Consider the following 72,089-nt stretch of genomic DNA (forward strand, 5'->3'; position numbering starts at 1 on the left):
CTGTTCTGTTAAGCTTATGTTTTATCACGGAGTGGAGGTGAGTGATTCACAGGATGTGACAGCATGCAATAAAACAGCATCTGAACACATTCCAGTGCTGTACCATCAAACACTCTGATAACAGCCGAGGGAATTACCTGGGAGTGGTGTAATGGTGATTTTTACAAGAATAAACCTGATGTCTTGATATCGTTGCAATATCATATCACATCTGGAATTCTCTCAACACATCATGTATTATGATCTAGTAAAAATCAAGGGAAATTTTTTTCTTTAGCTGAGCATAAAATATGTTTTATTCTTTATTTAAACACTCAGTGGTCACCAAAACTGTTTGAAAGTAAGTCATACAGGTTTGGAGTGACATGAGGTGAGTAAATAATGACAAAAAAAAATTCTGATACAAGATAATCTTACATGTGTCTCCTCTTGAGTTTAAGAAGAGATTTCATCAACATCTCACAATGTTTGCCTAGATAAAAGAGTCTGCAATCAAATGTTTGAGACCAAACTATCCAAGCAATGCTATCTACATCCCTTTTTTTTTAAAGCTCTGTGCTCTTACTGTATGTCAGCAATGATCTAAATTGGGTCTATTTTTTAATTTTCGAAGAAAAGAACAACATTGCTATTTACAAAATACATATGTCAACAATGATATCAACTTAACGTAAATGAGACCTCAATAAAAAAAAATGTAAAAAAGTGACGTGATATACAGCCAAGTATGGTGACCCCTGCTCAGAATTGGTGCTCTGCATTTAACCCATTCAAAGTGCACACACACACACCTGGAGCAGTGGGCAGCCATTTATGCTGCTGCACCCGGGGAGCAGTTGGGAGTTCAGTGCCTTGCTCAAGGGCACCTCAGTTGTGGTATTGCCGGCCCAAGACTCAAACCCACAACCTTAGGGTTAGAAGTCAAACTCTCTAACCATTAGGCCACGACTTCCCTAAATTGAAGTCAATTCCCTTCCCTAATGAAGTCAATTAAGATTTAAAAAAGTAATAGCAACTTATCATAAATGTTTTTACTGGTTTACGTAGATGTAAAGCAAAATGCACTTCTGTGATAGATGGCAGAGGACAAGGTGAGTCAGTGATTCTGGAATAAGCTTCAACAAAAACCAGACTGTTGCAAGCATGCAAGACTACTTTTTTTCATAATTTCTGGAAGATTTGTAACAAAAACAAGTCCATTTTTATTGTTTAGCAGTAATTACCTTGTATACAACAGGGGAGCAGATTCAAGGAGGTAGAGCATCTTGAACTCTGTGGAATTCATTGAGGGTTTGGCAAGAAGCACGTCATAATCACAAAGTCTCCTAACTATGCTTAAAAAAGTAGTCAGGGACACTCAAGAACAAGCACGGACACTCAAAGGCACTTTTTTTGAGACTTTTGGAATTATTTAAGTGTAGAATGAAGCTGGAAATCTGGCTGCTAAAGACCCCATGATGTCAAAATCAGAGTTCTTGTGGGTTTAGTCCATGTGTGTTTGGTTTGAAGCTATCTATATGCTAGTGCACTCCTGACAAAATCCGCGTTTAGCATGTCTACACAATTAAAAACAGTCTTTTTCATTTGGGAAACTGGGTCTTTGTCAAAAGAGTAGAATAAGAGAAGAATATTTCATTGCTCAGTGGTTGCACATTCAAAGCTCAGGTGTTTTTTTTTGTTGTTTTTTTGAAGATCTCAGTTATGGTTCATTGAAGTCTTCAATCAGTTTATCTAAAAATCCTTTGTAGAAATGAAATGGGCACAAATGAGACAACTGATGAGTTTGATGAGAAAGGTTCATGTTAAAATCTTACATGAAACTGCAGACTTTTCTCAAATGCTAGAGGAAACATAAAATTACCAGGGTCTTTTTCTCAGTAGAAAGATCTGAGAAGCAGGACAATTAAACATGTCTCCATTAAAGAGACACAAGAGTCTCAATTAAAGAAGAGGGAGAAGGGACATTCTAAATAACTTTTGTGAGGCACAAAGGCCACTGAGCTGTACATTAAAAGGGCAAACACAAAATGGCGTACTTGGCCCTCAGCAGCTCATAGCAGCTTAAGACATCTTTGGCAGTGAGAACGCTCTGAAACCCTGTTAATCAAATACCATCCCTGAGGTAGCGGCACACTTGCAAAACTGCTTACATGGCTTTTCCGTTTATCCTCCTCCTTTTTCTTTCTCCCCCCATCCGTCCCTCTCTTACTCACTTCATGCTGGAGCTGCTGAGGAGCAGGGTGCGTTTCCAGGCCTGGTAGCTCTCGCTCTTGCTATTTCTCTGGACCTCACCCAGGCCTGGTCTAATTAGGCCCCCTTTTGTACCCGCTGAGGTGCCTTGTGTAATCTATGTACTATGTATCTCAGGCTCTAGCCCTGCCCAGTATAATAGTCTGCCAGTTTCCTCCCCCAAGTGGTGATCCGGACCCTCTTCCCATAAAGCAGACACACAGGAGCAGGATAATGGCCCCCAGTTGCAGTTAGAGGTGCAGCTTCTCAGGGCTGTTTGAACTCGGCACGGGGCTGGCGGCAGACAGCACATAGGGAGAAAGAGCTTTGCTCTCTGTGTGAGATGGCAAAGCCGTTTCTGCAATACCTCCACTATTGCACATCTCTTAGTTTATGGCACTGCAAAATTTACAGTCCACAATCTCATCGCATTGTTGTTGTTTTTTTCCAAACTGGCTTTTGGCAGGTTAGGCCACAGCCCCCTCCTTCTCTCCCCCAGTGACTTTGACAACCAACACCCACAATTAGAAAGGAAGCCAGCCCTACCACATCCACCTTGGATGTAGTTTTCTGGCCTGCGCATAGTTTCTTTAAAATGGTCTTGGTTTTGCCATGTGCATTCATGGAGATATATCAATGCACTGGGATGGGAGCCACACCACCTCCTCTCCTTGCAGAAGAAAGAAGCGCAGCTGGTCCCATAAACCACTGACCACGTCCGCTGTGGAGGCTAGTCGGCTAGGAGCTGCAGGGACAGAGCAGAGAGGAAGCCATGCTTGAGGATACATCATCTTCTCTCTCAGAAAAACTCCTCCTCTCTCTTCAACACCGGCCAGCAAGGCTCTCAAGGACCTCAAGGAACTCTGGCTGTAACCTCCTCTCAAACCAACGTGTAGATGTGATCTTGGCTCTGGAGCGAAAAGGGAGATTGACGCCTGAAATAACTTTGCGCCACCAAAACGACCTACCTCGGTTTCAAAATGTTAATTCCAGAGGTTTGAACAATTTTTAGAATGACAGCCAATGCCAAAAGTCCCGGTTTGAAAACTCAGTTTCAACAGAATGGATTTCTTTTCACCTCCACAGACCACAGTGATGGTTTGTTTCAACAGCAGGTTGTGCGCAACACCACGTTCTAACTAGGCACAAAGTTCCCAGTGAAAAGCAACATTACAACATTACATTAGCCAGCCAACCAGAGAGATTTTTAATGTTTAATGTACCATTATGCAGAATAGGATTTTCGACCAATCTGATTTCATGGTGGACAGGGTTTCCAAGAATGATGCTGGTAAAAGCCGCATCTAGTTAGGACACCATGTAAAATACAATTGAGGACGCAAATGATAAAAACACAAAAGCCTAATAATCAGATAAAGATGATAGTTAACACTTAAAAATAAAGGTTATTTTTTGGCATCTATGTAGGTTCCATGAAGAACCTTTAACATCCACTGAACCTTTTCACTGCACACAAAGATTCTTAAATAGTGGAAATGGTTCTTTAGATGTTTATATATTCAGTGAAAGGTTATTTTGAAGAAATCAAAATGGTATCACTATCAATACCCCACTTTTGGAACCTTATTTTTCCCAATTTACATGATCTCATTCACATTATCTTCTTTTTCATGTAAAAATAAGCTGTAGAATAAAAAAATTTATAGGTAAAAAAAAAATGCTAAGTGAGAGACAGAAAGCACAGCAATATTTATGCGAATACTTTATTATCAATGTGTGAATGGGGTTAGCTTTTTCATCTGGATATTAATAGTATATGAAAACTATACACCAAAACCAGGCTCTTCCTATTTTTGCTGTATAATTTTTTCAAATCTGGTATTGAAAGAATCTTTATCTTATATATATTTATATATATAGATAAGCCAAAGTGCATTGTCCCCGTTTTTTTTTTCCTCTTGTCATGTACACATTGAACCATACATAAATAATTACATCGTAAAAATGACTCCAGTATTTACAAGTATAATATATATTTCTTAATAATATATAAAAATTTATATTAAATCTAAGTAGATGATATTTGGGATAGTCCGGTGGAGTCCAAAAGTCTCTCAAAAACAATTGAGTCCATGTTTGTATGTGTTATCTGTGTTGTGTTGAGGAGGAGCTCGAGCCCGCGCATGGTCAGGAAGTGATGAACTGGCGGGAGTAAACACGGGCCCCAGCCTGTTCGCGAAAAAGAGGCGCACAACTGTTTTTGTGTCAGAACGTTCAGTCTAGCCGCATCGGACTCGGCCCCCTGCCTGAGCATGGACGAGCGTTCATAGGCGAACACCTTTGATGGAGTAGCCGGCATTCCCCTTGCGCACCACCAACTACGGCTCCCCGGTACATACAGGGTATGTGAGTTGACAAAGATGGGTGCTGGCTGTCGATTGTAGGCCCAGACCTCCATCGGCCTCTTTTGCTGAGGATCAAGCCATAGCCGATCTTGCCGCGTAGTCCGCTGCACGGTGCTGATGCGCTGGTCCAGGTCTCAAGATGGCAGACGGCAGAAGCATGTGCCTTGAGGTAGGTCATAGGAAAATTGCTGACGGCGGGTTGGTACACCGTGAGAGAGGAGGACCCACGCCGCGTGCCGATGCTCCCAGTATGCACGTTGTACAAACCAATGACTCTGTTTGGGGGCAATCAGGTGACAGACTAGCAGCTGAAATTGAGGGAAAAGAGGATGGGTCAGTTCAATTAGATTTACCCCATTATATTACAATGCAAACAAGCTGCAAACATGTTGCTGGCAGAAAGATGTCTGGAGACGGAATAAGTATTGTGGAGTTGAATGCTGCAAGACACAGTAATAAGTGCTGCCTCAAGAGGGCACTACCTTCAAAAAACTTAATTCATTAGTTCATTACTTGTATTTTCGGACACATGTGCACAACAGAAACAAACCACCTGAAGGTGGGAAAATAGTAAAGAATTACCACCCCAACATAAAACAAACGATATTATTGACAGTACCCAATACTTAAGGTTGAAGCTTGCCACACTCAAAAAAAAAAAAAAAAATGCATACCTGCCAAGGCACACTTACAGAACAACCAAAGACAGCCTCTGCATCCCCTCATTTAATTCACCTTCATGGCTTGGAAGTCTTCCTGTGGACTTCCTTTAGTGCCAAACCCTAAGTGAGTACCACTCCCTTCAATATGTCTCTATCTCAGCCACACTCAAATCTTAAAATGTTTCCAAGCACCAGGCGGCAGTTCATTGTGTTCATTTCTGCCCGCGTCTTTCTTGATCCAGGGAGAAAGTATTTGTGGGAAGGGGTATATGGACAAGCTATGAGCTCATATATCCGGTGACAACGCCCTCCCCCGTCTCTATTCTCATCCACATCCGTTCCTGTGGGTGGGTGGATGGTGGTGATGGCTTGTGGAGGAGAAGTGGCGTCCCCTCCTGCCAGCTCCCGCGTGGGCCTGGGGACAGCTTTCAGCTCATTGACACCATTAGCACAAGCGTTTGACCCCCTGACCCCTCAGGCTTCACGCTATCAGCTCATATTAACTTGCACATTGAGTAATGGCAATTATTTTGGTCTCCTTAGAGGCTATAGGTCCTATAGTCCCTGTCATATAACTTGCTGTGGTCAAACCTTTCAAGGGTCGAGTGCCAACCACAACGGTGACCCACAATTCAGTAGCAAAAAATGAAACTTTTTGACATCTTTAACTCACGCCTCAGGTCTTCTATATGCCTTGTATGCTGTCGTTTTTTTGGTTTGTGAAACACAACGGCAGGAGAATTTAAGAATGTGGTATTAATCTCTTCTCTTCATTTAAGCCACCAGTTTCACCAGTGACGAGAGGCTTGTCAGGCCCAGAAAAAGGACTTGTGCACTATATTTCCTCGGCCCTTCTGAAGCATAACAAAGATTAGCGATGTACCCAGCAAATTTTGGCAAACGTAAATTTAATCATGTAGTAATCACTTCAATTCACTTCTGCAATAATGGCCTTTTGAAATTGTCGGAAGGAATCTACTTTCTTTCACACCATGTGAATAATCCCATTTGGGAAACACTTGTAAAAAACGACCAAAAAATTATGCTAGTTAGAATGTATGCGATGGTGAAAAAAGAGCATTATAGGTCGAACAGAGGGGGGAGAAAAAAAAAAAGAAAGGAACTGGCTGTTAGTCAAATTCAATAGTCACAATTTAGTATAATTACAGCTTTTGGTAAGAAATAAAAGTTTCTTACACAGTGTGCTTGCGTCCTAAGTCAACTACAACGTAAAAGGGGACGGGTTATGTGGTGGGGGAGGTGTATTACATTGAACATCAATAATATTACATGATGGTATTTGGTTCTTGTCTGTGTGACTGAATGCCATAGTGCCACAACAAACAAACCCAGAAATTTATTATATACAAGAACTGCTGCCCATTCCAGCACAATAACTGTTTTTTTTATATGTGGAATCAGGACCAATTTTTAAACACACTTCTCCATTACTGAAACAGCCCCTTGTGCTGGGCCCCCTGCATGTTAACATTACAGAATTCCTTACATCCTCTTTGAGGTTGCAAGGTGGTTTTTCTGCCCGAATGGTCTAATGGAAAACATTGCACTGGTTGCTTTGATCCAAAAACACTTCTCATGGAGAATGTTATAATAATCATAAAATAGTGCAGATTATGTCTTGCAATTTTGTCTCCATAAAGCATCAATGTAAAGTCAGCTAGCTCTATGTTAGGTCATGGAAAGGAATGACAGGAAGACACATGCTTCCAGCAATGCTGCTTCAATGAGGGCTGAATTTGAACTTATACCTAAATCAATGAGATGCAAAAAATGAAACAATGCGGCAGGAAGTTTCACATGGCTGCTTAACATAGAAGTGCTGTCATATGATATGACTAATGCCGCCCCGTTTTAATGCGAGCGAGATGGGAGAGAGACACAGAAAGGGGGTGGTTAAGTTCAAGGCACTGCCTGTTTCTGTGGGTTTAAACAGAGGTGCAAAGATTAAGGTTAATAAGCTATTTAATGTTTAGCTTGGGTCCTGGACAGATGTTCGCTCCATAGATCGGCAGTGTCAATTATGGTGTTGAGTTCATCGCGTTGTTCAGTGGTTTAAGTCTGGAAGATACAGGAGGAGCGGACACTGTGCCTAAATGAAGGCATTCATTTAGAACTTATACCTAATCCTATGACGATGCCAAAAAAGTGAACCATTCGCAGGAAGGGATTCGCAGGGCGTTGAGCATAGAGTTTTTGATATAATATCCGGCTGCACGCGGCACGTGGATAGATGCGAGCGTACGTAGGACTAGAGACACAGCACAGGGTAGGTTAGCAGTCCTGCCTGCTTATACTTGGGTAGTTGGTGCACCAGACGGGCATAACTGATTCAGAAGTGTAAATACTGAGATCTAGAGTTTAAGCAAGCTAGTAGAATAACGAAGATGCTGCGTGGCGATATAATATATATATATATATATATATATATATATATATTATATATTATATATATATATATATATATATATATATATATATATATATATATATATATATATATATATATATATATATATATATATATATATATATATATATATATATATATATATATATATATATATATATATATATATATATATATATATATATATATATATATATATATATATATATATATATATATATATATATATATATATATATATATATATATATATATATATATATATATATATATATATATATATATATATATATATATATATATATATATATATATATATATATATATATATATATATATATATATATATATATATATATATATATATATATATATATATATATATATATATATATATATATATATATATATATATATATATATATATATATATATATATATATATATATATATATATATATATATATATATATATATATATATATATATATATATATATATATATATATATATATATATATATATATATATATATATATATATATATATATATATATATATATATATATATATATATATATATATATATATATATATATATATATATATATATATATATATATATATATATATATATATATATATATATATATATATATATATATATATATATATATATATATATATATATATATATATATATATATATATATATATATATATATATATATATATATATATATATATATATATATATATATATATATATATATATATATATATATATATATATATATATATATATATATATATATATATATATATATATATATATATATATATATATATATATATATATATATATATATATATATATATATATATATATATATATATATATATATATATATATATATATATATATATATATATATATATATATATATATATATATATATATATATATATATATATATATATATATATATATATATATATATATATATATATATATATATATATATATATATATATATATATATATATATATATATATATATATATATATATATATATATATATATATATATATATATATATATATATATATATATATATATATATATATATATATATATATATATATATATATATATATATATATATATATATATATATATATATATATATATATATATATATATATATATATATATATATATATATATATATATATATATATATATATATATATATATATATATATATATATATATATATATATATATATATATATATATATATATATATATATATATATATATATATATATATATATATATATATATATATATATATATATATATATATATATATATATATTCATATTACACAATGTCTGTCATCTCTGCATCATCCTGTGCTTCAACGGGTCATTTATCAGCACACTTCAACCCAAGAAAGATATTCGGCCCTTGACAGAACGTTAAATGATTGCACCGCATGGCAGTGTGTTTGTGTGTGCGTGCATGTGTTCCAGGTAGGGGCTGGAAAATGCACATCAGCAAGCACACAACAAGCAGGATACAGAGTTCCTGTCTCCCCCTTTCCCTGGAGGCCTCACTCATGAGTCTGTGAAGAGCCTCTGACAAGCCGCCAGAGCTGGAAATACAGTCTTACTCAGACCAGGAAAGACAGACAGACGGCACCGCGGCTCTAATCGCAGCCAATGATGGTACTTTAGTATAATAAACCTCATTTAGGCTATCAACTGTAGCGAGTAGGTGTTAGTTCAAAGGCGATGGACATCTAGACTCATGTACCTTAATGACTAAGCACACCTTTAGTTTAGCACATTAGCGCTGTGGGCCCATCACTTTGTGGACATATAATGGCAGACTAAGGGCTAACGTGTTTTCCTACACTAAAGTTAGAACCCCTCGAATTCTTCATTTTTTTGTCTTTCGTTGACGCACACACTTTCACGAGGGTGGAAGACAAAGCTGGGAGCAAGTTATGCCTCTCTGCGTTCCGTTAACCTCAGCACCTTTCACGCGCGAGTTACCCATTAGAAGGTAGAGTACTGTTATTTTGTTATTATATCTCAAACTGTCTCCGCCGTGTCCATCTCCTTTGAGACCCGCGCTGTCGGAGCTTCGCTGTGACGCCGATGTCAGACCCATCCCGAGCTCAGCCAGACGATGAAAAACCCAAGAGTCCCAAACACACTGTTGTTGTGCGGTAAAACATGAACTAACAGGTTCAAAACAATCACAATACTTTGGGACCAGTTTTACAGTAGCATTCTGCACACAGCCTAAAATTTGTAGAACACCCACCAGTTGCTCAATGAAGATTATATTATAGTAGTAAATCGCTAAAGGAAATGCAAACAGGGCCAGCTGAGATCAAACACATCGAGGGCCTTGTTGACTTACAAAGCAAAGAGCTTAGGAGGGCCAAGAGACTAAAGGTTACTTTGTCAGAAGGCTATAGTCTTTTATTTAGTCCCCCATGTTGTTTTTAGAACAAATACCAGCCCTTTTTACAAAGCTTAAGAAATGAACACACAACACGCACCACACGACTCAGCTAGAACAGCCACAAAGGTATTTCCTTTGAAATTCAGAGCTTGGACATAATACTCTGGTGGACTGCTACTCGATCAGTAGGGTAAACATGCAGTTCCACACGTCTGTTCCCAGGCAGACGGTCCTCATTCACATCAAAGAAAAAAAACAGTCCCTATGTTGGACTGGGCGGAATTGTGATATATATACAGTGTGTGGCTGCCATCAGTGGGCAGGACTGTTTTATGTTATTTACACGTGCCAATGAAGACACGTGGAGTAAATGCGAAAAATACAGAAAGTGGGATGTGCCCCCAAACAAGTCAAGACGAGGAATAACGTGGTAATTAAGGGGTGTTGTTAGGCACTATTTGTCTGGTTGTTTACGGTTACCAAGCAACTGTGCAAGGAATTCAACTGATGTGCATTCATAGTCATGTGTATATTAACTATTTTACAAAGCTTTAAATGTGGCAAAAATAGAGTTTTTATCATTTTAGTTTTTAACTGTTTTGAGTCCTATTTTTAAATCATGTACCTTACAGTGTTCAAAGCTAGTTTTTAGATTGATGCAAGAAATGTTCAAATTATATTTACAAAAATAATAAGATCGACATTTAATTTGTAAAGTTATAAAGGCCTACTTTGTTGTCAAGTTGATGGTCACATTTTATTAAAGACATTTTTTTTTTATAGATAAAGAAATTAATACTTTTTTCAGAAACATTTATTCCCACAAGAGGATGCATTAATTGATCAAAATGACCATTAAAGGGGACCTATTATATGCAAAAATTCCACTTTTGGCATGGTGTTGGTACATAAATGTGTGTTGGCAGTGTGTGTACACAACCCCCCTATAATGATAAAAATCCACCCAATTCCTTTTTTTTATTCTCCATAATTCATACCGCAGTGTCTCCCAACTACACTGCATTGGTGCCTAACTTGTGACATCACAATAGCCACAGGCCCACGCCCCACAAATGTTGGACAGCAGACTGACGTTTTAAAGTTGTACACAGTCAACCATTGCTGCACTTGATGAGAATGGTCCTCCCAAAGAGCTTTAGGTGTTCTGTAGCTGGATGTATGAATCCACATAGCTCTCTCCATTTACCTCCCGAAATAAGAGCCCTGAAGATGAGGTGGATTAATTTTGTGTTTCGAAGAAAATGATCACCTCAACTTCCAAAATTTGTTTATGTCTGTGCCGAATACATTTCTAACACGGGACTGCTTTGTGAATGTGGGTCAGCTATAAAAGCAGGTTTTTGCACAGAAGTTCTCTTGAAGGGATGGAGCAGTGCCAACTGTTCGTGACTCCAAGCAACCACTACAAAAGAAGTTATCGCTCGTTTGTTTTCCAAATTGGCCTTTCTGAAAGAGCTTCTTGAGACTCTTGTAAGGTTAATGTTGCTAAAGCTACCATTGTCTGTACTGTTTTCACTGATGCTGCCTTGCACGTGCTACCAGAATGACGGTTAAATAGGAATGTGGGAGTTCAAATTGCATATGAAAGCAATGTGATGTCAACCGCTGGAATTATTGTCAAGCTCATAATAACAAATGGGGCTTATAAAGTTTGTATGGCAACATGAGTTCTTGCCGTGCTCCCGTCTGTGTAATTCATAAATGCATTTTTATGCCACAGTACAATCAGGGGATGTTTCATAAAGACCGCTAAGAAAAGCGGGGATTAAAGTCAAAAACCTGATTTGAACTAACCTAACAAATCAATGGACTAAAGTGGTTTCATAAAACGGACTTTAACTTCATTGCAAATCCTCACCAATTCGATCCGGTTCAGTGAGTCCGGCCATAATTTGAGTGCATGCTATTCTTAAGCAGCCCTTAATGTAATCATGGAATCAAAGTGATCCACCTTGGCAAAACAGCGAATATTTGCTGTTTAATGCATTTTGAGACATTGTGTTTTTCCACTGTGCATAACTGACACATCACAGGTATATTTTCATCTGTAAATGTTAGAAAGTCAGCGCAAATATATCCATTTTGCTGTCAGGGAGTGGGCGAGGCTTACGCTGAATAAGCGAATGCTGCTGCGCAATGCACGCTACACAGGCTGAGCGCAATAGAATAATGGCGCAATAATTCTGCATTCTGCAATAAAATATGCATTCTGCTAAAATATTTGTTGTTGGACATTAAATGTGACACATGTAGAATTTTTAATCCTACATTAAGTTTTTTTTTTTTTTTTTTTTATAATAGCAGTAACTGTAAAAAAATAATCCCAAAAAGATGCTAATACAGCCCTACTATCTTAAATGAGTTAATGTGTCGTTCATCTTATCAGTTAAAATGTAGTCTGATTTCTATGATTTATTTTCATTTTTAATTCAGTGGTTTTAACTTTTAATTTAGTGTTTTTAAATGCTTTAATGAGCAATTTTAGATGATACTGTTTTAATCTTCCCTAATAACCATAAAAGGTACAGCTGTCATAAACCCGAGAGAAAGGCTGCATGGCTAGAAACTGCTGATCAACTGAATGGGAAACTGAATCTTAAAAAAAAAAGGTAAATACATTTTTGGCCACAATACATTAAATATAGTTGGTTGCAGCCTATTTTTTATTTATTTGATTATTTAAGTTACATTTTCTATATACTTTTATTTTTGGACTCAATAATAAAGTCAACTAATTGTAGCCTTTATAGTAGAGTCAGTTGTAATATCAATGTGTTGCTATTGGTCAGTGTTAGAGGAACTCAGCTTAGCCTGACAGTTAGGTGCTTTCACACTAGCACTTTTGGTGCGCACTGGTTCGATTGATCGATCAGAGTTGGCCTGCGTTTGGATGATGTGAACACTGTCTTCTAAACGCGCACTGCAAGCAGAGAGCTGTATATCTCATTTCTGTTCGCCTTCAGCGTTCTTTAGAGCATTTGCAGTACATTCATAAGACAGACGCAAGTGCCGTTATGTACCGAAGCTTTGTAAACAAAACAGTTCAAAAATGTAAATACATAAAAGTGGAGAGAGTAATGTTATGCATTTGCCACCTTCTCCTGCACCGTCAAGTATTAAGCAACGGGGTAAACAGCTGCTGGCTTGATGACGCAATCCGAACCGCATGGTTTCGGACTAAAAATATATAATATGAACACAGTCCAGTGGGGGCAGGGGGAGGGGGAGCAATTCGAACTTCGGGTTCGGACCAGGCAAGTGAACCAAGTGTGAAACCGCATTAGCCGCTCCGGACCAGGTTAGTTTCCCAACATAAGTTGCCACAGTGACTGAGCCTGAGCTATGGTAATTAAAAGTGGCAATTTTAACAAGCTATAAGAAATTATCTTTAAGGAATTTTGAGCTACACTTCAGACACACTCTCTCGGGAACATCAGAGACTTATTTTACATCTTGTAAAAAGGGGCATAATAGGTCAACTTTAAAGATATTTAGAATGTTAAAAAAATATCTATTTAAAAAAAAAATAATAAGCAGAGAATAAAAATTTCAGCCCAACTATTTTCAGCACTGATAATAAAAAGAAAGGTTTCTTGAGATTAGAATGATTTCTGAAGGTTCATGTGACACTGAAGACTGGAGGAATGGCTGCTGAAAATTCAGCTTTTTTTTGTCATCAAGGGAATAAATGACATTTCAAAATATATTAACATAGAAAATAGTTATTTTTATATTGCAATATTATTTCACAATATTACTGTTTTACAGATTTTTTTTTATCAAATAAACAGCCTTGGTGAGCATAAGAGACTTCTTTTCAAAAAACATAAAAAAGTACTCTAAACTTATAAGTATATTAAATCATTAAATGTGCACCTGTTTAAACTAAATCGCAGGTGCTAAGTGAACAAGAAATAAAGTGCGTGTTAAACTGTTTCTCGTGTATTTACCCCATTGTGTTTAGGCAGTCCATTATAAGCAAAGACAACAGGAATGGTATAAAATGAATTATGCATGAAAAAAATGTGGACCATACATTGTACATCATATTGTATTTCAAACACCACACCACACCAAAAATTTGCAGATGCACAGGAGCAAGACTTCATGTAAGGTGGCGCGACTAAAAGAAAAAGAGATTTGGAGGATCTGCTACCAAACACCACACCACACCAAAAAAAAATCATTTTGGGTGAGTTGGAGGTAATTAACTTTGAGTAAACAAAAGGGGGGGTTGATTTCAATGGCGATATTATGTGATTAACCACTAATGCTTTTAAAAGCACCATGCAGGGAGGAGAAAAGGCAAGAAAAGAACCGCCTCGGGGTAAACACATCGTCCATAGAGCTCTGGGCAGATCCAGAGTAAGGGGAAAGATCGAGAGGAAAAACAGCAGCTTGTCATCTGTTCCCACCAAACTACAGGCCCACATCCCTGTCTTTTTCATCCCCTCTAATCCAGGGAATTCTGAAAAGATGAACTCATTCCTCCACAGCACTCCTGCCAGACCCTTTAACCAGAGAGGGAAAGAGACGAGAGAGAGAGAGAGAGAGAGAGAGAGAGAGACTGTTGCTTTGGAAATAATGTGATCCTAACATTCATGGCAGTGAAGCTTTCTTGAATTGAACTGAACTGAGAATGAGTGAGAGAGAGAGAGAGAGAGAGAGAGAGAGAGAGGGAGGGAATGGAGGGGGAGTCTGAGTCTCTTATCCTGTGCCAAGGATTAGATTCCCTCCAGCTATTAGACTGTACCACTGTGCTGACAGGCGGAGGGGGGAGAAAAGACAGAGGGTGTTTATGTGAGCAGGAGAAACAGAACGAGAGAGCACAGTGAAGTTTTATGGTGGACAGAATTCATCTTTTGACGCCACTCTTGACAGGCCTGGGCATTCTTCTTCTCACTGGGGTCAGAGAGGGAAGCTGGAATTACGGTTTGCCTGGACTGGGGGAAAAGTGAAACATATACAAACAATACCGCTGTACTTCCCTCCCTCCGGCCTCTCTTTGGTACAGCTCTGATTTTTAGACAACTATCACTACAGGGCGACTTACAACACACTAACGGGCCACATTTAGGCTGGCGTCTGTACTATCTCTGCCATCAAAGACTGCTTTATCAGCCAGACGCACTAACTGGGGCGGCACTCTCACACAGATGGGTTTCTTTCTCTTTGACCCGCTCTCCTTTTCTTTTCTTCCCTTCACTTCATTAATTTTAGAGTTTTTACAGTTTTCTCAGGCTCCTTATTTCCATTGCTGGGCTATTAAGGCAGCAAAAATGAAAGCAATGGAATCATGCTAAGAGAATAACTCTATTCCATTTCTGAAAGAGGGAGCTATTGGATTAAAAGACACCAGGAAAACATGGCAGTTTTCTGGCTGCTTTAAAGTCATCTATATGCTAGTGTTAATTTCACTTTTAGCAGATATACATATTTAAAAATACACTCTTTTTTCTTTAAGGAAAACAGAAACAGAAATGCTGACTGCACTATTTCAGTTTTAGCCCAATTTAATGCTTTTTAGAAAAAGAAGCCAAGAAGCAAATCATTGTTCATGCCTGAGACATAACTAAAGCCAACTGACTAACTTAAAAATATTAATATGTTTGATATATACAGTATATAGTATAAGTGTGTGTGTATGTATGTATGTATGTATGTATATGTATGTAGGTTTGTACACACGCACACACTAAATTATATATTTTCATCTGTAATATGTTGCAATGCTCAGCTCCAAAAAACCACACTGCAAATAAACAACTGTGACACAACAGGACTAGACATAAATGAAATGCTGTAAACATAATTTTTCATGATTAGTTCATTGCAGCAACCATAATTATATTCATTATTCAATAACTTGTGCAGCCCTATATTTAAGCCAAAAAGGGGTTATGCACTCTTTATAAAAATGCAGATAAACAGAATTCACAGCCTAAATTTACAAAGTGACTGCAGATTGCATTGCAAATGGCAAGCATGTATTTTAATCCCTTCACTATGGGTCTATAGTGTTAATGACGACTTGGTCAAATGTGCATAAGATTCACACCTCAGACCCATATAAAGCACAGCTTAGCTTGTCAGATTCACTGACGACTGCTGCTGCCCTGCCTCTCAGGATTCCTTAACACTCACTAGTGTTGACATTTCAACACATGGGCCATCTGAGCCCAGAGTATGCGGTCTCCCCAGGTCAGATCTCTAGGCCTGCCGTGATTTCCACAGCTGAGTCAAACGGTGAGAAGACCCACAGATCTGTGTACTGATCTCTACGGGTGAGACTTAGCCAGAAGTACTCGGGGATCCAAACTGAATTCCTTTACCATGAGAACAGCAGACGGGCCAGTGTGACAGGGACAACACTCCCAGAAATACAGACCAATCCTACGGCTTGCTCGCAACATCACACTAGCGGTTTCCATCCAAACTGTACAAGCACTGTTTCCATGAGTCAAAAAAATAAACAAATCGTCACTTTCTGATAACTGGCACTAACATCACTAAGAACTAGGAGAAGCTCCTGAATATAATAATTTTCTAATAACTAAAAAACTTGCACCTATAAACGAGCAGATGAAACTGAATGCATGCGGTCATTGCTTTCGGAGGTGGATGCTCTGCTTGGGAATTGCAGTTGTTAAAAACCTTTTAGGAGGGAATTAAAGCATGATAATACTTTGATGACAGGACTTTGCTCGGGCATTTCCGAATGACCAATCCCTTATGATGATCAACATTTAGATTGCTGTGGAACACGATCAGGGACCGCTGGTTAGCAGTGATTAGTCGGTTCCATTTGTTTTCACTGGAATCAACCACAATAAATAAATAACTAATATTCTTATATTGTATGTGTGATATGTGAAAAAATATATTTTGTAAAGTAAAAGCTGCATTAAAATGTAATTACAATGATTAAAAATGTTACTTGTACTTTTACTTTTTTTTTTTTGCAACAGTAAAAGGATACCACTCTAATGTTATCTCATGAGAGTTAAAACCAATCCCAATTCTTGCTGAAAAAACACTGGCTACAATATTTATGATTTGATCAACAAGTCAGTGTCACAATTTTTGAATGTATTTGGGAGACAGGATTTAAAACAGGCAGAATTCACAATAATGCTCAATAGAGACACCAAAGAGTGTGTTGTAAGACACATGCATGATCAATTAACAAACATACAGTACTGACAACCAGCAATGATCAATAGGGCAAAGAAGATAACAGTCCCCATTTTCACATAACTCTTTTCCACTGCTTCCACAGTGCCATCCTTATTGTTTGTTCAAGGAAATAAAGATTAAAAAAGGGAAATCTATTATTCAAGCGATTAGATCTGTTAAAGTGTACTTATCAGAAATTAGACTTTTGATCGCCGCAGATATTGCTGTCATAAAAAATATTAGCCTACATTAATGGGAAATGGGCATGGTGCTGAAGTTACAAAACAAGCCCCAAGGGGGGTACAAGGAGGCCAGGTCATGGTGAGGGACAGTTCTTGATCAAGTGAATTTAAGGTGAAAGCTGTGTATCTTGGATACAGATCATTCTCAAGGTGATGGACACAACTTAGCTCAGATGATGGCATACTATTGAGTAGGCCCAATGGATTCATAAACACTCAGAGTGGAATGATCCCTGACAGCCAGGTGTCTTCGCCTTCTGGTCGTCACAAAAAGCTTGAAAAGTCAGGCAATGGATGGGTAGCTACACAGTGCTCTTTCTAAAACAAAGCAAATTGTTATGTTCCCCATAAAAATGCACAAGCAAGCACCTTCAATACTTTGTGAGGTATCAAATCTGTCAACATTGATTGACAAGGAAGTTATGCTATAGGGCTTGGTATATAACACAAGATTAAAATAACAGGTTTTTAATGTAAGTTACCTCAAGATATTAAAGCGGGTGTACAATATTAAATGAGTACTGTGTTATATCATTAACAAATTTTGGAAATAATTTTAAATTTAATCTCAATATTTTTCATTTCTTTTAAATAATTATCTACACTAAAACAAATTTACCCAGTTTAGAGGGTACTTTAGACAGCTTGTTAGGTAGGAAAGGAGAAGGAAAAAGGCAAGCAAGAGACAACGGCAACAGAAAGACTGAAAAAGCCAAGACCATTGGACATAACCTTGAGGCACACACAGTACCATATACTTAATAGACACTCCCCCCAGACATTGTTTACCTCAAAATAACCACTAAAATCCATGAATACCGCAATATAGCAGAAAGGGAATAGGTTGTTTGCTGTGGGTTTTCCAAGTCATCAATAAGGGCCACTGAGGTATGGCATGAACTCCCCATTGAGGGCTGTAATTGCATTTAGAAAGAGAGACCAAACTCTGGACACAGAGCAAATATGTCCAGTTAGTGCAGATCAACTTAGTGTTCCTCTTGCTCTCCAGTGCTTACAAATCCCGTTTTGTGTCTCTGAGGGAGTCTTTTGTTCCATGCTTAGATTGACCAACAGGGCAAACTAAAACAGGTACAGTGTGCTTCGTCATACCACTAATCACATCAGAGAATGTGCTGTGGCTAAGTGAGTGAAAGAGTGAGTGATTGCAGTTTGATCGCCAGGCCTGTCTTTTTTGCTATATCTCTATCTGTCTTTCCTTATCTGTTTTGCAGTCATTAACGTGAGGATCAAGGACCCTTAAATGTTAAAAAAACAGATAGCTTCTTCTTTAGTCACTAGAATAAGTTGCCTATTTTGCAATACCTGGGTACTACTTGGTGATATATTTTATAGGAGTGTTAGAGTCAAAAATTAATTAGACGTCACATCTGCCAATGGCAACTGAATTGAGAATTTTTTTTTGCAATGTGTTTATTTCTAAATATATATATATATAAATATATATAAATATATAAATATAAATATAAGGGATGGAACTGAATTGAATATATATAAATATATAAATATAAATAATTGTAACATTAAATATATACTAAATTAAATGAAAAAAAAAATAAAAAATTAGGGATGGAACGGAATTGAGAATATATATATATATATATATATATTTCTTAATATATATATATATATATATATATATATATATATATATATATATATATATATATATATATATATAAATAATTGTAACATTAAATATATACTAAATTAAATGAAAAAAAAAATAAAAAATTAGGGATGGAACGGTTCGCGGTAAAAAAACTAACCGTACGGTTCTCCATACACAGTTGGGCATGTGCTAGGATCGCGGTTCAACTTAAATCTGACAACGCATCTGTAAAATGCTTTGCTATAAATAACACGTAAAACAAACAGGGTTCGGCTAACTTATGTTTCTGTTGATTGACGCAAATTCTGGCTTTTCACAGCGATGAAAAAAAGAAAAAAAAATGTGGATAAACCATTTACTCTTGTCCAATGCAAATGCTGTATGCTGGAATATGAGCAGTCATTTATGCCATAATCACCCTGTTGCTGATAGCTTGCGTGCACAGGTGAGACCTGAACAGCACACTTTCTTAATATTAATAAAACAGCAACAACAAAGAAATCACTCACTGCTCTTGATTGAATAGCTTTTGTAACTTTAATAAAGATTAATCTTTAATTTATACAGTCAAATATACAATGCTGTTTTACATTTCATTACTTTATTCAATTTCAGTACCTAAAAACTAATGTTAGACCTACCTAAAAAACCCTGAAAATCACTGTTTTTTATTTGTATCTTTACTTTATGGTATTTAGTTGTGTTGTTGCTTGTAGTTGGATCATTTTTATTCTCTTTAGTTTTATTTGACAGTATAGTTTTTCCCTAAACATAGCCCATACCAAACGGTACCGAAACCATGACTCTCAACTGTGATACAAACCCGCAGAGTGTATTCCCTCAGGGAAAATGCCGCCACACAAAATATAAAAGAAAAAAATCTAGATAACAGGCGTTTAACTTCTGTGAGTGTATAATAGAAGTCCTCCTTTGAACTCAGCTCCCTCTGACTTGCATGCGCATACCCCCCCCTTATACTCAAAAAAATATCCACAAAATTTAAAACAAAAAACACTAAAAAAAAAAAGAAAAAAAAAAAAACTCTCCTCACAGAGTTCTGGAAAAATCTGAAAATATGCCAGTGCCAATATGAGTTAGCCTGACAAGTGTGCACTGCCTTTAACCCCTTTGATTATGGCACCCGTTTCTAAAAACAAGAGAACATCATCACTGCTTGGCCAAACTTGTGGAAAGAAAGAAAGAAAAAAAGGAAGAAACAAAATTGAGAAATTACACATTAAAAAAAGTTACAAAATAAAATAAAAATGCTTTGGGACAAATGTATCCAATGTGAGTCAGAAAATTACTCACTCCTAGAAGATGTACACAAAACTGAAAAGCAATAATCACTGAAAATCACACATACGAATGATGGTAAGTAAATTAAGTGAAATAAACATTTAAAGACTAGGGCTTCCATTAATGCAGCCCCACACATTTTGTCTGATTTCTTCTTGTCTTTCCCTCCATGCACGCTCTGTGTTCTCTCCTTAATGAAGGTAACCTTGAGGATGTGGACTTCCATGGGCCCCCTGCAGGTTAATCCACACAGTGCATTCTGCAGGCCCAGAGGAATGCGTTTTGTGCTCCTCCCTAGTTTTTAAAAATTCTAGACTGCCATAGGTCCCTACACATACTGTGCCAGTGGTCCTCTCGGGGCGCAAGGGGGGAAAAACATATCTTCACCCTTATTTTAGCTATGGCAATCAAACCACAGGCCTAAATCATCACCGCTTGTCCATCCCGGTGCCAGCAACAGAACTTTATTTATAGTAACACTAGGAACCCCGGGGATCCTAAAACTGCGCTCAGGAAATAAAAAAGGCTTTTGCATCTACTGCCACCTTTTTTGCCGGCTACACTCTGGGTACAGGCCAGCTGAGACCAAAAGCAAAAGCTTTTTAGCGGTGAATGGTCACTGGAAGGCCCGGAGTATTGTTCCCTCCTTTCGCAGCCTTGAGAGGAGGCTTGCTACAAACACTCAACTAACAGTTGGACATTCCGATACAATTTTTAATGGCATGGGCTGCCTCTTAGTTGGTCATCCCTCACCCCGTGGCCCAACTGAATGAATGGCTTCTATTGGAGGGAGGCAGGCAGGCGCAGCGGCGTGTTAGGGTGGTAGGGTAGGAAGAGAGATGGGCTTGCCGCCAAGCCTTCCCTAGAGCACATTGGCTGGAAACTCAGTTGTCACATCCCAACCGTCATTTAACAAAACTGGGGGTTGGTTTTTCAGTGAGGGGGGGGGAAATGATTAACCTGTTACAAAGTGGTCTGCAATTTTTACACAAATCTACTCTCTTTTGAATTGTTACAGACACATGATCATATTGATAATGATAAATAAGCAGAATTGCTTGTATGTTCACAGTGTGAAGCACTGGCAAATAAAATAAAATAAACGGCTTGACTGTCATTTTAGGTGCTTTTCAGTCCGACTGTCTAGGTTAAATCTCCCCAGTTCGGACCAAAGAACGTGCCTGGCTGAAATTAAAGTCACAGCTCCAAAAGAAAAGAAGAGATCTATATAATACCATAGTGACACTCAAGCAAGTCATTCTGACAGTTGATTTTGTGAAAACATGATGTATCACAAACAAATACAGCACATCAGTTTGGAGAAAACAACATCTCTGCTTTCCAAAATGCTCAAATGTTGGATATTTACCATCGGCAAACAATGTGTGAGAAAAAATAAAAGTAATTAATATCCCTACAAATCCAAGTCCAATTCGCTCACCAAGAAGGCCAAGCTGTCGTGCGCTCACACAAAAATAAACCTACTGACAAACAAACAAAAACATGATACAGTATCAGTGAGAAATAAACAATTGCATTACATGTACTCTTATGTTCTGAATCTATTGTGAGATACAATAGAGGTGGGCGACTAATTCAGCGATGTACTATTGGCTGATGAGCATTTGTTTGCTTTGTTTATGTGTGTTATGTAAGGGGAAGAGGAAGTCGGTCATTCAGGACAGGAACACACGCTCAAGGAAAGCTGTATGGTATAGCCATGACGGCACGGTACTGCCTGTGTTATGTTTACATGCTGTGCATCTCTCCATCAAAATAAAAAACACAAACTCAACTTGAAATCAAATGAATGCCACACAGATACATGTAGTCTCAAAGACATATACAAATGGACATCCTAACTCATCACCTCCAGGCTGCTGGGCTTCTCTTCAACATTCCTCAGCTTCCCCCTGCTGTCAAAGGGGTAGTTGAGCAGCCCCTGTGCTACAAAACCCAGGCAAGCTTTTTAAAACAGGATGTTTGGCTGAGGCCTCCTTCCCCTCAAATAAACAATCCGCAGAACCTTAATTTTTGGAGGCAGGGTGGAAGTAACTCCAGTCACATTATTTCCACATCCCGTATCCTGGAGCACTTGGGGCCCTGGGGGAGTGTGGGCAGACTCTGGGGCTGTGGTGGAAACCCTGAGGCCCCGTGCCAGGCAACGAGAATAAGGGAGAGGGAGAAAAAAATATAAAATGAGGGAAAAGAGCGAGAGAGGGATAGATACTGAGGCTCACCGAGGTGAAGGAATATGAGGGGAGGGAAAATGGGTGGCCCCTGCACCCTCCACATCACCTGTGGCACATTTTCCACTGGCATAGTAACACCGTTACAGATACATGACAGCATGTGCGTGTGTGGGACTGTTCTGTCTTTCTGTAATATGGATTGGCATGGGTTTTAGGAAAGAGAGTGGAAAAGAATAGCTCAAATTGAAACCGTCTCAATGCAGAGCTGTTTAGACTCCTAGAAGTTATATAACTCATCATTTGTAGTTGTGCTGTACATGCCATAATACAGCTGATGTCACCCTATAATCCTAGTTTACCTCAGTGACGGACAAAATACAATGTAGTTAAAGTCTTCACATTGCGTACATAATACCAAATGCCTGTGATCTTTCTCATGATCACTGGTTTAAAGGAAAAAGTTTATCCAAAAATGTATTTTGTCATCATTTATTGACCCTCATGTCATGAACATGATGGGAAGATTGAATCAATGTTATTTTTATATTATTTAGATACTATTACAGTTATTAATTTTTTTAATTATCTTTTATATTTTCATTTTCATTTTAGTGAAATTTTTAGGAAATCAGAATTATTATATATATATATATATATATATATATATATATATATATATATATATATTCTAAAGTTTTTTTTTTGTATTTCAATCTAAACATTTTTCATTTAGTTGCAAAGGCAGCATTTAAGATTTAAGAACTGACAACGAAAATAATTTGAAACTCATGTGCGAGCCAGCTAATAAATTAAGGGGAAGACATCACATGCCTTTTTAAGGCTGTTCAAAAATCTATGGATGCGATATTCAAATCAGTGTAACTCAGCATCCGTCACATGCTTGACCTTTGTTCATTGTGGCCGACAGATGCCCTTTTCCTACATTGTGGAAATTAGGTCAGATCAGACCTTTAGACAGAACTGGCATGTGTTTACTGCTGCAGTTTATCAAAAAAAAAAAGTCTTGTTTGGATTTCTGATAGGGAGAGTATGTGATTATTCATGTATCGAGACTATCAGTTCAAACAAACAATGGCCGGTAAGACGGCAGTTTATGACAACAAAGACAAGAGCTTGTACTCTCAATACTGGGACCAACCAGTGGGCTCATTGTGCAAGCAAATGCTACCTGGTTAGATCAGTTCGGATTCAGCGTACCTTTTCATTAATTCACGATGCATACCCTTTTTTCCCTGAACTTGAAACTGTGCAGATCAGTAGATCTCTGAATTTGCCCCACATTCTCGTTCAGTCTTAGTTATCAACTGACCAACTGAATGTGTTTCTACAATAACCAACTCACAAACCAATATAGCACATTATAGTGTTTGTTTATATTATTTTTTTTTAATATATATTACATTTCATATGTAAATTTCATACAAGTATTATTAAACTATTTAAAATGGGTAAAGTATTTTTAAATGTCCAAGTAATTATTCCAGTGAATGGCTCTGTTGGCCGCGCATAAATCAGATAATAATGGCTTGAGCTAATTTTTCACCATCAATTTTGTTTTTAGTTGTTGCTTATTTAAATCCTTAGACATTGGAGTTGTAGACCTATTCCCAGACCCTGTGCTTCTGATGTTTACGGGTATTTGGTTTACAACTCACCGGTATTAATGGGCTAAGTGGTGCCAGAATAGAATCCAGATTGGACAGGCCAACACCAGTTCCAACACTAACACTCTGTTGATGGAAAAGGGGATTAGTTTTACAGTCCACATGCTGATCAGTTTGGTAAAGTCCATTACAGTGGAATGAGACTGTTTACTAGCTTTACAGTATTAAGACATACAGGCACCGATAGGCCACACATAGGCATGCCAGCCGGCTATGGTCTGACTACCCCAAAACAGAGAGGCCAGTGTAAATAATCACAAAAGCAACGCAGGAGTGAACCCAGAGGTAAAATTACAGATTTACCAAACCATTCCCTCTATACCTGAGCTGAGACCTTTTCTCCTCCTCGGGCCCAAAAGAGCTACCAATGGAAACCTACTCCGCAAAACCGCTAAGGCTCATGACCCACCTTTCCTACATTTATTCTCAAGGAAAAATAAACACAACATTACAAACACAATGGCACCACAAGGGTTTCCTCAGTGAGGACATGGAGTCTCTCTCACAAGTGGATGAACACAACTACGGTAAGTTCTCAGTGATTGTCTCAGTGTAAGACACACACACGCATGAAAACACAGTGATAATTTTTGCTTCCTTTTCCTCATATATGAGACAAATTCCAGGGGGGATATTTATGATGGGTGCATCTCTCATGCTGTAGGCAGTATCTATGGCTGGTCAGAGAAATGATTTATAAACAGCCACTGTTTTCTCTGCAGCCTCTGCCGGCCTTCCACTCCACATCTGTCAGATCCTCTCATCATAAAGACTAATCATCAACTGGAAAACCAATTCTAAACTGCTCCGCAGCAGGGACGTGCTCATTCAGGAATCCTATTGAGGATCTTTAAAATTCCAATTTCAACTGCTGAATTACTAGCAAACGGGAATAAAACTAGAATTTTCAATAACTTGGAAAATGGAAGTATGGATATCAAATGGAACAACTTGAATGTAACATAGATAGATAGATAGGCTTGTGAACCCAAAGATCACAAAAACCCCAATACAGAGAGCAAACACAAAATCCCCACATGCATGTCACGTTATACAGGAAGCAATGAGACCTACGTCAAAGAACATAATTATGATCTCCACACGGTCACAAAAGGAGTGAGGAAAACAGGTGGGCTGCATTAGCAACCCAGTCCAGCTACAGAATGTGATTGGAAACACACAGTTTTTTACAGACACACATGTAGCACATCTATGACAACATGTTTCGACGGCCATGCTTTGAAAACATAGTGAACACTTGGGAATCAAAAGTGTGCGCTGACACAGTGTAGACCATAAACTGACAACACACATTTGCTTGTAAATGAGGAAATGCGGGTGAAACTGCCAAATATAGACATCCTATGATACACAGCCACGCACAAACAGACAGAGGTGTTACCCAAACATGGGAGCGCAGACATCTCAGACACCAACACAATGCAAATATTCGGGACAAATATTCCAGGGCGTGCAAAAAAAAAAAACACGCAAAATGATTACAAAACACATGCAGATCTGAAAAATTCATGTCAGAAAAGCTTACAAGAAACTCAAAAAAGATTTGAGCTGAAATCCTAAAGCAGTGTGCTTCAAACAAACTCAGTGAGGCTGCAAAGACATCAACAAGATCTATTACATAAAATAGTCTCAGATCTCAAGCATCCACGACTGTCTTTCAACCAAGCAGCTACATTTTCTAAAAATCTCGCCCTTGGGCGGCAAGGAGTTTTCATAAGACTCATTGAGAGATGTGTTCTTGTTACTCCATTGTCAAACAGAGTGGATGAGTTGTCAGAACAGGAGTTACACTCATCCAGGGGGCTGCAATCTGCTCCCCTCCCACATGTTGACCCCCGGCCTCACTTTCAAGCAGCATTTACCAGTTTCCTGCATGGGGGTGGGGTGACGATAAGGGAAGCTCAGGGGGTGGGCGGGCATGGAGACGTGGGCCCATATGTATGAACGCTTTTAGATCCGTTTCCTTTCTTTCTTTACAGGTGTAGCATAAAGGAAAGGGATGAAATTCCATAGGTGGCCCACTCCAAATATACCTACCTTATGTTTGGTGATTTGGAGAGGGTCACCTATGGAATTTAACAATGTTCAGCTACAAGAGCCATTTTTGAGAGTTGTCAATTCAATGCTTCACACCAAATTATAAGCCATACTGAAAAAGACCTGCATATGATGTGTTTTGAATGAATAACTAGCAAGATTTCCTTGTACGGACACACTGTATTAAAATTCTTAAATTTTAATATTAAAAACTCTTTTTTTTAATTCTAAGTGAGTTTTAGGCATCAAAACCTTATAATGTATGGTATGAAAAATGAATATTAATTTCCTAAAGATTACATTGAAAAGTGTAACTAAAAATGTTTAAATGTTAAGTGAGTAAATTTTTTTTCCAAAGATTTTTTTTAAAGCGATCTAAATGTAAAAAAAGGGTAAATAAGCATGCATTTTTATGCACATCTAAATTTTTCTTTTTTTATACATTTTATCAGTAAAAAAAAAAAAAAAAAAAAAAAAAAAAAAAAATATATATCTATATAATTTTTTTTTTTTTTTTTTTTGTTTTTGTTTTTTTTGTAAACTGATAAAATGTATAAAAAAAGAAAAATAAAATTCCGCTAACCAATATGGTACCATATGCGTGTGATATTTTTTTCTTTTATGTCAGTATATGACAAATCAGTAAACATATCTAGTTAAAAACGATCCTGCATCCATGCAGGCTAAAAAGGCCTGACTATGAACCTACAAGCAAGTCATGGTTCACACGAAACCAATCCAGAGAAAAAAAATCTAAGCAACATTTGAAACATCATTTGTTTGCACAAGGAGTGGTCGCCAGCCTGTGAAGTGGTGGTGACAGGGTGCATGAAGCCACAAGCTCAGGTAGCTCCTTCTGGGAAGGGGGGCGGATTGACCCGCTCTCTTTGACTGCTATTTCTAGCACTGTCCCAAAACACAGGCCTTAGCCTTTTTGTCTCTGTGGCCATGATCCTACGCATGCATGGTCTGGTTCCCAGTTTATGATGAGAGAAGCATGTTGATTTCATTCCATAAGAGGGGAAGTGTTTCATCTCAAATCATGACACAAGACTGTTTCTCCTCTTTCTCTCCGGTGTGGCCCTTTCACAGCAATGGAAAAAAACACGCGCATCCGGTCAAGATTAGAGCTGTAAAAGCTGATATGTGCGTTTGTGTGTGTGTGTGATTCCGATATGCGCTGTTTTGTGTGCAAAGCGTATAACGTGACTCGGTGTGCTAGAGTGTGGTGTGTTATCCTGCGAGCTTGGATCTTATTACAGTTTGATCCCACTTCAAATATTTCTGAAAGAAAACAGAGGAGGGGAGGCAGGCTCTATGGCCAGCCAACACGGCCCACTGAACCTCTGCTGGGATCACAATGAGAGCTTTATCGCGACCGACACTCTCATCCAATCCTAATGGCCTTTAATGAGGCGGAACAAAGCACAACAAATAAAAACCAAATTACCTGCAAAGTTTGCGTCATATTCAAACAATCAACTCCTATAGGAACCCGCAGAACTTAGGACAGCGGAAAGGTATGCTTTGCTGTTTCCTTTCTTTGCATTTTTAGAGACTTTTTACTGATGCACTTAACCCCTTCCTGCGCCCTTAAAAACGTATGCAAAACTAATTGCCACTGGAAAAACTTCCTGCCAAACTGTTGAGATTTACTATGACAACTAAAATGTAAAACACCCTCAATGCATGCTCACGTTGCTCTCTTTTTGCAGAAAGAGGGGAAAAATGGTAAATATCTGGTGCAAGCTCACCATCACAGATTTTGTTTGAACAAAGATGTTTCCCATACATGAGCTCTCCGGGACTGGAAATAACAGCAAGCAAGTCTGGGACAATGGGTATCACAGTCCATGCTGACATGAAGATTAAAACAGAGCAATGCTCAACATTTCAGAGCAGAAAAATATTTTAAAATAAGAAAACTCACCTGAGAATTCCCCTTGGGTGACATTAGGCCGAAGCTGGGCAGCCTCTGTTTCAAGTGTAAGACAGTGTAGAATCTGACAGATCTGAGGAGATAAAGATGTCATCTGGTTAGAGTTTGTTAGTTGGTTAGAAATTTCAACAATCATTTTTCATTTGATGACAACTAGGAATGTTGAAAGTACAGCTACCAAGCAACATGCCATAGGTTTAATTTAAATTGTTAATATTTCTATTATATGAATACTTACATTACCATTCAAAAGTTTGGGGTTAGTAACAATAGAAATTAATACTTTTATTTATTTATAATGTTACAAAATGTTTCAATTTCAAATAAATGCAGTTCTTGTGAACTTTTGATTCATTAAAAAAGTCTGAAAAAATAAATATCATGGTTTCCACATAAATCTTAATTTTTAAATGTTGCTTGAGCACCAAATTAGAAAATTACATTGATTTCTGAAGGACCATATGACACTGGAAAATTTCACCTTTGCCATCAAAGGGAAAGAATTAACATTTTTAATACATAAAATAAGAAACTTTTCATCAGATAAATGCAGCGCCCCCCCTTGGTGAGCATAGAGATGTCATTCTCAATTTAATATAATAATCCTATATTATATATAATATATATATAGATATATATATATATATATATATATTATCTATTATATCTTGTATATATATAGAAATAGACATATGCTCATTGGTATTGGTATCCGCAGATGATAGAGTTTATATTGAGCCAATCCTCAGGAACAAATATAAAATAAGTTATCAGCGCCTGAGCTGCAAACACCCAAAGCACTAGTTCCAGACGCTACCGCACTCTCTACCCCACCCTCCGTCAACCAGTGTGGCGATGTTGAGGCTACCCGTACTCGAGGGGATATCCCAGCCCAGTGCCAGGCCCCCAGCAACCCTCATCAACAGACAAGGCCGAGCCTAGGCCGGCTCCAGATTGGCATGCGGAAAATGGCCCAGCCGGATTACTGCTGGCAGCCTCCACTTTCTCCCAGTTGGTCACTGTGCCTAATTGCCACCATTAAAATTCTTCACGTTGTTCTACTTTTTTGCTTTCCCCCTTTGGCTCTCCCGTAAATGCCAGAGATTCAACCCAGTGGGTGACAACTGATGGCACGGACTTATTTTGGCCAGCAGGGTTAGTTTGTTACACAGATTATTTTTATTAAATTTGTCAGTAAATGATCTCTCATCATCTGTTCCCTTCAGAATGTGCATATACATTATCATATTTACATTGATATTATTCAGTAATTTAGAGCATGTATATGAAACCTACCCAGGGGGCTTGTGTTCTTCGCTGGGGGAAAGTCTGAGTATGGAGGAGGGGGTGACTCTAAAAAAATAACAGCAATATGATTACAATTGGAATAGAAAAACATGGGGAAATTAAATATAGAGATATATTGCTTAATTGGGGACCAGGTTGGGTCTGTGGCTCACAAAAAGAACAATAATATATGACAAAACACAATGTAGGACAATTATGTACACTGGGTATAGAAAAGAATCACCCCCTTTAAAATAATCACATTTTTACTGCTTTGCACGCCTGAAATGAAGACGGATACAGTTTTTGTTTTATCCAGCTGTAGTTACTCAGAGCAACGTATAACATTCAAGTGAAAGATATAACACACAACATGTCATTAAAAAAAAGGATCACCCCCCTCCTAAATGACTTGTAAAGTCAATCAGATTTAGCTAATCAGCTTTCTTCACACTGTGATCAGCTGTTGTCATTTTGAGTTAAGCTTAGCATGAAAAGACCCTTTCCTGGAGCATTTCAGTCACTTGGTAGTGAAACTGAAGCAAAAAACACAATATGTGTCAAAACACACTCAAAAAATCTCTCTGATAAAAATTTTTACACACAAAAGTCAGGAGATGGACACAACAAAAAAAATTTCAAAGGCTTTATCAGTGCCTAGAAGCACAGTGAAGTCTATGATGGATGAAAGAGCCAGGAGGAAAATGGTCAAAGATGCTCCCAAGAGGCCTACCTCAACTCTGAAGCAGTTGCAGGAATTTATGACAAAGAGAGGTCATTGTGTGCATGTGACAATAATATCACAAATTTTCCACATATTTATGGGAGGGTTGCAAGAAAAAAGCCACTCCTCAAGAAAGGCCACATGCAGTCACAACTGTCCTTTACCAAAACGCATGATTTTGAGGCAAATGAGACTCAAACTTAATTATTTGGCTTCAACACCAAATGATATGTCTGGCGGAAATACAATACAGCTCAACATCTAAATAACAGCATTCCTACAGTAAAGCATGGAGGTGGTAATATCCTGTTATGGGAGTGTTTCTCTGCAGCAGGGACTGGAAGCACTTGTAGTAGGGAAAATGGAATGGAACAAATACCTGACAAATACTTGATGAAACTCTGCTGACAAATTTAACTGAACTACACTACAGCAGTTCTGCAAAGAAGAGTGAGCAAAATATTGCAAAGTATAGATGTGCAAAGTTAGAGATATATCCCAATAGACTAAAGGCTGGCTAATTAAAGCAAAAGGTGGTTTACAACAAACACAACACAACAAAAAATCTTAATGAGTAAATACAACTGGATAAACAAAAACTGTCCATCTTCATTTCAGGCTGCAAAGCAACTAAATGTGATGTACAGAAAGTGCCCAATTTCTGCTAAATTCAAATGCCTGCCATTTCAAAAATTCTACATGTTTCCTACTGCATATTTCAGTGGTATAATATTTTTTATCACTGATTTTAATAAGGCTTTTTGAGATATAATGAGAGCCTACTGTTCTGGATGACACATTGTGTTCACATGTTTAACACCATTACTGAGTGAATTTTTTTTCTTCAGTTTTTTTCTCAAAATCATTTTGTTCTATATTATCTCAGGTGCCCCTAGGTTGTCGAATGCTACCTCAAACATGTGCAACAAAATATTAGCGTTGAAAATAAAAGCATAACGTGGACTGTCTCTTTAAGAGTGGCTGCAGTAATTGCCTTGGATCCTAAACTCAGTTCAACTCAGATACACAGACGGGAGTCGCGTCTGGCGCCAGTTGATATGCAAACTGTATATTCTACCGCCACTCCTTCACTCTAGAATAGCATGAGGGGTCCTCCTTGAAGGAAAAAAAAGCGACTTTTAAGCGCAACTTGAAACTGATATCATTTCAAGCGATTAAGTCTTGGCAAAAGGGAAATCACGTTTTTGTCCAAGTAAATATATACTGTCATCTTAATCTATAGCTACAACAGGCCAAAATAAACGTAGGCTGATAAAACACTGATAAACAAATCCATTAGTGAAAGAAAGTTTCTTTGTAAGCCCTAGATACACTGAAATGTTTGCTCAAACAGTTTACGTGATTATGCGCGCTCATGACATTGGGCAACGTCTGAAGAATAGGATTTCTCACTTTAATGTCGTCACTGTGAAAATTAACCCTTGGAAAAAAAACGTCAGAAACATTAGATAGGAGTTGAAGATTGAGAAGGGCTCTGTTCAGTCGCATAAAATAAATACCATCTTCATGGCATCGATACGGGACACGCTTGAGCGCCTATGAGCTATGTGTGGTGTATCTACAGAGATCAGCGGGAAGAGAGAAAGGGGCAGGCTAGCGCAGCTGGTCGTCCGCGCACGACGCAGCAAGACGTCTATACTGCTTGAGAGAGAATTCGCCACGATTAACAACTCTGAGCAACGAGGGTAATGTGTCAGTGTGCAAGGCCTTTGACAAGTTAAAAGAGTTATCTCCTAATATGCGCGGCATTATTAGTGGAAAAAACTGATTTATAGGTTGCCAAGTGGCCTCAGGTTGCCAAATGTCCTCTCCTCACATAGTACATAAGGAATGGAATAGGGGAATTCAAATCGTAACGTTAGTCCAGTCAACCTGTGGGATATTTAAAGCAGTTTTGGTAACGAGTTAATCTGCTCGTTGGAGTGTGTTTTGAGACTAAATATATCACAATAACATCCGAGATTTAGTGCTTGTCATTATGAGCAAAGGTTACACGCTGTCTATTGCCAATTTAGAAACCCCATGCATAAAAAAAAACCATTTTTAAAAAGACGTCGTGCATTTTAATATGCAATTATTATGTTTGTATTTTACTTAAAGTTTCCTGGATACTAGGGTAACAAAACTGTGATGGAAAATATGAAGTAGGTCTAGTAGAAAAAATAAAAACAGAACAGTAAAGAGCTGCTAACAGACTCTCGACAATGTGCAATTTGCTATTCTTTAAGTCACTATATAATTAAAAGCTATTTCAAGCAATGAAGCGTATTTTGCTTACATTTTATACGAAGAAGCATATTTATTTTTCACACTGAATTGGCTATTCAAGTGGAAATTATTCTTTGCTATTGCAAAAACATTTTATCAATGGCATGATATAGTAGCCTTTATCAATCACTGTAACAGCAAAGCTTCAATGCATCTGTTATAGGGGAACCCTGAGGAAAGCCCTTTGGCATAGCAGCAGGTTGAAGTGAAGCCTAAAACAATGAGAAAAAATCTAGTCAGTTTAGGTAAGGTCCGCCGTAGACATATGGCAAAATGGAGGATCCTCGCTTACCTGGCCCACAGAGTCGGCTATAATGATATGGATTGGGTAGCACAACTACCGCACGAGTAGAAACTTCCTGAGCTCCGAAGCTCTTGCACTCACAGAGACCCGCGCGTATCGGTAAGCTGGCCGTGTGCTGCAGGTCTGACCACCGGTAAAAGCTCATACAGATGAACAGCTGTGGAGGAGCCATATGGCCAGCCTAACCGACAACTCGGTCCGCGATACCATCACACAGTCGCTCGGCAATCCCTCCTTTGGACTCCACGGCTTCCAACAAAGTATCCAAGGTTTTTCTTCACTTTTAGCCTTTTTAACAGCCGGGAATAGAGGAGGTGGCGGTCTTGAGCTCCTGCTCCATGACGGAGAGAGGTTTCGTCTCCTGGCTCTCAAGATGGGGATAGACCGGGGTCCCGAGAAGAACCAACAAGTGTTCCTCAGCACGAACGGGCCCGAGCCTGGCTCCGGGCTTCGAGATCAGAGACATGATGGTCCCGAGTCTTTAAATAAACAGCAAGTGACTGTTCTACAATCGCTGTCCTGCACAGAACCCAGGCTTCCACCCTACACACAAACCGTACCCCCATTCTGGTCCAAAAAACGCCCCCTGATGGTTGCCACCACCGCTGCTGTGCAGTGGGACCCTTGTACACATTTGCCCATAGTCCACGCCAGGCGACCGCGACTCGGTGGTCATCGGTCTGAACTCCGTCTTGGGAATCTTTGTTGTCTCTGGTTGGAGCCAAGCAGATCGTCCTCGAGACCCCTCGCCGCTCTTGCCATATCCAATCGCCCCCCTCTTTATCTGGAATCAAAACGCTTCTCCAGAGTCGCAGCACACAGACCTGAGCGTTTCGTCCTGAACATACGACAACTTGAAACTCTAGATGAGTTATTTACGTTCAGACTCTTAGCGATTTGAAACTATTTCTGAGCTCGTGCAACATTAATGTTGGCCGAATGCCGTGCAGCGCGTGCACAGCCGAGCACCGTATATTGGTGGCAAAACCACATTAGTTTTGAAGGCACAATGTTATATTGCAATTAAAAAACAACAAAAAAACATCAAACAAACCGCAAGGCTACACAGGAAAACGTATTTTTTCATTTTTGAAGAACGCTGGTCAAGTAGCCTACATGTGAAAAAATGTTTGGAAAGTGGAGCTACAGTGTGATACGTTTTAGTTTTTAAAATGCAGTACGGATTTGAACTAGCAAAAGAACATTTGTTGCAAAAAATCCCATGCAAAAAAATAAAGGCTACCAGTCGCACGCTCCCAAATGTTTTCGGACTTTGAAACATTCAAATCCACTCTTCAACAGCGGGGCTGGTGACATGAATGAAGCTGACGCCCTCGGAGCATAAAATCCACAGACAATTCCTCACCAGAATTCACCAGTCCGGTTGTTTCCCACTATTCCAGCGCACTCTTTTTTTTTTTTTTTGCAATCCCAAAATATCCTTGTGCGCGCGCCGGGTTCAGAAAAGAAACAATCCGTGGAGTTATAGTATGTCCTGGTTCCGTGTTCAGACTGGTCAGACTGGCAAAACCCAGATCTCTCTTTACTTTCTCACGTTTCTCTCCCCTTTTCCTTTTTTTGCTTCTTGTCCCCTGTCACAACACACATACGCACACACACAGGGCCCCTCGAGGAGAGCGATGGAGGCCATGGGCTGACTACCATCATGTGCTTAGTCTAGACACTTGGCGGCTCTGAGCCTGCAATGATTGTTGCGCAAACAAGGTTTCAAGTTCTTAACTCTTAAAGGCGTAACATCCCATCTATTTTCTTTTCTAATCATATATCCTAACTAAGATGATTGTTATTCTAAGTAGAGGGAAGAAATGCGAGAGTAAAGTTAGAACAAATGTAAAAAATCCAAATGTTAATTATTTAACAATGCATTTCCAAGATATGTCAGTGCATCTTTACTCTGGTCATAATTCCCAGTTTTATGGGGGTTTCATGAGTCTACAAGTACTTTTCTTCTTGTTTCTGTTGTTTCTTTCTTTTTTTAAATACCAAAAAGAAAGGGTTAATCTAATAAATTTATATGCATGAGAACTTTTAACAGCAACTGCACTGCATAATATAACAAACCATTCAACGTCTTAAAAGATGCATTCAAAGTTTTTTATATTTAATGGCCTCTTATTTCTTTCAAATTTAGCCACAAGTTCTGGACTTTTTACTGACACCTGTCGGTCGGGATGCATTAAGTTTTTATAGTTATTTTAGTTGCTACACATGAAAAAAGATTACTGGGAAACACGTTTACCTTGGAACAGAAAGACTCACAGAGTGGTGACTATGGGCACATTTGCACTCATCTGGCTATATTTGTATTTTTTATTGTTATGATTTTTAGTCGTGACTAATTATATTGAATTTAATTAATATGATTCTAATACCATGGGGAATAAAAACATATTTTTTATGATGTGTCTTAATGTTCATGATTGACTCATATTTTCCAAAAGTGCTCTTCATTTTAGTTTCTCTTCATTTTGTTGAATTTATTTATATTATATGTACTTGAGAAACTGCTCTACTTATTTCGACCATATCTAATGTCTGTCTTAACTAATAAACTTTCAAGTTCCTTGTAAACAGCACCTGTTCTAATACATCCATAGCAAATTCCTGAAAAAAGTTTTTGTTATTGTGATGCAGAGGGTGCAGTACTCCCCTCCCGGCACATTGAGGAATGTCAAGTAGAGGGCGGAAGCTGTTGAAAATTCCATAGGAATGACATAATGAGATGCCAAACGGCTTTCATTCGGGTTGTGAATTCCAGCAATGGGTATGCATAGTACTGGTTAGGATGCAGCCCCTTTTAAATTTAGTAATATAGGCCAGTCTACGTAGTCTGAGATGTACTACATTCATGCAAACACAAGTACACCTATTTAATGACCTTTGGGTTCAATCAATTTTCAATTTCAGTGTAAGTATCCTTCTACATGAAATATTTCCAAAAAACTATCTATGTCCAAAGGTGAATTTCTTTGCTTGACCTACAGGCCGAGATTGTAAGTTCAAAAAACCCACTTTTTCCTTGCCATTGTATTCCACTGTGCACATAAAAGAGTAAAGACTTTGGCTGGAGTAGATGAGGCCGGAGCTTATGTCTCTCAGTGTATTAAACTTGCCTCAAAGTAGCAAAAGTTCAGCAATAAACACTGCCAGATTGGATCCCCAACATTTATGACATGGCCCACGGAGGACAGAGATTGGTTGGAAGAGGAAGAAAACAACACAACTAGAAAACGCCAACTTTTTGGTTGTTACAATTGACAGTGAATGAAATAACTTTCACGGCAGCTTGCCAGAGCACAGCATTTGACACGATTATTCGGAAAGAAGCTATGTAAATAAATGTCTTAAACAATGGGACTTGTGCTGACAGTCTTATTTATCAAATGATCAAGAGGATGTGAAATCAAACTGTGTGGGAGGAGATCCACTACAGGACCAGACAATAAGGACTCCAAGCATCCCAAAATTAAAAAAAATATTGACATACATCAAAACGATTTTCAACGAAGAGCCTATTCAAGCACAAAAAAAAGAAAAATGCTTCTTCATTAAAACTCAAACTAAGTAATGTAATATGGTTTCAACACTCATAATGGAAATCAAACTAAAGTCTACACTGGTAAAAATAAGCAAACAAAATGACAAAGGAAGGTTTAGTAATAAAAACTGAGCAACGTAAAAATCAGAGTACAAGTGTATTAAAGTTATACAGACCATGTCATGTGTTTTATATCAGCATACAGATTAATAAACATTCATTATAAAAGATTAAATTGGCACTATTTGTTCTTGATTTTGAACACATGGTAAATAATGTGGCCATTATATCTATTATTATTTTAAAATAATTGACAATTATATGGGTGCACAATCCAGTGTGACTAATACTGTAGCATTCGGGTGGGTTGCTGATTAATTTTGATGATTTTTTCATACTATTATTAGTTCAAAAAAGAGTTTCTTTATGACCATTTAACACTGACTTGCTGTAACTTTTGAAATGTGCAAGTCTGGGTTGGATGAACCAGTAAGATAAATATCTGTAATGTAAAAAAAAAATGAAGATTATTATATATATACAATGTTCATTTTTTATATTAAACTGAACATTTACTGCAGTGGAGATTTTACCAACTCGAATCAAGACATATACTTGTACATTTAAAAAGTAAGTAAGTTTAACATAGGCATAAAGAGCACTCTTTGTAAACTATAAATAAATGAAAAATTCATCAGAGTTAATCCATCAACAGACCCAATGGTCCGTATTAGTCACACACTGACTTGCAGACACACACACACACACAAACACAAACACACCCACACACCACACACCAACACCTGTCCTTTCCCTCTGCGAGTAAGAGTAGTGTTGGCCTGTGTGTAAGCGGGGAATCGGATTCCCTGGCAGGTTATTGCAGGTTAACGGGAGAGAGTGCATGGACCGGCCCCTCATGGCTGCTCCGTATTAGAGGCACCGGTTGCAAATTACATTCTCTTTTGTAAGTTAGATAACATGTCAGGACAGGGCCCCCCCCCCCCCCCCCCCCCCCTCAAGCAAAACTCGTATTGCAGCACTGCACCTCCATGTTCAATCGATTCTCACACTTGCCTGGAAAATCTGTGCACGCGCACTCCAGTTCAAACAGTGGCTCATAGTAGCCACTTACCCCACCGGGCCTTTGACCGCTAGTTTAGCTAGACTATCTGAAAACATGTCACTAGTATTTTAAGTACTGTTATTCACTGTAAGTTTTTCATATGTTTATTTTGCACTGGCTATTGATATTTACATCATGCTTTTAGGATGTTCTATGATAAATGAGTTGTGGCTTCATTCACTGGCTATTGATATTTACTAATGTGGTTACAATAAAAAGAAATTTACCCTAGGCAATGTTTTCCATTCGAGCATAATAATAAAACAAGTTTTGCTTTCTGTCCAACACCATGTAAGCCTTGAGAGATTTGGCATTCAAATGGCTTTGGCAATGATCATTGTGTTTCTCAATTCAAATCACTTGATGATAAATGAAAAGACAGCATTTTTAAGGGAACATTATGAAAGCTATGCAAAACACATACAAGGAATAGCATTAAGATGATGTTTTTGGCCAAGGAAAGACATTTGTGGTTTCATGGACTTGATGTTTGTAAAAACAAAGCCTGTTGTAAGTACAAAAATGCATATTTAGTGTAATTAACATATTATTGGATTCTTTTGATATTAGTAACTATGCAAATATCACATAATGATGAATTATTCACTCTTTAAATGATTTCCTGAGGTTGTCACTGAGTAGTTCCCCCTCTATCCTTAGGGGCTGTATAAGTAACAATTTTACTGTTACAACATGTTAACTGTTAAATGTTGCCTTGCTATGTGGTTCTAAAAGAAAATACATTACATTATTGTAAAAGAAATAAATAAACAAATACATGCATTTAAAACAAGAACATTCCTGTTAAAATAAATTTTAATAACGTAAAAAAAAATTATGAAATAACTTCAGGTTACTCTGTTGACCCTAATGTTTGATGCAAAGAGTGTAAGAAAAGAGCTCTTTAAAGGAGAAGAGGAGGTAATGGAGTTGGAAGGCTGAAAACAGGGCCCAGCTGTTCACACAGACTGGCCCCCTGCTCCGCTCTATGTGACCAGCAAAGGCACCACTGTCCACACCACTGGAGAACCCACACCACTAATTCAACTGGTCACGGCGCAGCTTGGTAAAGCACTGACAATTCAGAGGGAGAGAAATAACCAAATCAAATCAAACACATCCGAGAGATACCTGCAGAAAAAAGCCCCAGGAATCAGGAAGAAAAATGGTATCTGGGGAGAGGTATCTGAGATATTAATGTCCTGTCTAAGTATTATGGCGCAGTTGAAATATAAACTTTCTTTGATCAGTTACAGGGAGTTCTTCTCGTGTCAGACTGAAGATGGCCAAAGAGCTGCAACAAATGTCTCACTATTGGACTAGTAAGTAACTGAAGAGCCTGCTTTGAAAATTTTAGTCCTGCCAGCAGTAACATATTGCATGAAAATGAGCTGTTCAAATGACACTTTAAAATATCATCAGATGACATTATAATACAGTTATACCAAGTAAAAAAACACACATTTGATTTGGGTCTGGGTACTACCCGAGCCTTACTGATGGTCCATCTGGGGGTTATCTAAGACAAAAATGGTTTGGAAACATTAGTATATAGGAGTGGCATGGAAGACCATAAGAAAAAAAACAGTGGCACATGCAACCAACAACCATAAACCTGCACCAGCCTGTGACAGCAGTCATATATTAAACAAACAGAGCAGGAGAAATTAATTCTCCATGAGGAGAATTGCGAGGGAGTTCAGTATTGGTCAGATACTAATGACGGAACAGGCTGCGCCACACTTAGGCCCGTGGACGCAGTGGGGGTGGAGGGCATTGGAGTGGAGGGGATTTCTACAAGCTAATATATTCACTCAGTGCTACACAGAACAAGACCACAACGATAAACCCAGTCTCTGTATTATTCAATACTGTACATTAATTTGGACTTCTTTGTAATGCCACAAAGACATGTCCTGTGTTAATGAGGACAAAGCACGGTGGGTATTTGTTTAAGAAAAACAGAAAAAAAGATGGTTGAATCTTTAATAGGAAGCAATCTGATTCACTAGGTTGTTCTGGAGATTGGAAGCCCAGGGAAAGAACGGGGCCTGAGGCTGGTGGGTGTTCATTCTTCTCTTTGGTACCAGTCAGGGTAATTTTTGCCCCTAGGGTGGGACTGTCAAATGGAACAAGCTTAACCTTCACATCTAGAAGTTACAGTTGCATTATGGGACACTTATCCATTCCACCACTGAAGGATCTTGGGAACACAAGGCAAGGCAATAGAAGTTACAGTTGCATTATGGGACACTTAGAATGGTAAAATTTCAGTTTTGTTATAATGTGCTTAACTTCATGTCATTCCAAACCTATATGACTTTCTTATGTAGAACACAAAAAAAAGGTAATTTGAAGAACACTTTTGTTGAAATCCAATGAGGTCCAATGTTGTTTTGGACCCCACTGACATTCATTGTATGGATAAAAAACAACAGAAAAAGAAAGTCATACAGGTTTGAAATGCTATGAGGGTGAGTAAATAATTACAGAATTTTCATCTTTTCCCTTTGAGAACTCCTCTAAAGAACTATGAGCCCTCAATTCAGGTCAGGTTTAAGAATTTAGGTCACTTCACAGAAAAAGAAAAATGTAGATTTGTATATTTTATGTTTGTTTTATGACACACTGACTCAGACTGAATAAATGTTAAGTAGATTTATAAGAGCAAAAGTTTAAGATGATGTTTTGCAATGCCATTCTGATTTTGGAGCAGTGGACTGAGTAATAAATCTAGTAATAATTTAAGTTTGTAATACATTACTCTTCCAAACTTGCCTGTAAACATTCCACACACTGCACCTTTTCCTCCCATGCTTTCTGTCATGCCGCTGTCAGAAGTCACGACACCAGAAAGGCGGGAATGGCTCTTTAAAGGCACACTGAAAGTGACTAATGAATCAGAAATGTCACTGTTTACATCAACAAGTCCCGGAAAACAACTAATTAATACTTGAACGTGGGAAGCAAATCAAATCAGGGCACCTGTGCTGTGTCTCTATCTCTATCACACAGTTGTTTTTAGAGGCTGGCGTTGCGGAATAATACTGATCAATAGTTTGGCTATCTGAGTGTTGCGAATTTTCTTCCTATCTCTCTTCCTGACCGGGAGAGACGGCGAGGCTGAGCCCCATATGACTGGGTCACCAGAGCCCAAACAGAGACACACTTGTGTGAAGAATAATATTTTGCAGCTTTTTATCAGCATTTGTTCAGGGGGTCATGGAGACAGTCTGTCTTTGAGAACCAGATAACCAAGTCAAAACCTCTAATTGCACTGTCTCTGGCAGATTAATTTAAACTCAGTCACACACACACACACACACACACACACACACACACACACACACACACACACACACACACACATTCCTCTAGACCCTAAATTAGAGGCATGTTCACTGAGGAAAGGCAACCCTGATGGGAAAGACAACGTATTCCTTCTGTGAACCACCCAAACTCTGTTTGTGACTTCTTTGGCAGATTAGTTGCTTGTAATGATACCTTTGTGAAACTTTGTGTTTAATCTGAATTAGATGTTGACTTAGGTTTGGGCTGATGTCATGTTTGACTATAATATTGCAAGCATAATCACAACATCTTCAATTATGCAATTGTTAGTTGTATTTGATTGGCTGAGGAGCGTTCCAGGAGCATTGATATAACAGTATAACAGCACTGGAATGAAGGCAAAGTCTGATTGGCTGACTTCTACAGGTTTTCCAGGAGCTTAGTGTGCGGATATCTTTATCAGTCTGCCAGGAAACAAAAGCCGTGTTTACAAGTTATGGAACTGTAGCAGTGAGTGCTTCAGAAGAGCAACTAAATGCTGAATTAAAAAAAACAGTTTGTGTAGTCCATGACATAAAAACTTCAGAAGACACTTAAGCTTTTTGTTTGAGGCACTTTTGCCTCATTTGAATTTAAAAGAGACGTGTTTGTGTTTACCATGGAATACTGTACTATTTTCTGAGCTTTGGAATCTCGAGTGATTTCAAGTGATTAGTTGTGTGTTTTCTCACATCTATAATAAAAGATCAGGTGAAGTACCTCGCTGAGAAGGGAATATCTGCGGCATATGAAAGTACAGACAGTCTGTTATAGCACACCATCTGTTATTGTAGCAACATATATCCCCACCTAAACATGTTGTTGAGCAAATCAAAACTATCAGTCACTTTACATGTCAGTCAGGCGGCCTCTTCATCACTAAGTGGCCAATTGCAGTGAAGAATCATTTAAAAAAAATAACCAAAAAAACTAAATCTGTCACAAAACATGGATTTGTTTTAAACTATTTTTCATTGGTGGAATTATTTATTTATTACTTGTGATGCAGAACGGTAAAAAATTAAGCAAAAAAACTAAATCTGTCACATAACAGGACAAAGCAATAATGATAGGACTCACTTTTACACTAAAGGTATATTTAAGCCAGCTGAAACGTACAAAGTTACCATAATATTATAAAATATAAATAAACTTAAACTAAAAACATAAAAACAATTTAACAATGAAAAAATAAAAATAAACATATTTTATGTGTGTGTGTGTGTGTGTGTGTGTGTGTGTGTGTATAATAAACTATATTATATTCTGAATAATTATGATTGAAAGATATTAAAAATATGACAAATTTTGGGAGAACATTGTAATTTTCTCAGAATATACATTTAATATTAGAATAACTTTTCAATGATTCTGCAACAATTCGTTCAAGCAGTTCTGAGCTTAAGGTCTAAAAACCCCCTCCCATCCATAAGCCTATTCTGCTCTGATTGGTCAGTTGGCCTAGTCTGTTGTGATTGGTCTTTCTGTATACAATGCGTGTTGGAAACCAAACACCAATAACCATACATTTTTATTTTTTTGCTCCAGATGGTTACTTGCTATAAGGTTACAAAAATGGCATTGACATTACCTTATCAATTCGAGCCAGAGGATGATACTGATGCAGTCGCTCAACCGGAAACTCCATCGCAAGCATGACTTGATCAGGGGTGCATTTTCAGTACAACAACTTAACTCTGATTAACTGCCACAGTATGATGCATTGTTGGGGAAACGAACTAGCCAGTCACGACTGTTTCCCGAACATGTTTGCATCTCCATCATTTGAACCACATTAGTTCAGACGTTTTTGGGCCATTGTTAATGACGTCACATGCATGTGATGGAGAAATAACGTCTCCTAATTAATTGATTTGAGATCTCTGAGATGTTGCTGTACTGAACATGCCATCTGATGACTAATTTACTATGTTTTGGTGCCTGTCATTTTGCTTTATTTGATGTTTAATTCATCGAGGGTTCCCGCTTACGTCATACTCCAGGGTTCCCTAGGCATTTATGCACATGCGCACTCTTCAAAAACGGCACTTGTTGAGGACGAGCTAAAATATATAGATTAAAATGTATTTAAAAAGAATGGATGATATAGATTGTACTGCATGTTAGCTTGCTTATATTGTGCCTAAGAGCATTATATCTTATTAACATAAATGCTTCTGACCACAGGTCGACAGCTGTAGTTTCAACCACGTAAGATTGCAATGCTGTTTGTGAATGTTCATTTGAACTATGGTTTCGGGAAACACTGAAGAGTTGAACTATGTTGGTAATGACGGTACTTGCAACCATAGTTGTCTAACGATGCTTTTGGGAAATGCAACCCAGTAAGTTTAAACTTTGTATGTGGTACTTTACGTGATATGACAGCAGTTTTATTGCATTCATTATTATTAATTTCTTATTTGAAGTGCATGTGTGGGAACGGTGTAAGAATGCCCAGTGAGACTGAAAACAGCATCTTCTCGACATGATGTAAACACACTAACTAGCAGAAGTGTTTGTGGACAGGTCAGAGTGTTCGTATTTCACAGTGGGGATTATGCAAATGTATTACCTTGTGACGTTTATAGTAACACGCAGAAGATTCAAAAATATGACGACTCATTAAGGAGGTTCAGAGTCAACTCTTTCTTTTGAGAGACAATAATATTTTTATTTATCATGCACTTTTTTAAGACAGCTTCATTACAAACTGCAAAAAATATGTTTAGGAAGCCATTATGACCTGAATATTAACAGAAACCACAATAGTATATATCAGTGCTACTAAAATAACTTTTTGGGAGAATGCTACCAGAAGCTTGAATAGCACCAAATATCAGATGAACAAATCACAGCTATAGTATTTTTATATGCCTCCTTTCTGCGTAGCCAAATCAATGTAGCTGTACCTAATGTGCTAAAATGTATAAATTTACATCCCCAAGTGTATTAAAAGACTAGACTAGGCTCTTTACAGCAAGTATATTTATGTAAAGGTTTATACATTCATAAAGTTTTACTCAAGATTGCCTGCAGTAGTAACCAGGATCCATTACAGTAAGAATAATACTGCGTGAGAAAAGATGCCGAGTACGAGTTGTACAGGAGAAAAAGTGAGGGCCAAAATAAACTGGCACAAGGCAGAGTTTCACACCTTAGCATAACCCAGTCCTCACACTCTGTCAAAAACATTCACATGTAGGCCCTAAACACACTTAGCATACCCTCCACCAATAACAGATTATTGACTTAGCACAACAAAGCATTCATAACATGCTACATCCAAAAAAAGGCCTACTTTTCAGAGGGCAAAGAAGGGGGAAAATCCTACTCCCAAATGGGTGAAATGAGAGTTTCAAAGTGCTGAATGTTTTAATAAAAGTGTGTATTTTAATGTGTACTGCCATGGCACGGTGGCCATGGACTGCTGGATAAAGCACAAGCTCTCTCACTGCGAACCACTGTACTTTATTACATTTCCCAAACGCTAGTAAATCTAGCACTCGAAAAACCCATGTTGGAACCAAATTGCCAAGAATGACATCATCCACAGACACTTTTTATGATTTAACAAACTTCATTTGCACGGGGCCACAGAGCCAGCTATGTACCCCATCAAACTGTGCATCAATGTGACGGGTCCACCAAGCCATTTTATAATGCCACTCCCAGTTCTGAATATATATGACTCAAAAACATACAAAATAAAACATCAGTAGCTGTTTGCTCATTACAGTTTGCTTGTGTTAATGAAGGCCATCTGTTGTTGGATTCCTGCTTAATTGACGATCTGAAGTGTGACGTGGCCTCGGGGCTGAGAAGTTCATTATATTGCCTTGTTACTTCTGGAATTTGCTTGTTCCATAGGATTAACGCAGATCAACAGCATTCCTGCATGGCAGAGTAACTGAGCATATGGGCTGATGTTTGTCTGAGCATTCACAGGCCATTTTAATAGCCAAATTCTTCCTCACATTGGCACAGGGAACCATTTTGATAGCTGCATATCAAGTGTTTCTGAAGGCCTTTCAACACCCCATTTACATGAGTGTGTTTACAGGATAATCGGTTACAACACACATCAGCAATGAGAACACACAAAAAATCAAGTGACTGAGTATACATTTTTCTTACAAGCATGAAAGGCAAGTTCAAAAATTGTTCTTTATAAGACATTAAACACCCAATAACACTACCAATAATTATTATCATACGCAGTCGTCATTGTGCCATTCTTGATTGGACTGTACAGTATATGAGATTAAACAAAACACCTGTAAATATGGCATTCAGAGTTAAAGTTCTTATTGAAACAGGATAAGACCAGGTGGTCAAAGTTTAGTTGGTTAGCATGGATAGCCATTTATTGAAACTAAAACATTATGCAGGCATAAAAAAAAAAAAAAAAAACATTTTCTACATTGGCACGATTATTCAGAAATTATTTTTTTTGTTAACGTACACTACATTCAAAAAGTTTGTGGTCAGTACTTTTTTTTTAAACAAATTAATACTTTCAGTCAGCAAGGATGCATTAAATTGATCAAAAGTGACTGTAAAGACTTGCTGTAAATAAATGCTGTTCTTTTGAACTTTGAATGACTTTAATATCTGTGTGTGCTATTACCGCTTGACTGAATGCAACACCACAAACCATAACACTTGTTTGTGCTGTGGAACTCAGTCTCTTTGGTTTATTCACTACACGTGTTGAGCTTGGCTTGGATATCTGAGAGTTACTTAGTCACATCCTTTGGAAATATCAGGGATAGAGGATTGTAAACATTGTTTATGGAAGAACTTTCTGGCAGAGACTGAATTCTCATTGCTACTAATGAGAAAGAGGCCAATAACAACATACATTTTTATACAGAGGGACCAAAGTTTGTGTTTTGTTTTTTGTCTATAATATAGTTCCATGCCAGCTACCATGGCTATATTCATAGCTAGAAACAAGTAAAAAACAAATAAATAAATGTAAATCAATAAAACCATACATGTGATGGTTTCTTTACTTTTCAATTCATTTTTATGAAAAGGTTTTTATCGAAGTGAGGCCAGATTTATTTAAAATAATCTAGATCAAGTGTTGTGTTATAATGTTATTTCATTACATTATGACAGGACAGCTACTGCCTTAAAGGGATACTCCACCCCAAAATGAAAATGTTGTCATTAATCACTTACCCCCATGTCGTTCCAAACCCGTAAAAGCTTCGTTCATCTTCAGAACACAATTTAAGATATTTTGGTTGAAAACCAGGAGAATTACAGACCATACCATAAAAAATGACGCCACAAGGATACATTTTCTACGTATATTTACACTTTGATTTGAAAGAAAACAGCGCATCCTTGTGGCGCGGCTGACACAGAAGAGCTTAAGCTGCCTGTGTACAGCTCATATTCTCCAAAATGGTGCTACGCTGATGTGGAGAGACACAGAGGAGAGGAATTGTTGAATAAAGTCGTTACTTTTGTTTTATTAGCATACAAAAATGATTGCCATCACTTCATAACGTTACGGTTGAATCACTGATGGCAGATGGAGTATTCTGACGATGTCTTTCAAACTTTTCTGGACCTTGACAGTGTATTTTACTTGGCAGTCTATGGGACAGTCACAAGCCTCCTGGTTTTCATCTAAAATATCTTAAATTATGTTCCGAAGACGAACTAAGCTTTTACTGGTTTGGAATGACATGGGGGTAGGTGATTAATGACAAAATCTTCACTTTAGGGTGGAGTATCCCTTTAATCTGGTTTTATTCCAGAAGTCTCCATTGCTGTTTTTTGATGTTATTCTTGCCACTCCTTCAAGTTACCCTTTCTTAAAATGCTCATTATAGCTGGGAGCGGTTAATCTGGTGTTGGGAGTCCTGATAATGATAACTGGTTTGCTTGGCGTCCGGCTGGTAAATGGCAGTGTCTCTCGTTTAAGAGCCAGCAATCTGATAGGCTATCAGCAGACAGGCAGTCCTGGGGAGACAGGGCGTCCGGCTCAAAATGACCTCCCAAAATAGAGCATTATGCTGGGCCTCGCCATCCCGTCAGAGAGGGGCCTGCGAAGGGGCAGACACAGGAAGAGTATTTCATCAGGCCAATTTCTGTTAAAGGGAGGCAGGAGAGGTGCTGGACACAACCAACAAGAGGTCAAGATTCTGATAAAGGACACTTGCATACCCAGTTGTGTCCTGTCTTTCTCATGCTCCACACGCTACTTCTCAAAGACCATCTTTGTGATGGAGGAAGCTGAGGTGACATTTGTGCTATGGGAACCAGAAAAACCATTTCAAAACTTAGTGATCTCAATAGGCAGCATTTTAAGGCATCATACGCATCCAAAACAAAGACTCCTCATCATTAAAAAAAAATATGTATTATATTAAATTTGGATTTCTTTTTTTACTATATATATAGTAAATATGCAAGTAACAGTGTCAGTATATTAAGTATCTTACTGATAATTAAGTGAAGTCATGTTGATGTTAAGAGACTGAGTTTGAGTTTAGCAGCCTGATGGCCTATATATATATATATATATATATATATATATATATATATATATATATATATATATTCTTTATTTGATATATACATATTTGACCATATATATATATATATATATATATATATATATATATACACACACATATACATATATATATATATCCTATATTTGAGTGTGTGTGTGTGTGTGTATATATATATATATACACACACACACACACACACACACACACACACATACATACACTCAAATAAAACTTGTTCTTTTGAACTTTATATATAATGGCTGCTGAAAATTTAGCTTTATTGGAATAAATTATTTTTAATATAAACTTTATAATATATCTAAAAAATAATAAATAATATAAAATATAAGTTTTGCCATCACTGGGGGGAAAAATGAATTAATAAAAATTAAAATATATTGAAACAGAAAAGAGTTATTTTAAATTGTATTAATATTTCAATATTCCAATATTGCCAATAATTATTTGGCCAGCTTGCTGCTTGTGTGTCTGTGCAGAGCGTGTTGGAAAGCAGACCCTCTGTTTGAGCAGCAGTTATGTTAAATGGAACATGCTGTTTTCATTACGTAGAGCGCACTGTCTCACTCCACCCAGGGAAGCTGGGTGATTTAAGCCCTGCTGATGCTGGTGAGGTCATCCTTGTGACCCTCTCTCTCCACTCTTGATTTATTCTGGCATGGCGGGCACACTTTCCACTGTGACCCCCAGCCTTGCCCTGCCCCGATCCTCCCAGAAGAGCAACAAATTTAAATCAAGTATAAGGATATGCAGTAATGACGGTGCTATGCCTCTATTTCCTGTCTGGTGAAATAAATCAGGAGGGAAAAGTTGCAAAAAAGGCAGGTAGAGAAACAGCATAGAAAGAAATTTAAATCAAGTATAAGGTAGGGATGAGTCTGGATGGTAGTTTAAGATTTTTATTTCTCCAAAAATTCAGGTAAAAACTGTTAAACCTAAAAAAAAAAAAAAAAACCCACACACCTCAGGAATGCTGCATTCTCTTTCATATAAATTAATATTTACAGTTTTTTTTCCAGTTGCTAACATCCCTTTGTCCAATCTGTATTCACGTTTTCAAAACTCTACACACAATTAGCATAACAATGGTCCGTTGTGACCATACCATTAACACAATTCATATTTTTACACAATATTCAGTCAGTTAACACGTTTCTAAAATGCTTAAATTTTCTTTTCACACAAGCTTACCCCATACCAAAATCATTGATCTTTCTTATTACAAATTACAAATGCTTAAACACAGCATGACAGAAATGAAGACCTAATGTTCCAAACTTTAAATAAAGAGTAAAGCCTCTACTTCTGCAACAACAGCAGCTCAAAAGTAAATGTTAAATATAAATGTTAAAATATTGTAACAACTGATAAGCAGTTTTAAGTAACAGAACACTGAAATATTTAGGAATAGCTGATTCTCATCTCAATTGGAGGAATAGTCAGGTGTTGATACTCTTTGCATTACATCAACACAGAGTAAAAAATACCTCTTTGAATTGGTTTTGTGGATGCAGAACAGCACAAAAAAATCAGAGAGAGAGAAAATAATGCCTGGGAAAGGGAGAGGAATAGTCTATGGAGGGAGAGGAGTAGCTGGATCAGAAAAAGGGAGAAGAATAGGGAGAGGAATGTGTGCTGGACTGTGTATTTTTATGCTTCCATTAAATATAAACACCCTTACACATGTGGAACTTATAAAAGCTTATTTCTGCCATGGAATATAAAGAGTTATTGTGACTTTCTTTTCCTCACAATTCTGACTTTTTTCACCATTGTGAATTTATCTCACAATTCTAATGAAGTCTGAATTGCAAGATGTAAACCTGCAATTCAAGAATAGAAGCAATAGTCTGCAAATAAAGCTTGGCACAAGAAGGGCAAAATCAGCCTCAGTATACACAGGACTCCCTTAGTACCAATCATTCAGATGACCCACAGACTAGTTGATTATGAAAATATGTAGATTTGCACAGTCCAAGCATAGGGCAACCAGCCTGGTTTGGGAGCTCTGGGAAAAAGAGGGAATGTAAAGCTGGCATGGAGTGCTGGTAGAGTTTTCTAACATGAAAAAGACACCGCAGCTTACAGAAAATGGCTGGCAGACACTTGCAGTATATTTGCAAAGCTCCATAGCTGATTGTGTCAGGTCTCTGAGCGCATTTAAAAAACTTGCTGTATTCAAACCAAAAGTAAGTAATCTATTTACTGCTTATTCCCCTTAAGCTAAATGTATCCTCTTACTGCAGTTTAAACCAAACATAAACAGGTTTCTCAAGTGACTGATTAACCTGACAAAAACTTAAACTTGACGAGTGACTGACACAACAGATGCCAAGACCCACTGCCACTGTGATTAGCACATAATGTGCAGAAGTTATCAATCAACATAACAACTACACTGACAAAAAAGGCATGTACACACTTAGGCCAAGTCAATGGAAATTTAAACCAGAGTAGTGATTTTTAACCAGGGACCTGGGCCCACTAGGGGGCCTCATCAAACTTAAAAATAAAAATAAAGAATAATAATAAATTATTTATATATTAATATCAACTAATATAAATGAAAATGATAAAAATAAATACATAAAATCAAGATGTAGGTGAAATTTTATTGAAGACCACACAGATCAAAAAAATAAAATGTCCTTCACAAAAAATAAACAAACCACAAAAAGAGGGGAGTTTCTTGATCACAAAAAAATTAATTGTGGTTCATTTATTTTATATCAACCACAAAACGAGGGGTATAGGGTCAAAAAGTTTGAGAACCACTGGACTAGAGGTTCACTGAAGTAACACTGTGCAGACAAACCATAGAAAAACACCACAGCTTTGAATGAAGGTGGTCAAAGTGCATTAGATCAGCCCTCCTCCACATATCACAGCCGATATACCAATAGGGTACTGGTGCAGAAAATGTTAATCTCCATATGTCCACCCTCCTGGGTTCCACTGACATGGAAGCCATATTAAAATCAATTGGGTTGTCTCTTGTCTTTATGGTCTGGGGAAACAATAAAAAAAACAATCACTATAATAATTAAAAAATTAACAAAAATAAAACACGATACAAACAACCCAACTAGAAAATGAACGAAAATTATACATGTTACAAACAACCCAACTTACAGCGCTTGCAGATATATAATTTGTGTAGAGTGGCATTTCTGCTTGCTGCCCTAGATAACATTCTACAAAATATTGTTGTGTTTTGAAAGAAAGAAAGTCATACAGATTTGAAACAACATGAGGGTGAGTAAATGACAGCATTTTTATTTTTGGTTGAACTATCCCTTAAATAGGCCTCATCTGTGAGCCTTTGTATTTTAATACCAACACAAACACTTTCAGCCTTACTCAGCCTCAAGTTCACCACACCAAAAGAATGCACAAGAGAAGAACAAAAACACAAGAAATGCTTGTTGACACGGCTTCTTCAAAGATTCCAAATAGCACCTTTTTTTCCCACAGCGGGCCGCCTCTCTGGTACCGTCTGGTGCTCGGTGAGGAGACACAGTCATCAGGGCTCCTGAAGGGATAACAAGTTCTAATTCTGATTTACTTGATCTGGTATCTCAGAGGAAGCCGCAGAGTGCCTGCCAGTCTGGCTCCCCTCATGACCTCAGTGCACAGGCCTGATCACAATGGGCGGCCCAAAGTAGCCCCACAGCCTCATGGGTAATTCACAGTCAGTGGCAGGGGAGGATATCCTTGTGGAGTTTATGTACTCAGAAAGGCCATCTAAGACAAGACAATGTAATGAAATAATTAGAGGCAGCCTCTCTGAAGTCTTCGACTATCAATGGCTAGCTTTATTTAGAGGTTGCGTGTATTGTGACTGATACTGCTAATCAGTGTTATTTTAGTATCACTGAGATACTATTACTTAATTGCTATTAAGTAGTTTTTATTTGCATATTTTCCATCTTTATTTTAATTTTATTTTAAGTTTTAGTATTTTTTAATGTTTTGGTCATTCTTAAAAATGCGTATATAGTTTTTATTAAGTATTATTTTAGTTTGAGTATTTTAGTACATCAAGTACTAAAAAATTTTTTTTGGCAAATATCTGAACAAGTAAGCTAGACACTTTTAAATTCAGGTTTTTGTATTTTTTTTTTTTTTTTAGGTTTTATTTTATTTGAGTTAAAATTTACATTATTTCAACTATTTTTTAAATGGTTTTAGTTTTACATAAGACTTACACTAAAACCAACTAAAATAAAAAACTGAAAAACAAAATAATTTAAACCATTTTCACTTAAAAACTGCTAGTGAATTTCAAAGTTAAAGTAATGTACTGATTTAAATGTTATATTTTAAAGTAGAAACAATAAAATATTATTTTCTGGAAAAACATTTTCCAACTTCAACTAACAAAATCATTTTTTACAATGTACAATGCACCCAAAGACCCTCCCAGGATACATTTCTGAATCTCTGAAAGTCATATGGAATATATTTATGGTAAAATTGCTTGATTCCAGCTCTTATTCAATCATTAATACACAAACACAAGGAAATGTGTCTGGACAGGAGGAGGAGGAGGGGCTGATTTATTGTTGCTTCCTTTAAAGTTGAGTAAACTGGGCTATTTCACTGTGTTGATATAAAACATCCTTGAATTCATTTGATACATAGGTTTTGGTGAGAGCTTGTTACAAAAACTTGCGGCTACCAGGTCGTGGCTGGTGCTTTCTACCAAGGTGAGAGAATGTTGTGGCAAAGTTAGCCTTGCCATGAGCTCAGAGCTGCATGTGAAACTCAACATGATACATTAAGTGTTTTATGTAGATCTGAGACTGTGTACTCTCCAGGAAACTCATATTGAATTCCAGAGTCTCAAATGTATACTACTGATCGTGTAGCCTCTTACACTGTGTTGCATGACCTTGTAAATGCACAAAAATGTGATCTAGTAATCAGTTTATAATCAGATTGAAGCCTCAATCCAACTGAAAAGCCTCATGTAACATTTAAAAACAATCTGATTAAGCATGTAAACCAAAGACTGCAATTATGCTCATAGTAACTTTCAGAAAAAAAGATCTTTCCAAATCTTGAATCTCAAATTGGATCAAGTTCGGACTGACAAAAATCATTGCATGTAAGCATCTATCTATTTACGTTGCATGCAAATCTTTCCCTTTAAAACTCATGACTGCTTTCCTGCCTTCAGTAACTGATTATAACAAGAGCAAAAATCATTCAAAAGGAAAACCATCCTCCAAGAACTTCAACACTCAAACAAACTGTCAGAAAACAGAAGAGCCTGGAGTGACTCACATATCTAGTCCTTAGAACCTGACAAAGGTTAAGGGCATGGACCAACCCACAGCATCGCAGATGTCCTGCAGCTCTGTGGACATACAGTATGTGTCCTAACCCTAACCCTAACTGGATACATACAATTAAGCTTCTTCTAGTCTGGCTCACTAAAGGGAGGAGGACTGAAGGCCTGGAGTACGACAGGCTGTGGTGTAGAAGAGGGGACCTTAGGGACATACCCTACTCGAGGGTAGAGAAATGCTTTGGCCAGACCGGGCGCAAAATCTATACAGGACAGGGTCACGGAGAGGGCCTGCAGGTCCCCAACTCTCTTAAGATAAGATATCGCCAGCAGAAAGGCAGTCTTTATAGTGAGGTAGTGATCAGAAATCTCCTCAGTTGGCTCGAATGGAGGATTACAGAGAGCCTCTAACACCACAGCCAGGTCCCACTCTGCATCACCAACCCTAAAGTAGACAGTGCATGAACAATGACTAGCCCCCAAACTTGGCCGACTCTGCATGCTCCACTCTGAGGCAGACAATGCACAAACTGTGTGTATCACCACCCGTAATGTAATGTGGGCAGGGAGGAACACACAGCTTGAAACACTGCCTGCCCTCGTCCAGTTTATGTTTGCTCTTATCTCGTGCTTTTGACATGTTTGATGGACAAACGACACTAAATAAGACTCACAAACAAATATCAGACTGACACACACAGAGAGCATTTGCTGAATGACAGAAGGCAAATGCCGGCTTCACCACACATGCTTTTAAGCTTCCTGGTCTCTGACCTCACCCATCCATTGGACTGATTACACACGTGATTCAGAGCCGGTCACGCTGGAGGCATTCCCAAAGCATTCTCAGACGCAGCTCGAGTTCCTGAAGAGGAACTCTGTTTGTTAACAAATCATTTGCGTCTAATTCATGGACCCATTTGTTATCAACCACAGTTGTAGCAATGTAACCTTCAGAAAGGCCCAGCCACTGAATCAAGCAGTGAACAAATCTTTTTGGAGAATTGTTTTTAAAAAATCCACTGAGATGATTCAAAATGCTTTAAGGCTGGTGAAGTGTATAGCAGTCTCTAAGGTTTTACCTCTCCAAAGAACAGTAATGAATCCTCCTCTTAATGTGCTAAATGGCTTCCTCTTAACAAAACAAGTAGAATGGAACCACTCAACCTACCCTGGAAGTGTAAGATCTGAACATTAAACATCAGCATGTAGTCATACATTTTCAACAGAAGAAATCCGATCCTTCAGTCTCAACAAAAGTGATACATAATGCTAGAGTTTCTCTGACAGTAATACTCTTGAGAATCCAGTGCTGTTCCACCTCATGAATGAAATGTTTTTACACCACATCTATATGTCAACCACACTGAGGAATCTCTTCTTAGTTAATAAAGGCTGTGACAGGCCAAGATTGAGACATCATGCTGCATGAATGCCAGAGCCAGTGAGGATTTTCCCCTCATTTATCTGCTCATTTTCTCAATAAGCCTGTGTCTGGCTTCACATTGCCAGGCAGAGAATATCGAGGAAAAAGAGGAAGGAAATGCAATGGAAAACAGAGGAAAGGGAAAGAAACCCTCATCGATAGCAAGCTGCCCCCGCATTGTTCCGGAATACGGCAGAGGGTTGCAAGTGCATGGCGCCACTAGAAGCGGCCATCCAGGCGACTGGTGAGGCAGACAGGGGAAAGGAAAACAAGCGGTGATGTCTAAATACCAACTGGAAAGACTAGTCAAAGAGACAGCCTGGAGCAAAGTTTATATATTTTAGATGGTACTGATTTGGCTGCTGTCAGAAAAAAAAAAAAAAAAAACAAAAAGAAATCAGAATAACATGAACTCCTCTCAAAGCCAAGTGTTTTGAAGTTATATAACTTTAGTGTAAGTGTTGGCAACCATCAGATAGTAAATATTATCATACTCATCTGAAATATTTTGAAATGTGATTTGGCCAAGAAGTATTCTTTAGGAAATGGCATGTTTTAATTTAAGAGATAATAGACAAGTAACATTAAATGTTTTTAAAAATGAAACATACATGCATAAATCAGTCATAATGAGATCTATAACATGCATTTAGAAATCAGACCAGGTGAGTTTTTAATTCATGCTAACAAAAATATATAAATAAACTGTCTGTATCAATGTAATTTGCCTTGCAAGACCATCATGTGGCTTTAAGTGAAGCTCATATCACAATGTCTCACAATGCAAATATCTTTGCAAATGAAGATTACACAGAATTTATTAGATATTACAAAAAAAAAAAAATTAAATAAACTTCAAATTAAAACAAACAAAAATAAATAGATAAAAAAAACCAATTAATTCAAATAAGGGTCAAATTACACTAATCAATAAATAAATAATTTTATACTAAATAAAAAAATAAAATAAATAAATAAATAGAGTTCAGGGACCAATTTAGTCTACAGAGTATGATAAAATAATTATATATATTTTTTTAAATATAATTATTATATAATAATCATATAAAATGGGCACCAATACTTTTTTAAGTGTACATATTAAATACAAATTTGATAGTTTGCTTTATTATTTCTTTTGAAATCAATGTGGACCCATTCATTTTACATGATTCAGAAGTCCTTTAAGCATAAACATTTCACTCATTCATGTTCATTAATGTGTTGATGCATTTGTGTTTATGTTTACATTTATTTCCTGTCTAACTGACATATTAGCATGTTCTGTCTGCAATAGGAGGTTCTGGGGATCTCACTGCTGTCAATTATGCAAAGAACTCCTCAACATTTGTGACCATCCATGCATGGAGACAACATTCCAGACTCTTGCACAAGTCATGCCAATGACAACTGGTAATACATACTGAAATTAATATGAAAGTTTAAAACTCAAACACACACACACACACACACACACACACACACACACACACACACACACACACACACACACACTAAACAACAAAGCAAGAACAGGGGAGCCGAATGATGTAAAAAAATAAAAAAAAAGGTTGGAGGAGCCAGAGAGTGAGGGAGGCAAAGTTTAGCAGGAGCAGGAATGAAGAGAAAAATCAGCAGTACGGATTTTAAACAGGAAAAGAGTGGCGTCAGTACAGCCCAGAGATAAGAGAGCCGCGCTCCACACACAAACACAGAGCTCAGCAGCCTAGCAGCTTCCAGCTCTACAGGCGCCTCGCAGTAGTGCTGTCCACCCACGTAGACTGAGCTCCAGGCCCCAGACCACATACTATCTCTCACACACACACACACACACACACACACACACACCTATCACACACCATTCAATGGATTGAAGGCACAATATGAACAGTTCAGGCACTGGAAAACATAGACTATGGAAAGATTTTAAGCTTAAAAAAAAAAAAAACTAAACACCATGAAAGTATCATAAAAGTGGTCAGTGTATTCCAAGTTTCAAAAACGGTACAAATGCTTTCTCAGGCTAATCAGTTTTGTGAACTGCATCAATAAGTTATGAAAAAAGATTGTTACATCTCTCAACAACAGGGTGGATTTTATGATTTTTGAAGGATATAAATTCATACATAAAAAAAGTTATTCAAGAACAACATGTGGGTAAATAATAAGAATTTTCATTTTTTGGTGAACTATCCCTTCAAGTGACTCTTTCTAAATAAAGTCAAATCATGATTCTACCTGACAAAACTAACATTCACACGTATTCTAATTTCTATATTTCTGACACCTAAAAGGGTAAGTTCATCCAAAAAAATGAAAATTCTGTCATCATTTACTCACCCTCATGTTGTTCCAAACCCATAAGCAGTGATTTGGGGGCCCTAAGCAAAGTTCAGGTATGGTGCCCCAACACAATAACTATGTGCTCTTTTATGCCTAACCCTTATTTCGCTTGCTCTCTCTCTCTCTCTCTCTCTCTCTCTCTCTCTCTCTCTCTCTCTCTCTCTCTCTCTCTCTCTCTCTCTCTCTCTCTCTCTCTCTCTCTCTCTCTCTCTCTCTCTCTCATTGTTTATAGTTTATTTACCTCTTCACAACTTAAGTAAATAATTAGTCAACCATATTAGGCTTATTTTTTCGGGTTAACAAAAAAGACTTGCACTTGTCGATTTAATTAAATGTAACCTTCTTCAATCTTTTTACAAAAAGGATTCAAATATCATAAAATTATCCCATGCAACTCGTTCCATATTCCAAGTGTTCTAAAGGCATATAATAGGCCAAGAAACATATTGAAACTGTAATCTTTTATTATTCGAAAATCTCCAGTCATCACATTCGTGCTTTTGTATGAGTGTGCAGCAGTTCGCGCCGGTAGGCATAGGAAAGCACACAAGCAAGACATTTTGAAACATCAAGACAAATAAAATCATGACACGAAACATGATACTTTCTTCTCTGAGGTTAATATAACCATTCTGAGACAGTCAGAGAGGATCATACAGCCTAGAAAGTGTGCAAAGAGCACTCCCTCTATAATCACTAAAAGCTATCATTCACTTCAGTTCATCGCGGTCTCACGATGTTCTGTTAATCAATGAAGCTGTCTGCACTGCACAATGAATCTCTTGTTTACATCGTATCTACACATTGTTATAATGAGAGGATTCGCAAGCTTGCAGAACTCGGCACTGGATGAAAACTCAGCGTTTTGAGTGGTGAGTGAAACTTTGGCGCTCTCCAGAACATAAATACACACTGGAGCATTTGCCAAATATGTTTCGCCAATGTCAGATGGGGCCCCCTGATTCCCCGGGGCCCTAAGCGGCCGCTTACCTCACTTATTGGTTAAATCCGCCCCTGCCCCTAAGACTTTGGTTCATCTTCAAAACACACATTGAGATATTTTATATTAAAACATGAGGTTTCTGTCCCTCCACTGAAGTCCTGATAACTGGACTTAGAAGTACAAAACTTGATCCATAAATGTCATAAAGGCATTGTTAAATTAAACCATATGATTTGAGCAGTTTAATCCAAGCCTTGTGATGATAAAATCTTTTATTTTATTTTGATGTACAGATTTAATTTATTCTTTTATTTACATCTAAACAATGATAGTCAAACGCTAGAACAATCCTCATTGGTTCTCATGCAAACCTCACTGGTCTCGTTTGAGCTTCCATGTTTACGATACATGACATGCTCTATGTATGTGTATCAGTTTATTATATAGATGTATATAAAAGCTTAAATTGTTCATTACATAAAATGATTGTATCTCTTCACAAGACACAGATTAAATTGCTTGATTCATATGTATTTGTTTTACAATGCCTTTATGACCTTTTTTTAATCTTCTATGTTTTGGTTACCTAGACTTTAATGGAGGGACTTTAATTATCAGGTTTCATTAAAAATATCTTAATGAGGGTGAGTGATGCCAGAATTTGAATTTTTGGGTGAACTATTTCTTTAAAGGCACTGAATGATAGAAGATGATAATATTAATCTATTATCTTTTTAATATTATCTTTTTCATGAGAAAATATAAAAATGTTAATGAGATGAAGTTTTACATTTGTGAACGAAACATACTAGTGATTTTTTTTAAACTAATGGTAAAACTGTGCAATGTCTAAAGATTCACTGAACATATACCACTGTGCAAGGAGGGACTTACAATTAGAGCTGAAGGCAAGCTGAGAGTACTCAAACTGGGTCAGAAGTACAGAACCACTATCCTTACCCTGATGAGACAGGACAGAGAGAAAGAGAGAGACTGGCCCTGAAAGACTGCAATCTAAGGATGGTAATTAGAACCATGCTCTTCTGCGTGATTGTGGATTTGCATTTCCCAAACCAGTGGTAAGAATACGCCTGGATCCACTCGGCCATTTATGCAACATCCAGAAGAAAATAATTAAGCTCCCTCTGAGGACCAAGACTTCTGGGAAATATGAAGGTCAAGGATTAAAGACAAGTTTGAACTTTAGCAAATTCAAAACAGGGAGTCAGTGCAGATATCAGCAGATTAACAGCCTTTCATATTTACCTGGAAATGTGCTTTGATGAGGATAGTCTCAGGATGTTTTTTCCTTTCTTTTTTTCTATTTATATATTTATATTATATATTATTCATATATATGTTTTTCTTAGAAACAAATACTGCACACAAACGTGCCGGAACTGCCTAATTATAAGACTAATACTTTGGTCATAGTAAGACGAAAGCCTGTACTTGACATGTCTCTGTCATCATTTCAATAATCAGCCATTATGCATGCAGGCTCTCAGACGTGTTATGGCGCTTGGTAAACACAAACTGAGTCATTTCCGTCCCATGATTATCAGCAGGGAGACAATCAGTACATCTCTATCCTGCCCACTGTTTAATGGTTGCAGCCGGCTCCTATACTTGACTAAGTAAACATAAGATCACTGCTGTCTCAGTATGATTGCTGAGGTTTTTGGTGTGGCAACTTGGAGATGTTATCTATAGATTATGTATACCTGATTCTGTGAATGAAAGGCTTTTTTGTCAGCTGTTGAAAAATCAGGTGAAGTTGAAATGTTGAAGCTGACGTATGATGCAAAAAAAAAAATAATAAATAAAATAAATAAATAAATATATATATATATGTTGGCATGCAGAACTGAATATGAGATGGTAACTGAAGCATATAAAATAAACATTACAGAACCAAGGCTCCTGCTGAGGGTCAGTTGGTCTCCATACATATACATGAACATATACATTGTTGTTGTATTTTTTTATTTTTATCTTGACGTGTACATGCAAAGTCCAACATACACCACAACTGGATTGTGGCCACATGTAAATTATAATCCTCTTCATGAATTACACTAGGTTCACTAGGTTCTCTGAAACCATTGCTAAAGCCACAAAATTTTGCAGCATTGTGGAATTTGCAATCACACATTCAGCAGTCAGCAGATACAAAGTGTCAATCAGCTGTAAATAAAGACTACTGGAGTTTACAATAAAATACCAGTCTTTCTACTTCAAGATTTCACATTTGATGCTCCTTTGCTGTTTGTTTGTAATTATTTGTGAAATTTACTAGCGATTTTAAAATCATTCTTTAAAACTGTAAAACCGTTTTTTTTTCCTCTTAGGTTTACTAAACATTATTTACTAAATGTTTTACTAAACAGTTTTCTGAATGTTTTTGGTCAAAATCCATGCCAAAATGCCTACAGAGACTTATGGGACATAGAGAGAAAACCATTCTGCTTATTAAGCAAAATAAAGTGTAAATGTCCTAAAAAGTGCAAACATTCATGCAACTTGTTAGGCCTGAAGTCACCAAAGTCAAACATCTGTGAACCAATCACAAGCAGACAGGGCTGAATAGAGGTGTAAATGAGGTCCAAAATGTTTTGTGATTGCATCACTCAAACTATATTCAGAGGTAGTTGAAAACACATGTGACCACGTCCTGAAGCACCTGTCAATCAAAAAAAAAAAAAAAAAAAAAAAAAAAAAAAAGCCTAAAGTTTGCTTTCATTTGTGAATTCCTGGTTGATGAGACTTTCTTTCCTCTGCATCAACCAATCAAATTACTTGTCAGTCTCTGTTTTCCTCTACATCTGCTTGTTTATTAAATGAATGCGGAAACAGCAGATAGCTGAAGCATATCTGTCTGCTGGTATGTCTTTCGGACTGCCAGATAGTAGAGGAATCAAGAGGAACTTTTTACCCCACATCTCAGGAATGCCAAACTGAAGGCATTTGAGGCCCATAGAAAGATCTCAGGGCTTACTGATGTGCATTATTAAAATAACACAGAGTTCAGGATTGACAATCATATTTACTAACAGATGTGACTCTCAAACTGTCCTGTACATGTAACAGAAGTTCTCTTCTCTAACCACGTATCAAACACATGTCTGACAACCAGATTTTGTTCTGTATGTATTGTGATTTACATGTACGGGTTTATTTGAAAAAGCCAATGCATATGTATAAGATACAGTACACAGAATCACTATAGACCACCATTGTGGTAAGTCTTATTTACAACAGCATCTATGCAAATCAGTGTTTTTTTAGTTAAAGTTTTATTTTTTGTTAACAATAATAACCCTCATGCAAAAGATCCAATACACAAAAAGATCAAAGCTAAAGACCAACATACATGCATGCATAGGTTATTTACATCCAAACTCAAAGTTCTCAGCAAAGGAAACAATGATGAAATGCACATCGTGTGATAGGACAGAATATAATAAAGACAAGAACCGTGTATAGACTGACTGTGGGATAGTGAAGTGCAGAGACAGAGGGTGCTTCTCTATTGATTTATCCTTCTGTAACCTCTTTTTGTTTTTTTTTTCCCCTGCAGACTGTTTTTTGGGAGCTGGTCTGGCCAGGCAGATTTGACTGGAGCCAGAGTGTAGATACAAGGCTGAGCTCAGATAAACAGCTTCTTGTTTGAGCTGCCGCTGCACTGAGCTGCTCTGTGCTGAGCTGAGCAGGCTGATAAGAAAGGCAGTGGCGGCGTCGGGGCCGTGGCAGCCAAGAGAATGGACCAGGGCCTGGGGAAGTAGACACTCTGACTGCACCCTGCCCTCCCCTGACCGCTTCTCCTCCCAGCCCTAATCTCTCTTCTTTTCTTCTCTCCCTCGCTCTTTTCACAGCAAAGGGCAGAGCTGCCTAATTGCCTGGTGAGAGTGAAATGTATCAGTGGACCGCATCAGCATGGGGAGCAGGAGAAGAGATGCAGACACGGCCGGCGGGTCAGACCCAGGAAGAGACGTGACCTCGATGACTATCCATATTTAAAGGTGTTAAAAGAGGGGAATTATATTGACTTTATATATATATATATATATATTAATTTTTATTTTTTTTTTTTTCTTGCAATTCTATATATATATATATATATATATATATATATATATATATATATGTATTATATGTATATGTATATGTATATGTATATATATATATATATAGTTTTTTATGGAAGCCCATTTCCACCACAGAAATAATTGTGACTTTTAACCTCACAATTCTGACTTTTTTTCTAACAAGTTATATACAATTTATTTCTACCAGTTTATATCTTACAATTCAGTCTTTATTTCTTGCAATTCTGAGAAAAAGACAGAATTGCCAAATATTAAGATATTATTCTGAGTTCATGTCTTGTAATTGCAGAGAAACAAAGTCCAAATTGTAAGATATAAACACAAAATTGGCCTTCTATAGGTTTGGAATGACATGAGGGAGAAAAACGTTTGGGTGTACCATCTCTTTAAATACCAGATCATACTTGTCTGTTTTTATTTGATCTCTACAATGCAAAATATGCCATGTTCCCAATGCCTTAAATTCTTTCCTAGCCCTAGATACCTCCTACTATCACAATTGATCATCATGCCTGCAGAGAGCTGCTGATACGCCAAACATGCCAGAAGATTGGCAATCAATAACACAGCAAGAACGCTTTAGCTCAGCACTGGACTAAACCCACATCTGCTTCCAATATCCCTTCACACTTATACTAACTAACATGTGTGTGTGTGTGTGTGTGTGTGTGTGTGTGTGTCTAAGCAGCCTCAATCCTTAAAACACAATGTTGGTCACACTGAGATTCACTCACACACTTGCTCAGGCAGATGAGCAAAAAAACTAAAAATACAGTGGGTATAGAAAAGAATCAACCCCCTTTAAAATAATCACATTTTGTTGTTTTGCAGCCTGAAATAAAGACGCACACAGTTTTTGTTTTATCCAGCTGTATTTACTCAATGAAATTTATAACATACAGGTGCATCTCAACAAATTAGAATGTCGTGGAAAAGTTCATTTATTTCAGTAATTCAACTCAAATTGTGAAACTCGTGTGTCAGCGATTGTCTTCTGGACAGCTCTCAGATCAGCAGTCTTCCCCATGATTGTGTAGCCTAGTGAACCAAACTGAGAGACCATTTTGAACACAGAATCACCCCATAACAGGATATTACCACATCCATGCTTTACTGTAGGAATGCTGTTATTTGGATGGTGAGCTGTATTGGATTTCTGTCAGACATTTTGTTTGGTGTTGAAGCCAAATAATTCAGTTTAAGTCTCATCTGCCTCAGAATCTGCATTTTGACAAAGCTTGTGACTGCATGTGGCCTTTCCTGAGCAGTGTTTTTTTTTCTCTTTCACTCTGTATCTCTATCTCTCTACCATTCTACCTCACAGTCAGCGCCTGAGGACTGATGGCGGTTTCCTTTGTGCTCCTGCTTATTTTTGCTGACCTGGAAGAGGCAGACGGACAACTGAACAGAGCCTGGGTAGGGGGTGGTGATGGAGGAAACAGGGGGCTCTCCTGAAATATGGTCCTCTGCATTCGGGAGGGTGAGGTGGAATAACAGCATCATAATAGCTCTCAGCAGGTGTCATGCTGTCTGGCAGGGGGTTGGGGATTGGGGAGGAGGCAGGAGAAAGTGGGCTTAGATGAAATGACAAGCACTATATGGAGAAAAAGTGATTAAAGAGGGCAGCAGAAATACAGAATTCTTTATTATTAATGTATTATATGTTATACCATTGTTTGAAAAATCAATAGTATAAATCACACACACACCTGCTGCAGAAGGAAACACCCCCATAACAGATTATTACCACATCCATGGCTTTACTGGTCGGAATGCTTGGATTTCTGCCAGCATTTTGGTTGTGTTGAAGCCAAACGAAGTCCGTATACTATCTTGCCTCAGAATCTGCATTTGACAAAAGCTCAGTTGTGACTGCATGTGGCCTTTCCTCGCAGTGTTTTTCTCTCTCTTTCACTCTGATCTCTATCTCTTACCATTCTACCTCACAGTCAGCGCCTGAGGACTGATGGCGGTTTCCTTTGGTGCTCTTGCTTATTTTTGCTGACCTGGAAGAGGCAGACGGACACTGAACAGAGCCTGGGTAGGGGGTGGAGGAAACAGGGGGCTCTCCTGAAATATGGTCCTCTGCATTCGGGAGGGTGAGGTGGAATAACAGCATCATATAGCTCTCAGGTGTCATGCTGTCTGGCAGGGGGTTGGGAATTGGGGAGGAGGCAGAAAGTGGGCTTAGATGAAATGAAAGCACTATATGGATAAAAAGTGATTAAAGAAATACAGAATTATTTATTATTGTTAATGTATTATATTTATACTATTGTTTGAAAAAGCAATAGTATAAATCACACACACACACACACACACACACACACACACACACACCACACACACACACACACACAAACATATGTGTGTATATATATATATATGTTATTTACACTATTGATTTTATTGTATATATTTATCATGTCTGACATGAAGATGTATGACTGCTGGATGTAAGTTTCACTATAACACTGCAAAACAAAAAATAAGTGAATGAATTAATACAATTATTAATCATTACTCTACATTAGTCTTTAGTGTCACATGATGCCTCATAAATCATTCTTATCAGTGTTGGAAACAGTAGTTTTCAGGATTCTTTGACAAATAAAAAGTTTAAAAAAATAACAGCATTTATTCAAAATAGATTTTTTAAAAAGAAATTAATAGTTTTATTCTGCAAGGATGCGTTAAATTCTTAAAAACGTGATAAAGTCTTATATTTAATATTACTATTTTTAACAAATGCTGTTCTAATGGCTGATAAAAATTCAGCAATGAAAAGGTTTCTACAAGGTTCCAAATGAATATTAACGCTGATAATAAATCAGCACATTAGAATGATTTCTGAAGGATCATGTGACACTGAAGACTGGAGTAATGGCTGATAAAAATACAGCTTTGTATAACTGGAATAAATTATTATTGTGTGTGTGTAATGTACACATATTTTAGAAAAACAATTATATAAAGCATAGTATCTCTGTGTATTTATACAGAAACATATATAAAAATACAGTACCTACACATATATTTTAGAAACAACTGTTTATAGTATCTATGTATAGTGCACATACTGTGAAGTGATATGTGGTTATGAAAACGACAGTACTGATATCTAATAATCTGCAAATATTCTAAGACAAACCACAGAAAAGAAGACCCTCTACTAATCATCATTGGCAATGGGTTTGAGATCTTTAATTTCATCCATTAACTCTATTCACACAGTCTTCCACTCCACATGGTGTGGTCCGCAGTATACTTTCCCATCATGGCACCGGATCAACTCGTCAAACACAGTATGGGTTCAGAAAGGAGAGGCTAACCATGGTACATTCAATACAAAGAGGCCACAGTTTGTTTATTCTAAAGAATCTGTTTTAATTCAATATCTTTTAACAAGTTCCTCTCAGAGGTGGTCTGTCCAGAAGAAAGGAAAAAACAACATTCCAAACAACCACCCACCGAAACATTATAGGATCCAAATCATCCCCCAGTTAAACCCGCCCGAAAAAGAAAGTTGAAAACTGTTGTCAGGCAACACAAGCAAATATCTCTCTCAGGAAAATCGCAACCACAAACTGACAACTGAAAACTAAATGTTTCAACCAGATTTCAAACATAACAATCTTTTTCCTGTTTCTCTTAAAATGAGAAGGATTTCAGGAGTGGTTTAATGACTGTACCAGTCCAGACTGGTTAATCCACAGTAAAGCCCCAGCACACTCACCACCTGTTTTTTTTTTTTTTTTTTTTTTTTTTTTGTTTTTTTGCACACATAGTTATGGGATGTTCACCAAAAATTTCTGCACAATCTAAAGAAAGACCATTTTGATTTGATCATCCAGCATCACCTATTCCTAAATACGTACAGCTTACCTACATGTATGACAATAAAAACTGACCTTGACAGAAGACTGATATGATTGCTCAACCCAGTTTATTAGGGTTTATGGAGAAGCAGTCAAGCCAAGCATGCAAGGACAAACAGATTAAAGTACAATTAAAAGCAAACAAATGATTAAAGAAGTTAACCATGTACTGACACCCTTTGCACCTTCAGTCATGCTTCTGCCAGCAAAATATAGATTAACTGGAAGAAACGGGTGGGACAACACACTGAAGAACAACTGTTTTTAAGAAGAGCAACAAACAGAACAGTTTGTTGGGAGGAAATGGTGTGGATCAAAATGGGAAACAATGAAAAGTAGGCTTTGTTCACACTGCACATCCTCTATTAATCTATTTTAATCTGATTTTAGGACTGCATTGTCATTTTGCAAGTTATTTATTTCCATCACTATGTTCATATAGAGATGTTAAATTGAGAAAGAAATCTGCAATCTGACTAAAATTCATTTTCAGAAATTTAATCTGATTAATCTGGATTTAATCAGATTTTAAAATATTTAAATATTTGTTCTCTCTCTCTCTCTCTCTCTCCTCTCTCTCTCTCACCCTCTCCTCTCTCATCTCTATCTCTCTCCTCTCTCTCTCCTGCTCTATATATATATATATATATAGTATATAATATTACACTTATGGTTTTCATATTTATATATTATATGTCAATATATTTTTACATATATTTCTTAAATATATACATGTATGTGTGTATTTATATATCCATATATATATATATATATATATATATATATTATATATAATATATATATATATATATATATATATATAATAATATCTACTATATCCACACACACACACACACATATAATATGTAAACAAACTTTTATTTTGGATGCAATTAATCGATTTGACAGCACAAATATATATTAAAGATTTTTTAAAAATAAATTAATACTTTTATCCAATGATGCACTAAACTGATCAAAATGTTATTAAAGATTTTAAATAAATGCTATTCTTTTGAACTTTTTATTCATCAAAGAATCATGACCAAAAATCACATTTTCCACAAAAATATTAAGCAACACTAATATTTTTTGACATTGATAATACTACAGAATACTTAGTGAGCAGCAAATCAGCATATTAACAATGATTTCTGAAGGATCATGTGACACTGAAGCCTGGAGTAATGACTGCTGTAAATTCAGCTTTGCCTTTACAGAAATAAATTTTGTTTTAAAATAAATTAAAACAGAAAACAGTTCTTTTAAATTATACAGATATTTCACAATATTACTGATTTTCTGTACTTTTCATTACATAAATGTAGCCTTGGTGAGCACGAGAGACCGCTTTGAAAAATATGAAAAAAAAAAAAAAACTTAGTCCAAACACTGATGTCTGCCAAATGCATAAATATGACATAAACCACAGCCATATTAACTTAATAATATGTTGATATGAGTTTCAAACTACAATGTGAGTCAGGTATGTTAAAAACACTTTTTGCTACCTGTCTTAACATCATAAAGTAAGACAAGTCACTTGAATGTCTTCGGATTGGTTGGCCAACCAAGGATATCTTTCAAGGATAGTTTAAGGGTAGTGCAAGATCTTCCTCAAGCTTCTGTGTTGCCTTTTAAGGAGGCGGGCATGCATGATGGTGCCACAGGCGAGATGTCCTCCTGCTGCACCCATCAAAATCATAAGATCAGCCCTGCTCCGGGCCCGGGAGCACGACAGGCCATGACTCAGCAGCAGACAAAGAGACCGATGACGATGGAGATAAGGGCTCATCGCGTCACCAGAGCGCACAGAGCCGGTGATAATACCACTGGCCTCTCCCTGCTGGCTCCAGTCTGCTCTGCCCTCCCGCCGGTGCCATCTTGTCTTCATTCTCACACACAAACACACACTCACAGAGGCTAGTGACTGACTCTGTACTTTTTCTCACGACAAAGGGTTCCCCACCCCCCAGACAGACCGCCTCCATAATGCCACGCTCTGCTGCACAGAGAACGAGAGATAGAAAGAGAGAGATACTGCTCCTGACAACCATTGCAGGCTCAGACGCCAGTCTCTGCGCTATCATCAGGGTGATGAGGGAGATAATTCATGGAAAACTCTACCAAACGCATCCAATGCCATTGTTCGCAGATAGTCAGAGATGCTCAGACACAAAAATAGACTCAGAGATCAGATCTTTTGCCATGTCGCCAGTCTTTGTTGCATCATCACAGCATAGCTAATGATCATCATAATACATCATTATAATCTAACTAACCTCAAAGTTTCTCCTCTTTCGCAATTAGCTAGAAATGACTAGAATAAATAAGTGTGATCTCTCAGAGCCCATCCTGTACTCAAAGTGGTGTCATGTATGAGCGAGTGAACGTGCAAGACTCCACGTTACAGTACTGGATGTGAAAATTGGGGTCAAGTTCAGTTCAGGGGTTGATGACTAGCCTGCTGGCCATGTGTCCTCCTGTTTCCCTCTCGCTGGAGAAGGAGAGGGGTCAGCGGTTGATGGCTTTTGTAATGCGACCCTTAACTACACATACACACACTGCCGTCCTTTTCCATCCTGCCACAGTCGACAAATTGCTCAACTTCTCATCTTAAGGAAAAAACCAATGAGACCTTGACGCACTCTTTTTGAACTGGAATACAGAGGAGGAAGACGTATTGATTGTTATAATGCTTTTATTTTAAATCTCAGCGTCCTCTGAATCTGATCAGATATGAGACTGGGAGGCTATCTTATCAGATTGTGGTAAACAAATGCATGTTGGGAGAAAACATGCTGGTTTTAATCATGTCATTCATGTCATACAACTGGTATGATTTTAGGCATTAAATTACGCAAAGTTAATAAGGTCTGCCAAATGTAACCAACTCCCTTTTTTTTCTTCAGTTTTGATTGCTTTGTTGAAAAGAAAAAAAAAAAAAAAAAAATAGGTTCCAGGTCTTTAGAGGTTTAGAGAATTTTGTGCTCACTTCAAAGAGCTTTCAGAACACACTGTGTCAAAACTTTTTTTTTTTGTTATAAAACTGGATTAATGTTAATATTACTGCCATCAATCAACACAAAATACACTCATAGAGAGACAATAAAAATATTTACAAATATTGAAATGTACAAAACATGCTGAAATACCTAGTTGCCCTCAAATATTTTTACACTTACAAACATTGAGAACAACAATACAACCAAAGATCCCAGAATTGTTCTAAAATGACCAAAGCTTGGATTTGAACCTGCACAAACAATTTGAACAAGAAGATGTAAAAATCAACAATTTTTTGATTAAATCCACAAGATTAAAGAGGACTGCTTAACCCAGATGCTTAAATTTACTTTTGACATTTTGTGCAACAAAAAAAAAGTATATTAAAATATAGATATAATAAAGTGCTCTGATGCTTTCTGAGGGCAGCAGTCTGAATTGGTCTGACTGATAACAGCTTTCCAATCATAGATGTTCTTTGATGTCAGTGTGTAATGCAATAAAACACAGCCACGAGGAGACAGATAGAGATATTCACAAGAATATATAAAGGCAAGACAGTATCATCTAAACAATGCAACCAGGTTTTACTGATTATTCTCTTTATTTCCCCTGTACTTGTTCTCAGAGAAATGGGGCCCTAAGGTCCCTGCCAAAACGGTCTAGTTGTTTAAACCAACTCTTTTCCAATGAACGAGGCATGTACATTGAAATCTATGAAATTCCATAAACAAAAAGCAGATGGAAAAGGAATGGGGTGAGCAGACAGCGCAGGAGATGACATAGAAGAGTGAATCTAGTATCAAAGTCCATTTTGCTGTGTATGTGCATTCTAGCCTAAACAACTCTAAAAAAAAGGTGATTATGGATCAATGGCTCTTCTAACCGTAAAAACAGGCTACTACAACCACCATGCTGCATGTCACAATTTCTCCCATTCATATTCCTATGAGTTCTATCATTCTATCTCCTCTCCCTTATACTGGCTCTGCTAAACCAATCTTAGCATGCAGCGCTGTCTGCACTATACTGCGCCATTCCCCATTCACCATGTCACAGTGTCCATACTGATCTATAATTAATTTAAAAAGGCTTGTGGCCCAGACCACACTGGTTGAAATGCTCTTTTGTGTTTTTGGCTGCTTACTTCCACACTGTCTGACAAGGATTGTATTTCTCTGCCTGACACGGCCATTGTAATGCTTAAAAGCTGAATAATGCACACAGAGAGCTGATGGATCTGAAACAACAGGCTTGTTTTGCAGGAGACGCTCAGTCCAGTCAATTCTGATTTGTACTTAGAGGCTATAAGAGATATTCAGCACAAATCACAGTGTTAACATAGTGTAAGCTCTGTTCCAAAACCTAGTGAGATGCCTTGCAGCCTACACAGGTAGCTGCCTTCAAAGACAACCTAAGAGTCATGGAAACTCATAAATAACTAATTTAAAAACACATAAAAACACATGGTAACTTCACACAAACAACAATCTGCATCAGAGACTGACTTGCAGTTTAGCATGTTGAGGTAACAGAACAATAAGATAATGGGATTAAATTTATTATTATTATTATTATTATTATTATTATTATTATTATTATTATTATTAATAATAATAATAATAATATAACAAATCTGGCTGATACAGATAAGATTATAATTATTTTTATGTTAGACATAATTGTATATGCACTATGAATACTTAGAGTAACTATTTAACTAACTATTAACAAATTAATTACTACTACTAATAATAATAATTATTAATTATTAATTACAATTATTATTATTATTAGGAAGTAGTAGTAGTAGTAGTAGTAGTAGTAGTAGTAGAAGTAGTGATAGTAGTATTATGACAACATTCTTGCAGATACTGATAAGGTGATAATTATTTTCATGTTAAAATATGAAAAATATGTGATGATAATTATAAATTATTAATAATAATAATAATCAACAACAACAATATAATTCTGACATGATTATTATTTATGCTGTTAATCATCATCATCATCATCAAAATTCTGACAAATACAGAAAAGGTGATAAATATTCTAATGTTAAAATGTGATAATTATTCAGATTCTAAAATTTATAATCTCTTTCAATAAATGTAACAATAAACACTAAAAATGTTAAATAATAAATGCTTACAGAGACTTTAGGAATCACAACATTAGCTATATTTATTATAATTATTTAAATTATTAAATAAAAATGAACTTTAATAATATATTGTGCAAAGTACAAAATACTTTTACTGAATGAAATATAACTTTGTTTTAATCATTCTTTGTTACTCAGTGTTGTCAGATTCCTGATATTCTCAATCTGCGGCCATAAACTAAATGGGTTTATGATGCTTCATAACAGATATGCAGGATTATAACAGCCCTCATCCTGAGTAAAAGACACAGAGCGAGAATAAGAGAGGGAGAGAGAGAAGCAGGTTGATGGCTCTTTGGCAGGGCATGATACGGGCAGTGGTGCAGTCATGGGCAGAGTCATCATCTGGCAGCACATTCCTGCCCTATCTGTGCAATAAACTGGATCTCCTACTTCCTCTTATCAGCTGTCAGGAATTCTCTGAGGCTCTCCCTGTTGCTCCCTCCCACTCTCTTTTTCTCTCCATCTCCTTCTCTCCCTTTGACAGAGCAATGATGGTTAATGGTCCCATTAAGATAAGAGAGCGCCACGGGACTCAGACGCCTCTGGGGACACACTAGAACCCAAACACTGGGAGGGGATGCGTCACATCATCACACCGGGCCCAACATCTAACCTTGCTCCAACCTTCATCAGCCAGTAAGCTGCCATTAGTGTCTAACAAATATGTGCTCATTAGACAAGGAAATTATATTGTAAATGCAAACTGTACATTCTCTAAAAATCCACATTCATTAATAAATAATCAGTTTGCCTGTTTTTTTAATGGTAAACAACTTAACATTATAATATCAGGTGAAATTGTTTTATATTGCTCCAAGTACTACTGTATATATGGAAGAAAAAAAAAGGTTAGGAACAACTTGAGGGTGAGTAAGTGATGACAGAATTTTCATTTTTGGGTGAACTATCCCTTTAAATTAAAGTAGGTGAAAATGTTTTACAGTGAATTGTTAATATTAATATATGTGCCTGAATTATTGAATCAGTGAGTTTAATTTCAAAACATGATAAGTTTTATGAAACATAAATCGGACATCTGTAGCTATTTTCTCAAAGGTGGATGTTAAAATATTTAAGTAAATAGTAAATAAGACTTATTTAACAATGTGTTCCTTATTGTATAGGATACTTGGAATATAGTGCATGATTGATATGAACCACTTTTATGATGCCGTTAAATCTTTTCTGAAGATTGAAAGCTTCATTGTTACTGCATGGAAAAGGACAGTTTAAAAAGGCTTCATAACGCCATACCATTTATAAAACAACATAATGGTGTGACAATACTATGGCTAAGTGTGAAAAAAAAAAAACTTCAAAGTTTCTCCTCTTCTTGAC

The 72,089-nt window shown here is 37.2% G+C and overlaps 1 pseudogene; it reads right to left on the minus strand.

Moving 5' to 3' along the window:
- Window positions 1–4,335: 4,335 nt before the first annotated feature.
- Window positions 4,336–34,048, minus strand: LOC122134529 (annotated as a pseudogene).
- Between the last annotated feature and the right edge of the window lie 38,041 nt (window positions 34,049–72,089).

Source organism: Cyprinus carpio, chromosome A18 (genome assembly GCF_018340385.1).
Source record: "Cyprinus carpio isolate SPL01 chromosome A18, ASM1834038v1, whole genome shotgun sequence".
Classification (NCBI taxonomy): domain Eukaryota; kingdom Metazoa; phylum Chordata; class Actinopteri; order Cypriniformes; family Cyprinidae; genus Cyprinus; species Cyprinus carpio.